This window comes from Sceloporus occidentalis, unplaced genomic scaffold (assembly GCF_023333645.1).
Source record: "Sceloporus occidentalis isolate IW3139 unplaced genomic scaffold, rSceOcc1.0.p SCAF_55, whole genome shotgun sequence".
In the NCBI taxonomy this organism is placed as follows: domain Eukaryota; kingdom Metazoa; phylum Chordata; class Lepidosauria; order Squamata; family Phrynosomatidae; genus Sceloporus; species Sceloporus occidentalis.
The window spans coordinates 4,590,801-4,662,889 of NW_028317035.1; the positions used below are offsets into that span (position 1 = coordinate 4,590,801).

The window sequence follows — 72,089 nt, forward strand, 5'->3', positions numbered from 1 at the left end:
TCCTCCAATATGGTTCCTCCTGATGCCACAAACCTGCCATTACGAGGAGGATTCTACTACCACGGAGATATGATTTATGCACCCCCTGATGCACGTCTTATGGTATTGCAGCATTTCCATGACACTCCCGTGGCTGGGCATGGGGGCATCACACAAACCATAGAACTTATACAAAGAATGTTCTGGTGGTTTACCCTCAAAGACGACGTACAAAAGTTCATACGGACCTGTAGCATATGTGCCCGATCCAAGTGCTCTCGTATAAAACCTGCAGTTTCTTTGTGTCCGCTACCAGTACTTGTGAAACCATGGTCAGACATTTCCATGGATTTCATCACTGATCTACCTAAGTCAAACCACCATACCACTCTCATGGTAGTGGTTGACAGATTCACAAAAATGGCCCATTTCATCCCCGCAAAACATTTGCCCACTGCAAACAGCTGCCTCTTTTGTGAAAGAGATATTCCGACTCCAAGGATTACCAGAGAATATAGTGTCTGACAGAGGGACACAGTTCACATCGAGATTTTGGAAAGCCTTTTGCGAAGAGTTGCACATACAACGTTCCTTATCTACTGCCTTCCATCCACAGAGTAACGGACAAAGAGAACGTGTGAACCAGACATTGGAATAATACCTCTGTTGCTTCACCTCTCATCTACAAGATGATTGGTGTCAACAACCACATCCAGTCATCTACACAGATGTCCCCCTTCTTTTCCAGTTACGGTTTTCATCGGTCCATGCTTTCTGGTTCTCCTATCCCCGGTTCGGTTCCTTTGGTAACTATACAAATTTTGAAAATAGTTAACATCTATAAAGAGCTACGTACCACTCTTACCAAGACTCAACAACGTTATAAGCAACAGTCGGGTAAGCACCGCATTGTTGCCCCCATTTACAAACCTGGTGATAAAGTGTGGCTGTCAACTAGCCATCTCAAATTAACTTGTCCCTCTAAAAAGCTGGGACCCAAATTCGTGGGTCCATACATGATCACACGATTATTCTCACCAGTGGCTGTTGAATTGTCACTACCCTCTTCAATGAGGATTCACCCCGTGTTCCACGTATCTCTTTTAAAACCGTGGAACAAGAACCCTTTTCCTGGGAAGATGCTAGGGAGTTACATGCCAACGAGATGGTGCTGGACTTTCACTCTCTTCATCCTCAAAAACCGGGTCCCATGAGAGCCCGGAGGTCTCTCCTTAGGGGGGAGCCTGTCACGGACCTGGACGTCGGGGTCCCGGACAGAGTACCCGCTGCTCGGTCGCGGTCCTGACCCTGCTTATTTTGACCATTCTAATCTTGGGACTGTGTTCGTTACCTGTACCTATCGTGGCAATCACTGCATACTGGGTTCCTCACTTGAACTCGATGTTACATACATTACAATATGACGTGTGCCCATCTCCCACATTCTCAAAATGATCCCACACCAGGTAAAGTAGCAGTGATACTAGTGTTGTTTTATTTATTTCATGATAGCATAAGTGATGATGGTTACATTTAAGAGAAACAGTGAACTGTTACTTCAGATCTCGACTCCCATGCTCCCTAACACTATGTGCCAAAGAGTTTTGCATCAGTGTCATCAGTCATCGTGCGCACTGCCAGGGAGTGCTAAAACAGAGGTCTGAAGTGACAGACCTGGTGCTCCCACTACAGCATAGAAGAAATAGAGAGAAAAAGGAGAAAGGTATGAGAATGGGAAAAACAGGGATAGATGATGGGAAGAAAAAAAGGGGGAGGATGAGGGGTAGGGCTTAGTGCATTGTGAGGGAGGGTAGGTGATGTGGAGAAAGGGGTGCTGTAAGGGCAAATGTGAGCCAGTATGTTTGTATGAATGACAAGCGTCAATGTGTATGTATGGGCAGATGTGTATACAGGCAGTTTATATGTGTGTGTTTGGGCAGTCTATATAGGCAGGTTAGTGTATATGTGTGTATATGGGCAAGCGTGTTTAAGGGCAGTGTATATGTGTGTGTGGATCGGCAGGTGTATGTAAGGGCAGTGTATGTGTAAGAGCAGTGAGAGTAAGGACAACAAGCTGTTGCAAGGACACAACTAATGGCCTTATAACCCATCCCAGATTGATGGGCAAAATAATTGTTTCTCTAAGAACTTTCTGTTGTCTTTCCCCCTTGGCATTGTGTTAACACACCTGAATGCTCCAGACCAGCAAACTGCTAAAACTTCAGTTTTTATAGAGGTGGTCACACTTGCTGATGATCGATTAACAAGGGCATTTGATTAGCAGCACATGTCTGCTACTTAGCATCTTAATTCCTATGGAAGCAATAAGGGTGTACTTAGTTTTTCACACATGGCTTCTCCATTTTGGCTTTATTTTTTCTTTTTTTTCTTTTGTCTTTTGTCTTTTTATTTTTGTTGTATAAATCATGACACAGTGTAATGTGCCACGTGTTGTTGTTCATCTGAGGTTGTATTTACCTAACTCTTACACCTGCTAAGGAACAGATGATTGTTATTATGTCCACAACCTGTCAGGAAATTGGGTCCATACAGGCGACTGTAATGACCCAGCGCGCCCAAAGATGGAGTTCAGGAGTTCAGTATGCAGTAGTGGAGTCTCAGGACAGGGCCTGGTGCGGGACGACTGCACTCACACAGGTGATGAGCATCTAGGGTTGTGCAGCCACACACCAGCGCCCAGATATAGCAGCGGATGAAGTCCAGAACGAAGTTAAATCCTGCAGGCTCCCTGGAACAGGCATGAGACATTACACAAGACTCATGTGCAGGATGCTGCAGGCTGGGAGTGTGGAAGCTAAGAGCAGACTGGAATCAAGGAATCAGAGGTTCAGGACAGAGCATACGGAAATCCAGGAGTGGACCACAGCAAAACATGGAAACTGAGGCAAGGCAGGGAAAAACAGAGATATGCAGCTCCGCAGCCTGGATGGACCCTGACAGTATCCCCCTCCGAATGAGCGGCCTCCGGACGCGAACAGAAACATCAACAGAATGAATGCCCGCTCTCTGACGGGAGAACTGTTTGAACAAGTCAACCCAGGAACCAGCATACTCAGGATTCTGGAATCTCTTCAGAAGGAGACCTTCGACGACCAGCACTACCGCTTAACAGACCAACCTCCTCCAAAACAGGAATCAGCATATCTGACAGGAATGAGGAAGCCGTTTCTTGCAAACGTTCCTCTGACATAGAAGTCAGCATAACTGAACGGAAATGAGGAAGCTGTCTCTAGCGAACTTTCAGGTTCAAGCGAAGGTACTCTCATAGTAAGGGAACCCATGCAGACCAGAAGAAGAGACCACCAGATGACCGGAACAGTGCTTAGCAGACGGACCTCCTCCAAGACAAAGGTTACCAGGACAAGACACCCCTCGGCCGGGGCTCAGGACAGGACACCCCCTCGATCGGGACTCAGGACACCCCTCGATCGGGGCTCAGGACAGGACACCCCTCGGTCGGGGCTCAGGACAGGACACCCCTTCGGCCGGGTCTCAGGACAGGACACCCCTTCGGCCCGGGCTCCGGCCATGACACCCCTTCGGCCGGGGCTCAGGACAGGACACCCCTTCGGCCGGGGCTCAGGACAGGAATCAGGTTCACTGAACAGGGATGAGGAAGCCGACTCTTGCAAACTCAGGTCCAGAAACAGGTATGCATAATAACAGGCAGGAAGAGCTGACAGAACACCGGAATCAGCATAACACAGAAGCGGACGGACTGAAAGCGTTGCAGACTCCACTCTGCAAACTCCTGGCCTATTGCCTGCGGCCATATGTCAGGAAACTGGGTCCATACGGGCGACTGTAATGACCCAGCGCGCCCAAAGATGGAGTTCAGGAGTTCAGTGTGCAGTAGCGGAGTCTCAGGACAGGGCCTGGTGCGGGACGACTGCACTCAAACGGGTGATGAGCATCTAGGGTTGTGCAGCCACAGATATAGCAGCGGATGAAGTCCAGAACGAAGTTAAATCCTGCAGGCTCCCTGGAACAGGCATGAGACATTACACAAGACTCATGTGCAGGATGCTGCAGGCTGGGAGTGTGGAAGCTAAGAGCAGACTGGAATCAAGGAATCAGAGGTTCACGACAGAGCATACGGAAATCCAGGAGTGGACCACAGCAAAACATGGGAACTGAGGCAAGGCAGGGAAAAACAGAGATATGCAGCTCCGCAGCCTGGATGGACCCTGACACAACCATAGTATTCAAAGATGTACTTTCTTTTTCACTCAATTGTATGTTCTGGTTATATAAAGGTTCACTCAATGACTCATGTAATAACATCTGCGGTTGAATATCTGGTGCCCAGGGAGGTAAAAGGGGTGTGGATAGCAATAGGAAAATGGATTTTGAAGATGGGACAGATGTCTTTTACAAAGCTCCATGGTGGTAGTGCTAGGGTGACCACATTTTATTTCTGCCATTCAGGGACACACTATGAAGGGCATGAGATTACACACACAGCCCCTGCTGCCAATGTATATATAAATATTAGACCCTGCTGACAATACATTTTATATTGAAACAATTGGACCCTGCACAAGCATTTCCTTGGGCCCCGCTTCACGCTCCCTAGCATGCAATCATTCCCTCCGCTCCCACACAAAAAATATTTGCCACACTGACTGCAGATTAGGGGAAGACTGCAAGAGTCAGTGCAGTCTTCCCTCTTTCTGACACTACCGTGACGTTGAGAAGTCCTCTCCCCCGATTCCCTTTACCCCTCATACACTAAACCACACCTCTCTTTTAACTTACTCCGTGTAGTTCAGGTATAGATCAAGAAGAACAGCATATGTAAACAGCACTCACATATATAGATCAACTGAATAAGACATGAAACCCTATATTTGCAGGTATACAAAAATAATGTATGGAAACGGGATCGCAGGTATAGATCAACAAAACACACAAACAGCATTGCAGGTATAGATCAACTGGAAATCAAATGTAAGCTCAGCACTGAAGGTATAGTTTAAATAAACAACACATAGAAACTGCAGGTATTGATCAACTGAATAAGACATACATACCCTGTATTTGCAGGTATACAAAAATTATGTATGGAAACATAGCATAGCAGATTTGGATCAACAGAATAACACACAAACCCAGCTTTGCAGGTATAGATCGATTGGAATTCACATAACAACTCAGCATTAAAGGTATAGATCAGGGGTTCTCAAACTGCGGCCCTCCAGCTGCTGCAGGACTACATCTCCCATAATGCTCCTTCAGCTAAGGGGCTGGCTGAGGAGTATGGGAGATGTAGTCCTGCAGCAGCTGGAGGGCCGCAGTTTGAGAACCCCTGGTATAGATAACCCCTAAATTACTGTCACGAGCTGAGAACACAGGTTGATAAGGAGCCCAGGTGGCAGGGGATACGAGGGGCTCTGTCTGTACCCCACGATGCATGATGGCCTGGGGGTTGTTACAGACAGGCGTAGGAATAATCCACAGACAGAAGATCAGGATTTAAGAGTTGTATTGTAATATGGTGGTACAACAATATTTACAAAGAAAGTCACTCGACAGGAAGCCCACTTGCGGGGCACACGGCTGGAAGCCCACTTGCGGGGCACACGGCTGGAAGCCCACTTGCGGGGCACAAGGCAGGTTCTGGAACAAGGCAGGTTCTGGAACAAGGCAGGTTCTGGAACAAGGCAGGTTCTGGAACAAGGCAGGTTCTGGAACAAGGCAGGTTCTGGAACAAGGCAGGTTCTGGAACAAGGCAGGTTCTGGAACAAGGCAGGTTCTGGAACAAGGCAGGAACCAAACAGGTAGTCCTCAAACATTAATGTCAAGGCCCAGACTGCAGGGCTGGCCAGGTTTATAAAGGCTGACTTGATCAGGTAAGCCACTGCAGCTGGACCTGATAATTAGTCTGAGAGGTCCTGAAATGGCAAGGGCGGCCACTAGTGGCAGGAAACGTGAAATTAATAAGGCAAAGTATAAACAAGTCCAGCCAGCGCATGGTGAAGCGTTACAATTACAGGCATAGATGACAGGTTTCAAACCCCAAAGCCAGCCCTGGTGGCCACACTGCCCACATAGAACCTGACCAGCACCTAGGACTTGCCAACTTTGTCCCCAAACAGAGAAGCATGAGTCAACTTTGTCTCTCAATCATTCAGACAATTCATCCACACATTCATTCATTCATTCTCTCACTCATTCACACAATTCATCCACATATTAATTATTTCATTCTCTCACTCATTCACACAATGCATCCACACACTAATTCATTAATTCGCTTGATTTCAATATTTTTACTACCCCCTTTCTCACTAGCTACCTCTCCTCCCTTTTCTCACTAAAGTGGTCCCATCCTGTAGGTTTGTGCTCCAGTCAATGTTTTCATGGGTTTGCCACTTATTATCGGAAATGTATCCGTAATTTCTCATCCTTGGTGAAACCCCTAACTGAGATGACTAAGAAGGAAGGTGACCCCACTCTCTGGTCCCCGGAAACCATTGCTGCCTTCAAGTCACTCAAGGCTGCTTTTGCTGCGGCACCTATTTTGGTCCTTCCCAAACCTGAGCTACCCTTCATCCTCGAGGTCAACGCGTCTGAGACAGCAGTAGGTGCCCTCCTGTCTCAACATCCTAACCCTGAGAGCCAGCTTCATCCCTGTGGCTATTTCTCCAAAAAGCTTAGCCCAGCGGAATGCAACTACAAGATTCGTTAACTCCTGGTGATCACACTAGCTTTCAGGGAATGGAGGTTGTCATGGAAGCTCCGTGACTAGGAGCCAAGAACCCTAATTTTTCCCTGACGACCTAAAATATGTTACCAGGAGAAAGAGGCTAAAATCACTAGGTCCCTTGCCCAGGAACGTATCCCCAGCTGCCGCATACAATAAAGGTTAAGCCCGGCGGCTGGAGTACGTTCTTAGATCGAGCAAGGTAGACACATCCGGGATACTCGGTCACTCCAATTCTCAGCCTCAAAAGAGGAGAGCCATAATTCGTCTGGACCGTATTCTGGCACTGCAAGGTGCACTTCCTCTTTGCCCCTGTGTTTTGCTTCCTGCAAAAGTGCATTCATTTGTTCCTGCGTATGACCTGCTTTATCTGACTACCCTCCTGGCTCCTGATTCTTGATTCCTGCTATTTGTACCCTGACTTCTGATCTCTGTACTCCTGACTCCAGCTTGTCTGACTACCCGCTTTGGTTCCTGACCAGGCTTGTTAACTGGTTTACGATTTTGGATCATGATTCTGCTATTATTATTATTTTTAATAAAGTATTTTCATACTTTATATTACTGTCTCTGTCTGGTTCTTGTTCGTAGCAGTACTCCAGTGAATGAAGGTGAAATCCAGCTCACTGTGTGATCCCAAATGAACTCCAGAGCCATCGTCCTTATCTCTAAGTGCTGGGATAGGACACCTCTACCGGCGCCAGGTACTATATTCTATGGAGGCTATGCCTAGTTGGCCAGACTATGCCACTATAACAGCATCTTAAATCCAGTGGTGTGATTATGCTAAGTGTTATGACCCAGGACACAACCCCACAATGTACCTTCAGAAGGGACTGCACTTTTTGGCACTACATTTTCTTCATACTATGTGTCAGAATATGACATCATATCACAGCACTGTCCTTAGAAGCACATTATTTTAGTTACAGCAAAAACTTGTTTTTTGTCATTGGTTGCTTTTTAGAAGTATAACTATACTTCTATAATTAAACTTAAAGGGACACTGTTATAGTTTTCTGCACCTTGCAAATGCTCCAGCACTGGCTCGCACAAGAGTATTAGATGGTCTAATGAGACACCCCCCATTGACTTCAGTCCTGCCGCTGACTAACTGCTTGAAGCAGCCCAAAGTGCCATGAAAACTGGAATATGGAGAGGAGCAGTGGACTGCAACTCTGCAGGTTAAAAATGCATCTTATAGTACTTAAAAAGTTAGTATGCATTTTCATTGGTAGGTCTGTATGGGATTGTAAACCTTTCCTTAAAGAGGGCTTTGGACTATTGTGAGATGTACTCAGGTACCATCTAGTGGCAGGATGAGGTTAGTACAATAAGGAAGGATTGTGTTTTTGTGATGAATACATTTTCTTGGGGATAACCCTTAACCATACCTCCCAACATTTAAAATTGCCACAAACAGACACTTTTCATTTAGTGGTTTGGTGAAAGGTTTGTTGCTCTTGTATACTGAGCAACTGATTTGCTGCATCTTATCCATCTTCTGTGTTTGACTTTTGACCTTGTACTCTGACCTTTTTCTAGTGTTTGTCCCTTGGTTCCCCGTGATCGTGATATTCTGGTTTCTGACCTTTGGCTTGGAACGCTACTATTCTTGGGATCATCCTTTGTACTGTGCATTGGTTGGCATCCACTACTGCCTGCTGGTCTGCTGCTGCCTGCTGGTCTACTGCTTTCTGCCAGCATTGCGCCTGCCAGAGGGGTTCCAGCTATGCTTCTGCCTTGTGCCCTGCCAGAGGGCCTCCAGCCATGCCCCGCTGTGTGTCGTGCCAAAGAGCTTCCAGCTGTGTGCCCTGCCAGAAGGCTTCTAGCTGTGCTCCTGCCGTGTGCCCTGCAAGGGGGCTTCCAGCCGTGCTCCTACCGTGTGTTTTACCACTGGGCTCTCCTGCCTCGTGCCCTGCCAGTGCGCTTCAAGTTTGCCTCCAGCATGGCCTCCATCCTGCTTGCACTAAGCTTTATACCCCAAGTTAATATCCTGCTTGTGCCCAGATCACATATAGATGGCACCCAAGAGGAAGACTAGGGATAAAGTGGAGAGCAGCCCTGAACTGGATCCATTGTCAGTCTGCCATAGGCTGAATCCAAGCCTGCCCCTGTATTGAGACTTCTACCTTTTACAACTATTTTCTTTCTTCAGGATAGATGAGCAGTGTATATCCAGGTCCAATTCCCTTCCCACTTCCAAACTATGTAATGCTATCTGTAATGCCCACTTTCTTAGGTACACCTTGCTAGTAACGGGTTGGACCCCCTTTTGCCTTCAGAACTGCCTTCATTCTTTGTGGCATACTCTCTACAAGGTGCTTGAAACATTCCTGAGATTTTGGTCCATATGGACATGATGGCATCAAGCAGTTGCTGCAGATTTGTTGGTTGCACATACATGATACGAATCTCCCGTTCAACCACATCCCACAGGTGGTCTATTGGATTGAGATCTGGTGACCGTGGAGGCCATTGGAGTACACTGAACTCTTTGTCATGTTCAAGAAACCAGTTTGAGATGATGTAAGCTTTGTGACATGGTGCATTATCTGTTACCTTGCCGGCGGATCCGCTGTGTCCTCGAGCAGGGGAGCCGAGACGCGGCTCGCGCAGGCAACCCCCGCTCGCGGGAAACGCGGCGAGGTCCGTTCTGCCGCTGGACGCGTGCCCCCGTGTGGATCGAGAGATCTAGACGGGACGCGCGCCGCGACGTCATGAGAATATTCATGACGGGTCTTAAAGGGACCTTTATCTTTTTTCCTCCTCCCCCTTAATTAGGGGGGTAGGAGGATCTAGGAGTGGAGGGATATTTAAACCCTCAGTTTACAGCTATCCCTTGCCTGAACTCTGCTTGTACCTGACTATCCTTTGTTTGCCGCCTGCCCTTGCCTGAACTCTGCTTGTACGTGACTACCCGTGGTTTGCCCCTGCCCTGACCTTTTGCTCGTGACCCCGACTATCCGATTGCCTGCTCCTTGAATTCATCTGTACGTTCCTGCATTATTGGGGACCCCTGGTTGCTGATACTTCTTCCAGGAATCTGCGTAGCTCCTCATCACCGCTTGGGGGTGCCTTTCCTTGTACTGCAGCGTGGATCCTCAGCCTAACCCGCCGGTAGTGACAGTATCACAGGCCATACTATGGATCCCGCAGACTTGGCAATCATGTCCAACAGACAAGATAGACAAGGTAGACGATGTGGCTACGAATCTGTCCCCAACTATGCCCAAGGGGCATCCTCTGATCCTTCACCTCCTGTTCCGGGGCAAAGTACTTCGGCCAAAGCACCCAAGATGCCACTGCCTGACAAGTTTTCTGGTGATCCTCAAGAGTGTCGCGGCTTCCTGAATCAGTGTGCCTTACACTTCCGGGCACATCCTCATACCTTCTCCTCTCATTGCAACAGAGTGACTTTTATTATAAACTTATTAAAAGGAGAAGCATTGGCGTGGGCATCACCACTTCTAGAACAGAACTTGCCTATTTTGGAAGATGCAGACGCCTTTATTGCATCTTTTCGTGCTGTCTTTGATGCTCCTGGGAGGCGTGAAGCTGCTGAATCCAATTTAATGGAAGTTCAACAGGGAAGAAGATCCGTGGCTCAATACGCCGTTGAATTCCGCACATTAGCGTATGAGACAGACTGAAATGTCAGCACTCTGACATCTGCCTTTCGCAGGGGTTTGAATGAATCTATTAAAGATGCTCTCACCTACCGTGACTTACCTCATGACCTAGAAAATTTGATCGTCCTGTGTTTACGTTTAGAAGCCAGAGGTCAGGAGAGAAAGTTCGAACGTGACCGAGAACGTGATAGAAGGCCACGTCAATTGAGGCCTTGGACGCGACATCCCACTCCTGCACCTGCTGAACCTGCTGTTGCTGAGCCTATGGAAATAGGTCCGGTGCTCCATCTATCCGCTGAAGAGAAGCAACGCCGCAGAGCTTTGGGACTATGTTTATATTGCGGTCAAAAAGGACATTTGATTTATGCTTGCCCTAGGAAACCGGGAAATGCCAGAACTTGGAAAGTGGAGGTCGGAGGTGCTTCATTAAGTGCTACTGTTGCTACACCTCCTCAGTCGCAAAGACTTTTGGTTCCCATCCAGCTGCAGTGGTCAGGCCACCAAGTGGCCACCCAAGCTTTCATTGATTCGGGTGCGGCTGAAAATTTTATTGACAAGTCATGGGCCTTGGAACACAGAATTCCTTTACAACCTAGGACTCAGAAAACCTCAATTGCTGCATTAGACGGTTCTCCTCTGGGAACTGGGATCGTGTCCTTTCAAACCGAGGTTATTGGTGCCGTTATCGGAATACTTCATTCGGAAGAAATACAATTCAATGTACTATCCAGTCCTCATATTCCCGTCATCCTAGGAATGTCATGGTTACGACAACATAATCCCCGCATAGACTGGAGAGAAGGACAGATTTTGGCTTGGAGTAAGGAATGTTTAAAGAACTGTTGCAGCCCTCCTACTAAGTTAAGTTTAATGCTCGAAGTACCTGCTCAGGATCCTCGTCACCTGGTACCTCCTCAATATTGGGAGTATTTGGAGGTGTTTTCTAAGAGAAAAGCAGAAACCTTACCTCCCCCTCGGGCGTACGATTGTACAATAAAATTGTTACCTGGCACCAACCCACTTAAAGGGCACACATATCCATTGTCCCAACCAGAAAATCAAGCCTTGGCCCAGTATATAGAAGAGAGTTTAAAGAAAGGTTTCATCAGACCTTCCGCGTCTCCTGCAGGAGCAGGCTTCTTTTTCATTGCCGAGAAAGACGGTTCCTTGCGTCCATGCATTGATTATAGGGGTCTGAATAAAATAACCATCAAAAACAAGTACCCGCTTCCCCTCATAACTGAACTTTATGATCAACTGAAAGACACCACTATCTTTACCAAACTTGATCTACAGGGGGCCTATAATCTGATTAGAATACAAGAAGGGGAGGAATGGAAGACGGCTTTCAATACGAGATATGGACATTATGAGTAGCTTGTGATGCCTTTTGGGCTATGTAATGCCCCGGCAGTGTTCCAGAGTCTCGTGAATGATATTTTTCGTGACATGTTGTTATCCCATGTGATGGTCTATCTCGATGACATTCTCATTTACTCAACGGAACTTCTCTCAGATTATCGCTCCAATCATTGCACTGACTAGAAAAGGGGCAAGTCCTAAATCTTGGACCCCTGAAGCTAGTAAGGCCTTTGAAAGACTAAAATTGGCCTTTACTACAGCACCTATCTTAAAACGCCCCAATCCTGATTTACCATTTATCTTGGAAGTTGACGCGTCAGAAACCGGGGCTGGAGCTATTTTGTCTCAATGAGATCAAATTTCTAACCGTCTTCATCCTTGTTCCTATTTTTCTAAGACTTTTTCGTCAGCCGAACAAAATTATGATATAGGGAACCGGGAATTACTGGCTATTAAATTAGCGTTGGAAGAATGGCGACATCTGCTCGAAGGGACTGAAACTCCCGTTACTATTCTTACCGACCACAAAAACCTAGTGTATATAGAAAAAGCCAAACGACTCAATCCTCGACAAGCTCGATGGGCATTATTTTTTACGCGGTTTAATTTCTCCATTTCCTTTCGACCGGGTTCAAAGAATACTAAGGCCGATGCACTGTCTAGACAGCATGAGGCGTCTAATGTGGAAACTTCTGTCGAACCGATCGTACCTCCTACAAAAATAATTGCTACCATACACAGTACCCTCATGTGGCACATTTCTAAATCTCAGACGCCCCGTCCCCGAGGGCAAATCCACCTCCTGGGAGACTTTATGTGCAACCACGCTTTCGTAAAGCCGTTCTGTCCTGGGGTCATGCTTCTCCGGTAGCAGGTCATCGGGGAACTCGGAATGTAAAATTTCTTCTGCAGAGGAACTTATGGTGGCCTACTATGAATCATGACATATCTGACTTTGTGCAAGCATGTACTGTATGCGGTCATAATAAAATTCCGCATACTAGACCGGCGGGGTTATTATGTCCGTTACCTGCTCCAGACCGATCATGGCAGCACTTTGTGCTGGATTTTGTTACGGACCTACCTCCTTCTCGTGGACATACGACTATTTTAGTAGTGGTAGATTTGTTTAGCAATTTAGCAATTAGCAATTGGTTGATGCCAGAGGAAGACCCTGCAGGTGACCAATAGGCTCACTCGCACGGTCTTTTTAACCCCTGACAGCGAACCTATGGATTTCCATAGGTTAAAGGGCCGTGCAAGTGACCAATAGGCTCACTCGCACGGCCCCTTAACCCCTTAAGGTGCAACAAGTGCACCAGGAGCCTAAAAGTCTGTATGAGCGACCAACAGAGTCGCCCGTACAGACTTTAAAAAGTTAACCCCTAATAAAGCATCATTTATTAACAGAGTCGCTCGTACAGACTTTTAAATGCTGCAACTTACCCGGCACATCCCACTGGTCTCCCTGTTCTCTCAGTTAAATGTCCGTACGAGCGACTTTATTGTCTTTAGAAAGACTTTAGAAAGACTTTAGAAAGTTAACCCCTAATGAAGCAACTTGTCCGGCAGATCCCACTGGTCTCCCTGTTCTATCAGTTAATAAATGATAGAACAGGGAGACCAATGGTATCTGCCGGACAAGTTACGGCACCAGGAGTTTAACAGTCTGTACGAGCGACCCTATTGGTCAACCATTGGCAGACGAGCCCCCTGCTGACGACCAATAGAGTTGCTCATACGGACATTTAAACTCCTGGCGCCAGAGCTGCTGCGGTACGCGTTAACCCCGTATTAACCACTTAACCGAACACGAAGAATGTCCACGAATATCCGCCCGAAGAGAAGACAGGAACAGGCGAATATTTGCGGAATACGAAGATTTTTTTTTTCCCGAAGACAAGCACGAAGACGAACACGAAGAGCCCCCTGGTGCCCAAGTCTAATAATAATAACAACTTAAAGGTCAACAGCATAAACCACAAGCGTGCATGGATGTATGCTACTCTTTAACAGCAGGTGGCTAAATGCTAAAAGTGTAGGGTTGGCGCTGTTTGGCACGAGCCCTCCATTGTGCATGACAACCAGCCTGATTATTTGAGTTAAAAATTACACTACTTTTTATACATATACACCTAGGTATCAGTTTTGACAATGGACTCCTTAAGGGATTATTAACACTTATGATATTAATTTCTGTAGTTTGTTGTCCACTCTAATTTATGCTCTCACAGATCACACTTCTGCATCACCCCTTTAGTATTAGCAGGTAGGAGGAAAATGAGACAGATGTCTCTACAGAGTCTGTAGGCTTGAAAAATAACATAAAGAAGCTTAGGTACCTGTGGTCTCCAGCAGTGATTTGCATGAAAGTCATACTATAGGCAGGTTCCTAATATGATAACACTGTAAGGACATAGTTAGGAAACTCTCTTTAATACCACATCTGGTATTTGGTTGATGACCTTACAGCACACAAGATGTTTTTGAAATCACTTTGCAGAAAACTGCACGAGAGGAACAGAACCCAGTTTATGTACATACAACAGAAGCAACCATCTTCATGTTGAAAAGATTTGTATGATGACCCCCCCCATTATGTCTCTCATTTTTTATACTTGCATATAAGACACACAAATGAGAAAAAATCTGAACACTTTAATTCAAATATACAAAAAGCAACATTATCTGAGGTACAGTGTAAAAAATCCCTTACACATTTCTGCACAGAGTAGGGAGTTTGTCCCCTTTTTAGGAAACTTGTTGGTAATGAGTACTGAAGCTCTCAAAACAGAAGCCTTGCCAGCCATATCCTCACACTCCATGCCACAACATATACACAGAACAGAGTCACAGCTCCATGTTCCACTATGTCATGTATACATTATTACACCCTTTCACACTAGCTACTATATCATAAACAGCTCAGGTACAGCATTGCCAGTGGCAGTGCCTGTGTCCCTGACACAAATCAATACACAGAGGCATAGTCCGGGTAATAATGCTGACTCCCCGCGCACATACTTCTACACTATGTGATATTTATATACAAGCAGAGTAAAAGGTGGTAACAATGTCCATTCTCTCTCACACATTTTTGTGAATGCCCCTAGGTTCCAGTGATTCTACAACACTTGTCACAGACACGGCTGCCTGTCTGCTCTTACACTCAATGGCATGTACACACTTCTATTGCTGCGTCAACCTATTAGTCAATCATGCATTGCTTCATCAAAACATGCCACCAGTGCAGCACAGGCAGACATTTTCTCATAAATACTATGACCCTATTACATGTATACATCACTACAGTAAAGGTTGTAATGTTAACAACCCCTTACAGACCCACTACAGCATTATGATATATGTACATAGGTGGTAGTGCAAATCTTTTTTCTTGCCAGCATAGACTCATACGTGCAACACTGGCACATACACTTTTGCACAGTCAACCACTTCATTTACACACACACACACAGACTGATAAAGCATGCTACCCAGGACCATCCTTTGGCATTATGGGCCACAGGCAAACTTCTTCTTTTACAAAATATGCCAATGTGCATTAAGAATACGGCTAAAATCTCAACTTCATCCTCATGCAAATGTAAAACTTCATTCCTAATACAATACAAAATAGGTGAAAATGAATACATTCAGTTTGTAAACTGATTATACTCTATTGCTCTGCTGCAAACATCTATAGAAACTTCATACATGTATTAAAATGTGTTTTCCTGAACTGTCCTTTAACATTGGTGCAACAATGGCACTGTGTGATCACATGTAAAACTTGGAACGTCATTAAGGCTAAGTAATGAACCTTCTGATCCATGGAATTGTATACCAAGCAGTATATGTTGTGTTTAGTATATAGAAACGAAAAAGAAAATAATACAATTAAAATAACCTTACTAAATGCCCTCACTAAACTTCCTTATCCTTTCAGTGTGCTGCTACACTAAGTCCACTACATCTTCCTAAAGTCTGGCTCATCCTGTGATATCATGTAACATATGTCAGTAGGAGGGGAACTGGAATGAAGTTTATTTGAAGATAACTTTCCATTGAAGCCTTTGTTCTTATAGCAGCTGTGCCTTATATATATTAGATCATATACACTGATACTGCAGTTTCGTGACTTCCAACACATAATTGAGAGATCTGCAAAGTCATAGTGATGGATGTGATTATGAGAACGTTGGGTCTCATATATGGCCATATTTTTCAAATATATAGAAATATTGTACCAATAATAACTGTGTTTTTTTTATTTTGTAGGTAGGTTATTGACTTTTAAAGGAATCTCATTAACAATGTATAGATCAAAGGTGACAAGTTCAACCAAAGTCATTTTCTCCTGCTGTGGGCTATGGTAGAGCCTACACATAGTTACTGAGAATAAATATTATGTTTAATGTGTTAATATATTTAACATTTTAAAAAGTATCTCAATGCCAGCCCAACTACTTTCAAGGCATTTCAACCACTGATTAGGATTAAGAGTTTATGATGATGTGAGGTTGGATTGATTGCAGAGGATCTCTGCTGGGTGAAGCATCAGCGGATATGTCTAACCAGGCCTGAAAATATAAAAACAATTGTTTTAGTTAGTGACTGAATTGTTGGTGTCAAATTGAATTAAGGGCAGGGACTGGAATAAACCCTATATGAAAGGGGAGGCACATGCTGAATAGACACTGGTAACAAATTTACTTTCATAATTTAAGAATCCACATTAATGGTACTCATGTCTCAGGAAGGCTAAGAATGGTAAACCTAACTTCATTTTTTAAAATGGCTTATTTTAATATCCTCATAATGGCAGACAATGGGAATGGAAGCATAACCCAGTTGTGTTAGAACCTACTTGTACAATGGCTGCAGCTGAAGGTGTGAGGTCTTCATAGGTGCCTGATATCCATAGGAATCATAGGAGCCAATAAAATCAACTGTAGATGAAAGGAGCATGAGTCACATTTGTAAAGTTAAAATAATGCTAGCCAGCCAATAATTGTTTAAAATATTATTATACAAACAAGAAATTTACCATTGCTTAATGATAAACCTACAAGCAAATGCATCAATAACTATGCCAAGATAACAAGTGTATAACAAAGCAGGCTTTATCAATGTCATCTAATTAAACTTATATATATAGGTATATTTAGGTGCAATGAAGGCCATGAATATACTCAAGACTATCAGTTCTGAGGCTACCAGTTGCTCTAGTGGAAGCTTTGCTATAAAGAAGGTACTGACATTTTTGCAAACCATAGGAAACTACAGATCATCAGGGAATGTAAGTCCTTAAGATTTATCATTGGACAAAAACAGTCAACTAATATGCAAAAGCTCTTCCCTAAAAGTGTGGTGGTCTACTTTTACATCATTACTAGACAGAATGTACTTACAGCTGTCTTCCTCGTCCATTAATACTTTACTGACGTAACAGGCATAGACAAAACCAAACAGCTGAAAAAGAAACGTTATTTAAGTTAAATACGAAGCGTAAGCACCAGAGGTGAGGATAGATAGTAGGAGTGATGGGAGAGGAAGAACGGTGAGAGGAGGACAGAGGAGGTGAGAAAAAGGGATAAAGATATCACATCATTCCTATGTTTGCATATACAAATAATATACTATACATGGTCAAATTTGTCAAATATTGAAATGCTGGCTTTGTTGAATAGTATAAGTAACCTAGGTTTTAACAAATTCCACTTTTAAAACAATTTTCTGAATGTCATTTAGCTTTCAAGAACTAAATTTTAAATTTCATTTTAGTGTAACTAGTTGTTAACGCATGCCTCAATAGTTTTATTTCCCAATATTTATAACCCCCCAAAAAAGTATTGCATGCCTTAAGTCTTCCCACATCCAATATCCATGAAGACTCTTTATGTGTCTACCCATCTGGAGATATTTGTAGGTCTCCACACTCACCGCTAGAAAGATCTGCAGGGCACTGCTTAGAGCCTCTATATATGGATAGTCTAGGAGACACCCAGTCACTGTTACCATATGGTGATCTGCTAGTGACAAAGGGGGGCCACGGACAGGGGTCACCAGGCAGCCTGGCCCATTCTCCATCCACCACGATCGGTGCAGGGAGGTGTTAAAGTTCATGATCAGGTCCCTGTGCTGGGGACACGCCAAGCATAAGAATTATTTGTCAGTTTGGAGAAGTAATGATAGGGTGTGTGGCATGAGGTGTAGATGAAAACCCTATGTCTGGCCATGCACCATGGGATGGTTTAACAGTTTCATGAAACACAAATATGACAAGAAGAGTCATGGGGTAAGTGATCACAACTCTAGGACATGACTTAATGGGCATTAAAACAAAACATACCAGGTCAGGATGGAGATACAGCCGGTATGTGTTAGGTCAGTGCAGCAATAGTAGACTAAGTGAATAGCTGGAGGTATACAGTACAGAAGGGCCAGTAGTACAGAGCAGAGGCTGAGTAATGACCCAGGGAGTGGTTACAGAAATAGCAGGATGACAGGTGAGTAACTAAACTATAATTATTTCAAACGAAAATGAGAGGAAAAGCACAGGCAATACAATGTTTTGGAAGGAACAATACATGCACAACAGAAGGAGCAGCTTAGAGAACATTGTTGCAATTGAGGGTCAACATAGATGCAGTGGTTAGAGATACAGTAACTTATCTGTTAGAAAGAAAGGATCAAGAGAAAGCCCACAGATTTAATATGGATGTACAGTCACTAAGCCAAGTATGGAGTCAGTATCAGATATTCGAGATAACTTCTTACCTGGGACAAATGTCCTACTTCCAAGTAAAAACATATAATGAACGCGTTCCAGGCCACCCATAATGCCAACCACACGGAATACTGCACAGTACACAGGGAGAAGGGACGGAGATTATTAAACATAAACGTAACATAATTTGAATTTATAAGAGATGTGGATATTTTAACTTTTTTCATAATAACTGAAATAAAGGGATGGCTTACCATTATAAGATACCTAGATCTATAATGTAGAGTACCAAATATTCCCAAGATGACAACCATAATATGCAGGAAGTTGGCAAGTATTGGAGCCCATTGGTAGCCCAGGAAGTCAAAGATTTGTCTTTGCAGAGCAGCTGCCTGGAATACATAAAATCCCAATTTTAGTGGTACTCTTATGGGAAAGAAACATGAACATGAAAAACATTTAAAGGATCCATTCTTCCAAGCAATTTAACAACGGTGCAGCTGTACACTTCAAAAACTGCTCTACCACAATTATAAATCACTTACAGGGTCATTTTCCTAGGGACTAAAAAGAAATATATTGATTTATTGAAGATATATGTTTCTGGAAGACACATTTTAACTGTGTGAGGACATGCATATGTCCTCATGATCTGTCATACTATAACATGGGAGTGCTAGTTGGTAGAGAGTAGGGCTAAAAATATTCAAATTTGAATATTGTTTTTAAATAATCAGGATGCATTGTGACATTTGTTGAGTTTGTATAGATTGGCAAAGCAAAGGATCAAGTAAGGATTTAAGTCTAAAATAGACTCAGTTTTCAGACTTAACTATAACAAATTAAATCATGTTCTTTAACATGGTTAGGTTAGCCAGATTTATAAAAAGAAAAACATTTTTGGGGGGGTAAATCAATATTTTATTTTAAAAAAACAGGGTACAAAACGAAAAAAGAGAGGGGGTATATGGAAAACAACACAGAGTAAGGCAGGAAACCCATATGCATACAATGACACAATAATGATGGTACGAGCAATAACATCCCCGGAGCAAAATGTAAGCATAATAAAAGAATAACATTTCTTTTAAAAATGTGGGTGCTAAAGAGGCATGCAGGGCAATTACAAAGTTATGAACAGATATACTGTATCCTCTGGCACTCTGGTTGCATTAAACGAACTAGCATGATTAGGGAGCAGGAAATGTATTTATTATGTCTGCTTAGATGAAAAGACAAAGGTTTTGCAACCAGATCTCAAGGTATTACTAATACTAGGAAAAGGGTGTAACTAGATTTGAATGAGATCCAGCTCCAAATAATCATCCATGCTGTTTATTATGTATACACAGAGCCCCCGTAAGAGATGTGTGGGCATTCCAGCCTCCCTCTTCTCAGGACTTCTTTCCCTTTGCTGTTCTCCAACTAGGTTTTCTTCATTGAGCTCTCAATACCAACCTTTTCTCCTCTCTCCGTTCATCAGTTGGTCATCTGGATCAAGCTCTCATTCTCCAATAGACACCACCTTGATACATTCCCCTCTCAAAGTCTAAAATCCCCTTTTCTGTATCCATCATAGTCTCTCATTCCTCCATCAAACATCATTACCTTCATTTTGCTTCAACTTGAGTTTCCATTAGACATGTGCAAATTGGCCAAACACAATTCCCACAAATGTTTTGGTTTGTTTTTTTGTCGAACAAATTACGTTCCCTGCCCATTTGGCTTGGACAAAAATAGGGGGGGGGCATTTCTAACTCAGAAACTAAATTCTTTGCCTAGCGCCCTCATTCACTCTGATTCTCTCTCATGCTCTCTAAATTTTACCCTAGCTTCTCTGCTTACCACTTTCTCTGTCTTCATCTTCTCCCGTTTATCTTCTTCTGTATTTCGGCAGACATTACCTGGCACGAACTTCCACCAAAATGACAGTGCTTACGGTAACGTCCTCTCCTCTAAATCCTCCAATCACAGAAAACACCGCGATTTTGGAAGAAGTTCACCTGTGGGCAAAATGGCGTCGCTTCCAGTGACGTTCTCTCCTCGATTTTGGTGGAAGGTTGCGCCAGGTTATGTCTGTGGAGATGCAGATGAAGATGAAACAGAGAAGATAGAAGATGAAGAGCAAGAAAATGCGGGTGTGGAAGCACAAGCAGTTAGCAGATATGGTAAGAAAACTTTTAGACAGCAAGAGAGAGTAAATAAGAATGTGAGAGAGTGAGTGTGTGGTTTAAGGGCCCGCAAATTTCGGATGAAAATTCAGAGCTGTTTGGTTCGTTTTCGTCCACTTTGTTGGGCAAACTAGGCTTGTCTTTGTGGCTTTTGCCAAAATTCGGTAAATTTGCAATATGTACAAATCCCAATGCAAAGTACACTCTCCTTCTTCAGCCCCTCATAAAACCACCTTTATTCCCTATATAGGTAATCTGCCATCCATTTTTCCTTGCATCAGTACTCCTAGTCTACCTCTAACCACACATGGTTCTGTCTATCTCTCTTTACTACAATTAAAGCATCTTTGTGCAACCAGTCCCTTACTTTCCTTCTTAAAGGACACTCCGGTCATCATATGCACTTTAATGCATGTCATAGCTGTGTGCCCCCTATTTTTGTGGTGTCCATTTTGCATATGCATGGTAGGATTCTGCAGAATCCTACCATGCTCCCTATCAAACTCCTGCAGAATGTTGAAGACAATGGCATGATAACTTAAGAAACAAAGTTTAACCAAGAATCAAGTGAGTCAAGTGAGCATTTGTCCCAGCAAACGTTCTGGAGAGACTCGCTTGGAGTTGAATGTTTCTAAGAACATGTTTTGTGGGATATCACACTCTGGTTTCTATTGATAGCCTAATTCATATGAAAAAGGTCCATTCCATCACAGTCACCCAACATGACACCAAACGTAATGTCCTGACGAAAATCCCTACAATGAAAACTTTTAGTTTCTACAAGAACAGGCTGAACATCCGTATTTCATTTACCAATGTGTAACGCATGAATTACTGAAGATCAACTGTAAGGATGATAAAAATACCAAATAAGAGAATTCTAATAGAAGGAAAATATCCAAATAGATTTTTATCACCATTTAAGTGATACTTATGCTTCTTATTCACAGGATGATTACATTTTTTTTGTATATTTAAGAGACAAAACACAGAAGCTCTATTATATGTATATTTATATGCATTTTTACAGTTAAAATAATAATCTGCAGATGATAAAAAAAATTTAGCTCTACGTCTATGTTATATTTTTTTACATTTGCCAAAAATATGCATTTGATGGTCCAAACATGGACATTACAGACATAATGATTGAATTATACCTTGTACAAAGTAGACATCTACCCTTGGGTTACCTGGAAGGTGCCATTGGGGTAAATGAGGGTTAGTTTAAGCCTGACAATGGATTTGGGAGCAGCATGGGATTTATTTGAAACCTAATATTGCGGGAGGTAACAAGTAATGCTGGGTGTTGGAGTATTATACCTACCCTTAACATGTTAATATTCCTACATTAACATCTTAGTGCCAGTTTCTCTGTTGTAGTCCATGTCTATGGTGAGAATTTTATGAATGTAGTTAGAGTATATCCCAGCAAATATTATTAATGCTTGCTAAGAACTACGGTAACTTTCTAAACTCAGGGAGGGCAAACATACCAAAACTTGGTCCTTTGTGGTTTAACCATTCGATTTCCATAGGAAGAAATAAAATAATGATAATTTATTAACAACCAATAAATAAGACAGGCCTTATTAAAATAACAGCATTATTTATAATCCACCCACAAAGTTGTCACCATAGCCCAAGAGCATATATTAAATAAAATTAGCTAAATGAAACACAAGGATGACTAAATATGATGTTTTGATGAAATTATTTAATATATAAACATATTACACTTTACTTATGTAAAGTATATGGTTGTGGTTTCCATAGGAATGTTCAGGAATGTAGTTAATGTGGAGACACCCTATTCATGTCCGGGGTCAGGCAATCAGATGGATTGGGGCCTGGGAAAAAGAAGCTAAAGGTCAGAAGTGGCCTGAGAATGTCAGTGTTACACAGCATGAGTTCATGGGCTCTCCCATCACAAGTAGAGGGACCTGACCAATAACCCTGAGTTTAAATGGTTTCTAAAATAATGTGAAGGCCTATGGGAAGCATCGCCATTACATTACAATATTAATTCTAATTACGCTCTTGTGGCTCACGTCCTTTTTTACTGAGCAGTTATTTCACGTAGAGCAGGCTTAGCGTTATGAGTGCATTTCACAATGAGGTTAGTGAGGATTAGTAGGCACTGGCACTACAGCTTTTATGGACCATAAATAGCGCGGTCCACGGCAGGTGGACTGCCAGTAACTGCTTGCCCTTGGTGCGGGTGGAGAGCCAGTGAATACCTCCTACTAGTACAGGCTGATTGCCAATGATGGCCTGCCCATGGTGTAGATAAGGTGCCAATAGTGGATGGCTTTCAGGCTTGCCCCTGGCGCACATGGGGTACCATTGATGCAGCTCCAGTTGGCCGGAGCTCTTGGGACGTTTATGATTGTCCCAGGTGGTGTGTAATGTGCTGAACACACATTGTCATCAATGTGAAATGGGGTTGTGCGCATAAATTACATTCCTGTCTCAAGCAACTTCATTAAATTAGGTGCAATCAGCAAACACCACAAAGCTGCACACATTCAGAGCACTAATTCAAAATTATGGCATTCACATGAATTGTTTCTACAAAAAAAGTGTTTACTCCTTTCACATTTGTCAAAATTCTATTCAATCGCCCCTAATTCTTTTCAAATCCTGAGACATATAACCGGCTTTGTATATTTTTTAAGAAGTGTCTCACCACTAAGACGTGTACCACTGAGGGGGCTTCTTTTACCTAACCCTGCATTGGAGAATAGGCTCATTATTATTATTATTTGGACTTTGTTGTCCAGAAAGTTTATGGTATCTGATGAAACTTAATGTATTTGAGACATATATATATATATTTATATTTTTATATATATATATACATATGTATATACTGTGTATATATTTCTTATTGTATGTAATACAGGTGTTCGAAGGTGGACTGCTCCACAGAGCTCACACTTTACATAAATATATACATTAGGAGAGACTGACTGTACATACAGGTCAGCCTAAATTGGTTAAAGAGCTGGCAATCTATGCAATTATTACTGATACCACGAAAAGGGCCACTTATTTGCAAATCATGGTAGCATAATAGGCTGGCAGCTTTTAAAGTGATAAATGATCCAAGTCTGTACTGCTCTCAGGATACCATCAAATCGATAGGGCTTTTACTCACCAGCTGCAGGCAACAGATTCCAACCAAGGTACACCGTCCACTGCATTTACCCATCCTGATCGAATCTACTCGCAAACGCAGCCGATCTTGGTGAATATGAATCCTGATGTTATGATGAAAGCCTTAAAATATGTCAGCTACTCAGCCCAGCATGATGTACATGACTCCCTCCGTAAAGAAAAGGCCTGAAGTGGCTTAGATGACCATCATCAAGGATGCAAATCTACATCTTATAAGGATAGGAGGAGCATTCACCCTGGTGTCCCCTTTGTGTCGGTCTATTGTGCGGTTTGTGTACTAGTGTGTGGGAGGGGGGATAGGAGTGGCAGGCGGAGAGTACAAGCCACACACACACACACCCTATAAGGATTCACCCTCCCCTCCTGTTGTGTAGTAGGGAGCCTGCTATTCACTGCTGGGTGTGGAGAGGGGTGGGTGTCATTGGAAATGAAGGGGAGAATGTACACTAGAAATCACTCTTCCCCTCCTCCTTTTTTTCTCCAGGACCCTCCAGGGTATGAGTGCCAGCTGCAAAACCTCTATTGTTACTGTGCAGAAGAAAAGCGGATTTGTTTCTAGCAATCCCACCCCTCTTAACCTCATCCATAGCGGGGGCCATCAGATGACAATAGGATTAGATTTTTCATCAGCCAAATTTAATTAAGATATGTTTATATAGAAAAGAATAGAGGAGTGCATGTCCCTTTGTCCCTTTAGGCTTCGCCTTTGATTTGACTATCATAGGGCTCAAACTGGAGGTGATAAATGGACCTCAGATTTTTACAAGATCTTCACATTAGAATTCTTAGCCCCACAAGCTACACCTATGTTCCAAGAGCATTTCCCAAGGATTTCGCAACCAGCACCATTTGTCCCTATTTGTTAGATGCTATGTTTTACTATATCCTTAAACCAGATAATCTTACTTGATATATCTTCACCTTTCCCATCAAGTCATTTTTTTTTAAAGCTGATGTGTATTGTTCTTCTTTTGTAGTCGGTCAAATTAGTCTCTTACCAAGGAATAACCCAGAGAGCACCGATCTGCATCTGGTCACAGACTGTTTATTAATCCTAACTGAAATTAGTAACAAATATGATTCAAAGACCAACTGCCAATGAACATTCTGTTTGTAAATAAACAAATATAACATATGACATTGGGATAACAATACAATGTGGAATGCGTTTTGTCTTGCTCTAAACAAATAATGATGGTGCTACTTCCCAAAGTAAGGTTACATCCACAGTGGTCCCAATCTTTGTCCATAGATGTAGCCAGAAGTTGGGTTGGAGCTGGGGTTCACAATTTTGACATGCAAAACACAGTAGACTTCAATTAATGACCAAGCACCCGGGGTTACATTTGTGTACATTGTATTTATTTAAAATATATGAATACTAGTTTTGAGGGTCGAATAAGAGTGAGTCATGGATCTAAATATCTAAAATGTATTTTCATAAACCAAGGGTTGACTTTTATAATCAAGTTCATAAATATGTGTGGAGCATATGCAAATATAACTCAAGCACACACTGAGCTTAAGTTGACAGTTTTGTGTAAGTATCTTGGTGACATAGAGTTTCATTGCCATGTATGTGTATCACCATTTGTTGTTACTGGGCCATTGTCTATAATTTTAAGACTGATTGTGATTAAAGCAAAGTCATGGACGGGATACTCATTGTGTTTTTAGCACTTTGCAGGGTCACATGTTTATTAGAAATGTAGTCAAGATCTTGCAGAGCCTGATCCTGCCGCTTGCACATAAAAAACATTTCTCGCATCCGCCCATTCCTCACCCAAGAATCCACAAAAACTCTGGTTCATTCAATTCATTTCCCACCTTGACTACTGCAACACTCTTCTGGTTGGCATTCCACCGTGTCGACTCTCTCCTCTATCTTCCTTGCACGTCGCTCCTCTTCTGCTTCCCCACTCTGTGAAACCCTCCACTGGCTCCCAATTACCTTTAGAATTAAATTTAAAATCCTGGTACTAACATATAAGGCCTTCCATAATACTGCTCCTCCGTACATTTCTGACCTCACAAGCAAATACTCTCCTAATCAATCCTTACGTTCTTCCCATGGGCTAAGGCTCTCCTCCTCACTCATCACCTCTTCCCGTCTAGATTTCACTCAGGCTGCCCCATATCTCTGGAATCTACTCCCAACAAACCTTCAGCATTCAACCTCCCTCCCAACATTCAAGAAACATCTCAAAACCCACTTCTTCAGAGAAGTTGCACCATCTTAGCTGCTAGAACTTCCTTGTCATTGATACGACCCCCACACTACCTCTCACCCTTTCTCTATGCCTTATGTTTGTCACCCCATTTCCCTCTAGATTGTAAGCTTGCGAGCAGGGCTCTCTCCACCTAATGTATCGGTTTGTCTTAGTCTGTCAATTCTCGTCTTGTCATATCCCTTGAATATATGTATTGTATTAAGCGCTGCAGAGATTGTTGGCTCTATATAAATAAAAGATAATAATAATAGTGTGTTATACCCTCGGATGCTAGCCAACTACCTAGTTCTGAGACAAGTACATAAGCAACAGGCATTTGTAGTAATGAGATCCGCAAGCCTCCCCTGACCATGAAACCTATGACGCTTAGGTGGTCAGCAATTTATTCACCTTACTGGTAATCATCATTCTTATATATTCTCCTCCCATGCTAATCCTGCCAACACAGACCATCTCTAAAGGCACAATGTCTCTTAGAAGTCAGGTGTGTGGATCAGAATGATCCAGAATGCATTCTTTTCTTGAAGGAGCTGTAATTATTTGTAAATCAAGCTCTTAGACAGCCTTTAACAATGTAAGAATAGTTGCAAACAGTAATACTCCCAACAGTGCCAGACAAATTACAACAAGGATATTACTAGACAACAGCACATTTACAAAGTAAAACCTTTTATTAAGCTCATATATGTAAGACTATATCCTATTTTAGGGCTTCTAATGGATCTGTGCATATTATATGTAAGAACCAAACAACACGCTTGTAAAGCTTTTCTGCCACGTAAGCATAGTTTATGGCTACATTTTCTAACAAGAAGTTGGATACCAAAAGAACTGAAAAAAAAGACTACACCTTCATGTAGAATGACTTAATGCAATGCTCGTTAGAAAAGTAATAATCAAGCACATTTGTATAACGGTCTGCCACAAGCATACCGCTGACATCTTTACAATAAACAGGTGAAATGCCCCATTGTTAAAAAGTTGCTGTCAGTCTTCTGTAGCTCATTGGTATTTACATGCCAACTGTGCTTATAGATTGTAAGCTTGTCTGAGCAGGGCCCTCCTCACCTGTTGTCTCTGTAAGTCATATTGTTATGTAACATACTACTTATGTCCTGTCTACCCATTGTACAGCGCTACGGAATTTGATGGCGCTATATTTATAATAATAAATTATAGGAAACCTTGATGCTGAGGCTTTACAGGCCACATAAACACATTATGTAGTCCTTGAATCTTCTGATCCTGAGAGAAATAGGACCTAGCATGACCACCCACATTTTCCGGTCAATGGCATGTGTCGTGTCATGTCATCACACAGTCTTGCCTGAAGACACTTTGGACAAATTGTAAATTGTTGATATTTCTTATGAAGTTTAATCTATCATCCCTTTTTTGTTTGTTGACATTCATTGTGTTGGAAAATGCCAACACAAAAGTTTGGAACAAGGGAATATTAATATCACAATGCAATTGTCAAGGACGGTGGAGCCTGTAGACAAGGAGTTTGATCATTACAAATAAAACAAAGCTTAAGTAAAATTGGGTGGTAAAAAGCATTATAGCAACACTCATATAGGTTAGGCTGTGAGGCAGGCAGTAGTTGGAGCTGTAGGGTATTTGAATGCCAAGAAAACTGGACTCTTATGCGAAAACTCCCATGCGTGAAGAAAGGTAGAAAGGAGTAGTGGATGCAAGGAAGAGAGAAACGTGATCTCCTTACCTACGCACTTTGGCGTTTTTTAAACCTTTTTTTATTATATCAATGAAGCAAATTGAAACCTGTAGGTTAAGGGACAGAAAACCAGTGGAGGAAACAGTGATGTGACATTTAGTTACACGCATCCAAAACTTATGGTGACAACTCAATCATGATGGAGCAGTCTCAGAAACGTGTTCATATACTAGTCTTTTAATATTCAATCGCAATAGATGAGAAAAAGCTGCCCGATTTTACTCATATTTACAGTAACGCGAGCAGAATAAACTGAATGTGTATTTATGAGAGATTCTCTGCACCTGGCAGGTAAATAATTGATGTGCTAGATAAGGATGGATTTTTTTCCTACATTCCTTTCAGTACAAGAGCATATAAATATTATATGAAGTCTGGGGCCTGATTTAACATGTTCTTAACCAAATTAACAGTAAAAAAAAAGTGATCATTTTAGTTCAAAACCACTTGCAATCTAATGCCCATGGCACAGTTGTAGGGTCTATAGAACTACTTTACATAAAAATGTCAATTTTAGCTGAAAATATAGAATCATGTATCTTACCTAACCCAACTGTAAAGAGAAAACTAGGAGTTAGGTGTCAAATGAGCAGCACACATAGAGCAGCCAAAACACACTCTGTACTTACATACCTCAAGATCCTAGAGAGGTGTTTAGAATACTTATCTAGGGTGGCGATATATATCAGTTGGGCACAGCCCTAAGCAGCAATCCTTTCTCAGAAGTATGCGCTCGTTAGGCACATCCTTCCATACAGCACATGGAACAGTACAAAGAAGACCCCTGATGCCAGTGCAAAGTTTTAAAAGTTGACTTATGAAATGACAACGCAACACACATTTTAATAAAAACAATTTATAAACACAAAATAAAACCCATGAAATATTTATCGCTACCTGTCAGGGAGGAAATGTGAAGAGGGCATGTGTAAGAAAGAAAGAAAAATATCCGAAGACATCTATTCCACCCCCCCACCCCCTTTTTTGGCCAGTTACAGTAGCACTATTGAGCGTCTTAGTCCTAGGAGGGATGGAGAACACCCCCCCCCCAAAAGAAATCGGAGACAGTGCATCATCTGACTTGTATATACAATCTCTGTGGACAGTGGAAGATGGCTGGTCTCATGGGAGGCTAGATTCTCTGGGATTTGTACAGGCTGAATTCACTGGATCTCCCCCATGTACAATCTCTTATCGCTAGAGGCAGAGAGAACTGCAAATGGAAGAAGAAAATGTTATTTGTATCATAACTTCTGTGTGTCAACAGCAGAACATCAGCTGAAAGAAGTAGACTCAGACAATACCAGTGATTAAATATTGTTATATTATTATGTTTTAACCTACATATTACTCGAGCAAAGACTGATTTTATTAAATTAATCTGCACTCTACCTAAAATGAATGGCTTATCCTTAATAGATGTTGGAACTATAACTCACCAATGGGTTCTTCAGGGTGGAAGGCCACTTCATTGACAGATCCAGCATGGCCCGGGAGCTTGTACAGAATTCTACGAGATGTGGTGTCCCACACATAAACAAACCTGCAGAAAAAGGAATAATAAAATGTGCGTCTACATAAGATATATATTTATCACACACAGAAAGCCAGCAGCTACTCAGTCCATATTCAGTTTAACACAAAGCAAAGAGGACGGATTATACCTGTCTGCAGATCCTGCCGCAATTTTGCTGCCATCAGGAGACCACGAACAGCGCAAGAGATTCTATAAGAGAAAGAAGTTAACTCAATTTTTTGGCATAAGACCAGCAAAACTTGATCTAGAATAGATGTTGAACTTACCTTCTCAAAATTGTGTACGTTCCCTTGGAATACCTTTACACACCTTTCTTTGGGGGCAAAGGGACGAACATCCCATACACGGACTAAAAAAAATTAAAAAAAAATTGTTGATTTGTCCATTTAACAACACTGGTAAGTCCCCTTACCAGTTAAGTGTGCTTTTCCAAATGTCCTAATACAATAAGGATGAAGGGTATCACCTGTATTATCCATAGCATTTGAAAGCAAGTAGGAGCCCTCAGAACTAAGACTGACACCGGTCACAGAGTCCCCATGTCCTCTCATTGTATACATTAGCTTGTTCTGCCGCAAATCCCAGACCTAGAAAAAATAGTTAGCGCTGCATGAGATTAGCACCTTACATTGCCACAAACAATATACGGAAAGGAAAGTTTGTGGGTACCACTGCATTTCTTCATGAGAAACAATGCTTATGTTTATTTTGTTTTAGTAATATGTACTCATTTTACGCATCACAAGAATTGAAGAGACCCGAAACAGAGGGGGACGTCACTAGCATTCGACTTATTTATTTTATGTAGATGCAGAGTCTGGCTTTTCTTCATTTGCTTACCTTGATATCATTGTCTATCCCTCCAGAGATGATTTGATCACTGGTGTCATTGAATGTGACAGATAATACTTGGTATGTATTTTGGAAAGTCTGCACGGCTGCCTTTTTCCTGAAGTCCCAAAGCTATCAAGTAAGAGTTTCTGAGATTAAACATAGGTACAGCAAAATACAAAATTACGCATTACTAACAGTTATACTTAGCCCTTCTTTCCCATTTTATCCGGACACACTATTTTGGCTACACCGACTTATTATACTATGTTTCCCTCCTTCCCTGACTTGCATTCACTTTACATTTATGTTGGCTTATCAGTTAACCCAATAATGACACTACTTTTCTATGTTCAACTTCAAATTTTCCAGCACTTTAAACAACGTACTGGTACATGAGTTATTGGCTGCATATGCGACATAAAGGCCATCTTATAATTGTCTAATGTACCTACTTTCACAGTGCCATCATCGCTCCCAGTGCAAATCAGTTGAGGTCCCCGTCTTGCTGGATAACAAGAATTAACAAAGGAGGTATGTCCTTTCAGTCTCTTTACTCTCTCTCCTGTTTCACTGTCCCAAATAGCCACCGTTTTATCAGTGGATGCAGAGAACAGTAAGCTTAAAAAGGAAAAACAGAAGAGCTTCATTAACACTTCATTTCTAACAAAATGAGAGGTGTCTGCCTCAAGATGCACTTAATTCTACACAGAAATACCGGTACTTGCAGGTAAGAGAAGCTGTTGATGCCTGAATGTGACAAACCCCTACTTCATGTATGTCTATGATTTAATACCGTTAGTAAATGCTAAAGAGGGACTAACAATTTTCTCCTTCAAAATGTACGATTATCTTCTCACATAGCTGAAACTGCAACTTTTACCGCCAGGTCATTCCCAACAGGAAACGCCACAAAGCTTTATGCAACTTTGATGACTCTCTGACTTTTTACCACCAGGAATTAGCATGACGCAGGATATACCGTATTGGCTCGTATTGGTCTAGCGCCCGACGCCTGGGACATGCAGTCCTGAGCGCCGGGCAGGGTTAGGATACAGATCCCCCGCAGCGGTGCAGGGGACCTGCATCCTACTCCCCGATACGCTTAGACAGCCTCCCCTGCCAGCACTTTCCACGGGGGGTCCTAGATCCGAGCCAATACGGTATTAGCGTAGAAGATTTGATGTGCCCAATTAAAATCCAAATACGTAAACATGATCATGTACTTATGAATGTTAGAAATAAATCCAAAACTTATCTTACACATATACTTGTGATGTGTATGCGTATATTGCAAATCAGATGTTTACCAAGTTATTACTTATTGTTTTCTATAGATCCATCATTTTCTGCAGCGCTGTACAATGGGTAGACAGGACATAACAAGTACTTACATTGACTTACAGAAACAAGGGGTAAGTGGGGCCTTGCTGAAATGAGCTTAATACCTACAGGGAGTTAGTGTTCATTACGCAAGAGGTAAAAGTACCACTATTAAATGAAACCAATGCATGTTTTATTAATCAACAATTACCCTTCAAGCTTCTTGAGATTCTATCATTTGTATAGATCAGTGTGATATAACTTTGTAACTGAATTGCTAATTTCAGGTCTTCTGCATAATCAAAATATATGCAAAGGGATATTAAAACATCTACCTGCTTTAACAGTAACACAGAGTAACTTGCACTCAAAAAGATGTCCAAAGGAGAATATAAATCGTCCCCGGTTTAATAGACCTAACAAAAGAATGCATTTCTTTGCAGGCTACACAACATAGATAGTCCCTTCCATTTCACAGTATTATCTTGCTGCAGTAATAGCCAACTTACCTTCCGTCAGTATTGTAATGAAGCTCCATCACAGCACCGCTGTGACCCTTTAATGTTGCATAATTATCACAATCACCATATACATTCCACATCACTGCACGAATACAAAGAAAACAAGATTTGGATAAAACAGTTACAGCAGTCCATCTACTCATAGATACGTTTTAGGGAGCAAAACCACACAGCCATAACATGCTACTCTTTTATAGCGAGTGATATCATATGTGACTAGCCACAGTCCCGAATCTAACAAACCTTACTAAGAAACAAAAGTTAAACTGAACCACAGTTAAATATGTAAGAAAATTGTGTGTCTGTGAAAAACCACAATGCTTTACATGAGGACTGGACAGACCCTGGGCACCAGGTTGCCATGGCGACTAGAAACCACTTCCCAGTGCCCAGGATTTTGCAGGACATGGGGACAAAGACTTGCCAGGGCTGCCATCATGAATCTGGAATCCTATTTTTTCATGCAGGGGCGCTGTGAAACGGGTGCCTTGAGGCTGCCAGCAGGGTCACGTAATCACAATTTGTTACATATTTATTATACTGGGCACCAGAGCTTAACCACATACTTATTACATTCTAAAAAGTTATATTTTGATACACTTTAATGACCAGAAGTGAAATGTACTTACAGATGAGCCTGTCAAAACCTGCAGAAGCCAATGTGACACCATTGGGGTGGAATTTACAGCAGTAAACCTCTCCTTCGTGGCCAGAGAGCAGCATGATTGGAGCTTGGAGACTGGACGTCCTGGGCGGGCCCTGGTAAGAGGAAAATGAAATAAAATCTACCTTAAATTTGGGTTTTGGCAAAACATCAAAATTGAGTTAATCTGCTTTGCATTGCCCATTAGAAACTAAGACAATCAGAGATACAGTTCCTTATAGGGACACCCCAGCCATCATATGCACTTTAGTTATGTGACCCCTTTATATTATTGCGCGGCCTGTTTTACAAATGCATGGGGGGATTCTACAGAATTCCCCCAAATGTATTTGCCCCCTTTCCCCAGCCAAATGCCTTGTAGGAGAAGCATTCAGCTGGAATGAACATGTGTGGAAAGGCCAATGGGAGCACTAATATGCCACTGATAGATTCAAGCAGCCGATCTGTGTCAATAGCAGTCGCATCATTTTGGACTGTCCCTTTAAAATTAGTTATTAATGGAGTAAAAAAAACTAAAAAAAAAATATGAATGGAATTAAACAGTTGTTCTGTATTTGTGCTAAGTCTTAAAGAAGTAATTTAGCAGGATGTCTCTCTGACTATTTTATGCCCGAACACTACTGTTAGGACTGAATACATTTGGTGTGTGTGTGTCACACCGATCAGCGATACACAGCCACAATGAGTAAAGTAAAAAAAAATGCTCACTTCACTGCCATCAGTGAGATTTTCCTTGCTAAAACAGGAACATCGTTTTATCTTCAAATAAATTCAAATGTGATGTTAGCATGAGAAAGGGAAAGAAGTGTATTTCCCTTCCAGCAAAATATATACATATGGCCAGGGAATTCTATATACACTTCTATCCTATATCCATCTTACATGCAGCTAAGTTATATTTGTAATACATCATGTAATTATGTTTCTAATCGGGCTCATACGGCACAAGCAGCCTTAGATGGGACTAGAGAACAAGACGAACAGCTATGATGGTTTTCCGCCATATTTCTACTTTAATTTCGGAATACCTTGCCGTTTTTCTTTAAATTATAGGTACTATGCAGTATAATAAATATATATTAGTTGACTGCTAAAATACATGAACCGGCACCCCTCCTCCAATAAGACACGGTTTTGATTCATTCACTTACCGCCACCGCCGCTGCCACCACCTCATTCCTTGGCTTTTTGGCCGGTACTGGAACCAGCTCCATTCCCTTCCGTTTGCTTTGTTCAATCATGTCTTGGATGGAACTTTCACCTGGCCTCGGAACTTACTTACACACACAGGTCTCCTACACGCAACCGGGCCTTAGGTTTTAGTCGCAGAACTGTGACGTAATCGCCCCACTGCGTCGCGTCGCCAAGAACCACGCGATAACGTGACAACAGAGTTCCAAACACAAGAGTGTTGATGTAAAGTATTTACCCAATTAATATTCTCAACTATTATACACAGTTCTACCTAATCGTGAAAAGAAAGCATTCATGTCAGACCAGTGGTCACAGAAATACTGCAAAATCAGTACACCAGACCGGAGACACTGTTTTGGAAATGTACGTTCTGTCCATGGTGTTTAGCACGCTTGACGTTACACTTCTGTTGTGCCGTTCCATTTACGTCAGTACACTGCGCCGTTAGCCTGCCGGTTGCGCGGTGTGTTTGAGATGTTGATATATAGAGAGTAGGTTGGTTCAGGACCGCGTTATGCTATAAATAACCAGAAGTGTGTTTTGTCTATAGTTTCGTTTCGCAGGAAGGTGACTATAAATGACTACTTATCCAAGTAAGTTCTAGCGATATAAATCGTTGTTACAAGAAGTCGCAGCAGTTTTTGTTATTGTCAATGAGACTGTTTACGATACCGGGACTAGCACTCATACCTGCCTCATTCTATAGCTGGCGTCTTATTCGGCAGTCTTCTTATTCCATAGACATCATACCTGTTTCTATTATACTTGAATAGCACGTCATTTTTCCTAATTAGCAGTAAAAAAAAATAATTAAAAGAAGATAGTGTTTTAATAGTTTTAGAAAGTTTAGCAATCTAGTTTCTTTGGCGTTGAAATGGTTAATCATCTTGATTTCATGTGTTCCTTTCTCTTGGATAGCCTTGACATTCCCTTTTGACCAATAAGAGCACAGTATTTTTTCTGTGTTTAACAACTGAGTGTAAATTCATCATTAAGTACATAGAATCTGGCACATAAGAACCATTTGGCTCATCTTGTCTGCCCAAGTTATAAACTCCGACTACAGTTCTTGGTCTTGTCTTAGATTCAGGATTTTAATATGCCTATCTCATGTATGTATTAGCCTCTACTGCTTCTGATGGGTGGCTGTTCCATTTATTCTCTGTAAAGTAAAACGTCCTTATATGACATCTAAATCTCTGAGGCTCTAGTTGAGTTTTTGGGTAATTTGTTTCACGTTTAGTGTGCATATACACCACATTTCCAGATGTACAGGTGTATAAACCCGGATATGTGTTTATATAGTATATAGCTACATGCGTTGCATGGTTTGGTCTCATTTTCCTTATGGGTCTGTAAGATTGGGTGGTTATCTAAATGGCAAGTGGTTTCCTGGGTGTGGGGTGTTCTCAGTGCTGTTACTTTTCTTTGGAATTGGAGCCTGAGGGTTGCTAATGCCCTGTTTAGTGTGATTTGGGTGGAAACTGGAGTTGTGAAGCTAGTGCACCAGTAGATTTTTGTACTTGGATGAATGGAGTTTGTCATCAGGGATGTCTGATGTGTTCAGAGTATAGTTGAAGGATGGAATAATCTTATTTTCCTTGCACGTCACTCTGTACTTCCCCACTTTGTGAAATCCTCCACTGACTCCTTATCACCTTAAATTACTTAAATAACTTACCTGCCACTACCTCTCCCCTTTCTCCATGCCTTATGTTTCTCCTCATCCCATTCCCTCTAGGTTGGAAGTGGAGAGTTGAGTGAGTGTATTTAGAGATGAGTAAGGAGATGTAGTGGAGTCACTATGAAGAACTTTAAAAGTCAGGATTTGGGAATGAATCCTAAAGCACACCGGCAGCCAGTAAAGAGAGGTGTTAGTAAAGTGATGAGCGAGGAAGATACATCTGGCAGCAGTGTTCATGGTGTATTCTAGAAGGGCAAGATAAGTAAGAGGGAGACTGGATAAGACAGGGTTACAATAGTCAAGGTGGCAGTTATGAAAGGACAAATACAGGCAATGTCTTTTTAGATTTGGGATATGGGGAGTGAATGAGGTCTGAATCAAGGGTGACACCAAGGCAGGGGAAATGGTTGCATGAGTGCATTGAGGTATGGAAGATAAGAAGTTTAGTTTTGTTGGGATTACGTTTTAGAAACATGCAAACGTCTGGTTAGAGACAAAGGGAAGGAAGTTAGTTGCATGATCGAGATCAGGAGAGGATAGGTAGAACTGGGTGTCATCGGCATATAGGTGATATTGAAAGCCAAATGTTGAGATGAGTTTGCCAAGTGAGGTAGTGTAAAGTGAGAACAGAAGGGGTACCCCGCCTAAGAGGGGAAGTGTTGAGGGGAAGGAGATGCTGACGGTAAGAGAGTAGTGTCATGGAGACCAAGATCATGATGACTTTTTAGGAGAAGAAGGTGGTTCACAGTGTCAAAAGCAGCAGAAAGGTCCAGTAAGGATTAGCATAGAGTAGCACCCTTTGGGTTTAGCAGTGAAGAAGTCATTCAACTCAAAATGAGGAATTTGAGTTAAGAAACTGTTAGCTGTTAAACAATTATTTCAAGAAGCTTGGAGGCTACAGGAAGTAGAGAGATGGGTTGGTAGTTGGACAAATCAGTCATGTCCAGAGAGGGCTTTTCAAGATAGGAGTTATGGTAGAATGCTTGGAGGATGGGACAGATCCAGTAGAGAGGAAGGTTGAAGATATAAGCTAGTGAAGGGACAAGAGTACATGAGAAAGACTGGGTAACAATGAGAAGGGATCGGATCAAGGGGGCATGTGGTTGGAGAAGAAAAAAAGGAGAGCGTGGACACAGTCTTCTGTATTGAGAAAATCAGTTTAATGCAGAAGAGGAAGAAGAGATCCGTGTATGGGAGGGTTTTGCGTCAAAAGGATGGCAAGGGCAGAAGGGTGATGGCTGTGCAGATATATAACATCACATCACATGTAGCAGGAACCCAGCATGAAGAGCAGAGTAGCGGGAACCTCATGAAACTAGAGGTAATATACGTGTGATCTACACTGAATTAGTAGCAGGAAAAATAATGAATGCATTTAAATTCAGATATGATGTATACTTATATCATACGCTGGATATCTTTTCCTGTGTTATACGTTTCTGTGCAGAAAAAAATTCTCTCCTTCTGTTTCCCAGGAACATTCTGCAGTCATTAAATTTACTTTCATTTCAAGCTGAATTTTAATTTCTCTGCTCCAAAGCCATGGAATATTTACCAGAGCTATATGAAATATTTCAAGGAGAGGTAAACATCTTACTGAATTATCTGTTCATTTATTTATACTGTGTGAAAAAAAATGTCCTAGTGCATGGTAAGCACAGTTATGCAATGCATTTTTTAAACCAAATGTATATTTTAATCCGTCCACACCTTTTTTTTTTTGTGTATATATATATATTATTTAATTGTAGCAATAAGTTATGTAGTCTGTCTGTACATGATATAATTATAGGTAGGAAGCCTTTTTTCTCTTTGCTTTATACTATATTTTCACTATATTGGCTTTTTATCCAAAAACAAAAATGCACAGTGCAAAAAATATTCAGTCAAGTTAATAAACTATACTGACCAGTAGAGGGAGCCATAGCAATAGCTCAATTGTACAAAGTGCAAGGGTTTTTGGTATCATAAACATGTTTGTTTAGTTTTTTTTGGTAAGATCATGGACAACTGGATATATTGGTATGACACCCTATTAACTATTTGTTACATTGACTGGCTGTGTTTGTGTCCAGGGCTTGCTATTCGTGCGTATAACCCTTACCATCACATCTACAATTATACAATTGTGTTTGTCTGTAGGTTGCATCTGTGACAGAATATGGTGCTTTTATTAAAATTCCAGGATCCCGAAAGCAAGGTGAGCACATCTAAATGGCAAATTATTGGTTCAGTTATTTTTATAATGGGAAAAACTGTTTTTCCTATTAATGTTATGGTTGGCTCTTATTTAGGGCTTGTTCATAAGACACACTTGTCATCTACTCGGGTGGATCGACCTTCAGAAGTACTGGATGTTGGTGAAAGAGTATGGGTAAAGGTTATTCGTCGAGAGGTATGTGCACCTTTCCTGTGAAGCATTTTTATTACACAGTGCCATTGTCAAGAACATATGTCTCCAATAAACCTAGCACAAAGAAACGATCCACTCTGTAGTTTTTTCTGAGTGATTGGCTTCCAGTAGGTCAGAGTGGATAGACATGCATTCGTAATATGGTCTTGATATTTACAGAAAAAAGTAATGCTTTATAGCCATGATACTAACTTTAGCTTATAAACAAGCACCAAAACGTTTTGCGATGGTGCCAGAATGGCTTTTAATCGCGTAGGCTACAGCTGGCGACCAATTGACGAATCTTGATGAATTTTCAGAAAGTTTGCAAGTTTGTTTTCGTCAGTTTCATCAGAGATGGCCCTCTGTTGTAAAGTTTGTATGAAGAGGAATGAATAAGTATTACATATGATTATTTTATGCATTGGATGTTATCTGGCAATTCACTTACAGTAGTTGTGTGTTTTGCAAGTTAAAACCTATAGAAAGCATGGGAGGATTTCAGATGTGGCTTGTTTTGTTTTTTTCTTTCTTTCTAGGCAGTAGACGGGAAGGAAAAAATTGCTCTATCCATGAAAGTTGTTCATCAGGGAACTGGGAAAGACTTGGATTCAAACAATGTAGTGCTTGAGTAAGTCGATTACTTAAGTTATCCTCTCGTGTAATATTTGCTAAACTGGGTGAAGCAGCCAAGCCAGACCTTCATAATATATTACATTTGTGAGACAGACATTTTCTCACCTTAGCTATGCATTATGCAGTGCCAGATAAGACCTATTTACAGGAGAAGCTCACTGGGGTTGGCTCTCCATAATGCAGAGAGAATTGAAATGTTAAAATTACTGCCCGACTAATGTCTAAAAATGATGTTAAGATTTTGGTAATACGCTAGTGTATATTTCTGTTAAATATCTAATTTGTCATTCATGTGCGCCTAACCAGTAGTGTCCCCTCACAGACAGGATGAGAGGAAGAGGAGGGAGTTCAGAGACTACAGCAGTCAGAAGATCACACTGGAAGCTGTGCTGAATACGGTGTGCAAGAAATGTGGTTGCAAAGGTTGGTACCAGATATGTATGTTTTAAGATTTTACAGTTTCACCCGTTTCCCAAGTCTTGGGTTGTTGGTTCTGCCATACTAGCAGATATATTGCAAAAATAGACAGATAGAAATATAAGCGTGAGGGCACCTTAGTCTGTCTGCCAATAACACCCACAACCCATGTGTGTGCATCTTTACCCCACTAGGTGCGACTGCTAATTACTACTGTGGATTATTTCTTTTTTGTAGGTCATTTTGCCACAGACTGCTTTATGCAGCCAGGAGGGACAAAGTACAGTTTGGTACCCGATGAGGATGAAGTTGGGTGTGAAGACTCTAAGCCAACTAAGAAGAAAGAGAAGGTAATTTCTGCTGTTTGCTCTGCACAGAGGTTTTTTGTAATGGTGATTTCTGCATAGAAGTGGCACTTCTCATCTTCTCCCACCACTCCAATCTGCATCAAATGCACTTTTCTCTCTCTCTCTTCCTGAATCTTGCCTTCAGTTGAAAAACTAAACTGGCACATCCCCACAAATCCCACCTCTTACCTGTTATCCTCCACTTTTTTCAGATGATTTCAAAGCTAACCCTGGTCCCCCTATTCTTAACTCCTCTGGTCCTGGTTTTTTTTATAAGAAACCAAACATCTGCATTGACGCAAACATGTAACACCAGTACCCCTTCTCTTGCTTTTGTCAAACCACCGCAACATTTTACTGAAACCTCCCTCCTGTCTTTTTACACTACCTCTTCTCTTAGTGGCCTGCATTTCTGTGACACCACCCAATTTGAAGACAGACAGGGAGGGGGCGTTGCTATTCATCTCTCTACCCATTCAACATTTTTTTTTGTTTTGCAAAAACATTTTTGCCACCAATTCCATCTCTCTCTCTTCCTTTTGAAGTTCACTCTCTCACCTCTCTATTTGCCATGAGTGTGATGGTGACTTAAAGCTCCCTGCTCCTTTATCACAATATACTGTTCACTTTGCTGCATAGCTTTATCTCCTCTACAGTACCCATGCTAATGATGTGTGGCTTGACTTCCCCTGCTCTTTCTAAACTGTTGTCCCTCACTACCTCCTTTTGGTCTTTTTTCAGTGGACCATACCCCCCCACACACACATTGTGACCAGGTTGACCTGGTCTTCTCTTACCTCTGTACTGTTTTCTACTTCTGAAACACCCAATTTTCTCTGACCATCACATTGTAACCTGCAACCTTGCCATAACCCTCCCTCCTCTCAATAGATTGCAAGCTTGCTAGAGCAGGGCCCTCTTCTTCTTCTGTACCATTGCACCACTGGTTGTCTGTTCTCACTTTCTGATCTCCAACTATTATAGCCAACAATAACTACTTTCAGTATGTCCAGCTCAGGATAACTAGTGTGCTTAACTCAGTTCTGTTTTTATGCTTTAGGATAAAGAAAAAAAGAGAAAAAAACATAGAGTTAAGCCAGACTCTGACGACGATAGCTCAGATTCAGACAGTTCATGTTCTGAATCATCAAAAAAAAGAAGGCGGCATAATGACAAGAAGGAGAAAGTGTCAAAAAAGAAAAAAAAGAGAAAGCACAAGAAACACAAACACAGAGATGATTAGTTTGTTGCCTTTGCACTCAAACTGTTATATAATCACATATTTTGGACTCTGATGCCAACTAGCCAAGTCTTGGCTGCAAACTGATTTTCTTTAATATCCTTGCATATAACTTGCCTCAGCCACTGTTTGTTTTCTTTTTAGGAGCTGGCATAAGTCAATAAATAAGTCCTAACAATACATCTGGAGAGCATAAATTCAATTATTTGCCTTCTTAGACTGGCTTTAACAGGGCAATCAAAAGCTTGCTTTATCTATTTATAGATTTGACTTTGTCTGGAAACAGTTTCACTGAATGACCAGTAGTGTTTTTTTTCCCTTACCTGGCTCCTGCAAGTTGACACCTGTCAATAACCAGTGTCGGATATTCTTCTCATGCCTGCGCATGTACAGCATGTTTCTGCTCTCCTAAAGTATTCTCCCCTAGCAACTGAGTTCAGATGCATCTGTGCCAAACACCCTGCTAGATGCATTAACCAAGCTTAAGTGTCTGACAGGGTGTTTGTAGGAGAATGAGAACATTCACAATACTTTTTTCTTGAGAATAAAAAAAATCTCAGATCCATGTGTGCCAATTAATGTAATTGTAAATAAAGTCTAATTTCTGTTGTTATGTAGTAATGCCTAGAAATCCTTGAATCAAATTCAGACATTTCTTTAACTTACTTTTTAAAACGTTTCTACAATACTTTTCAAAATACGGTAAACACCGCAGACAAAAAGCTAATTTAGAAAGCAAAGGTGTTTTCAACTGTTTACAAATGGTAGCACCATATATGTACAAATTGAAAGTAGGAAAAAAAATATACACTATTGAACAGGGGTAACTGACCCTAGGAAAGTTGATATAAAAATGGTTTAGAGTTACACATTTAAACAAGGTTAAAAAACAATAATACATAAAACAATTCAGCTCATTATTTTTATTGAATAGACAGCTGTACAAAATAAACAAGACAGACATAAGTCAGCATTTAACCAATTAACTGACCACACTTAATCCTTTCCTAACTTGTATACAGCAACTCATGCCAAAGCCCAGCACTTTTAACTCTGGTATTTCAGGGGTAGAAAATTAGCCACGCCACTGAAACTTGAGGGTGTTGATGAAGATTATTTTCTTTTAATGTTAATACGAACAACTGGCATTTGCTTTCAATGCACTGCTCTGATTTTTCTTTTTTGCAATTGTAGATTTATTGACAGGTCATGTTTCTAGCAATTTTTGCCCAAAATGGAACAGTCACCAGGAACATCCCATTAGCTGTTTTGGTGACTGCACCACTTATAACACATAACATCACATTTGCCCTTTCTATAAATACATGTTTGTAGCACATCCCAAGAACATTTGCCTTTCTATTAGGGTGACAATTTTGCTTTTAAGAGAGTTGCCAGGAAAATGCATAGGACAATGGTAGTTTTAATAAATCCCTGGTTAGAAAGTGGATTTTGTCATCCTCGTCTGGATTAGATGAGGATTTCACCTTCCTAAACATTATCCCCTATATGCTAACATAAAATATAATCTCTCATTTCACATTATTTCTGATGATGTACCTAAAGACGGTAGCAGGGATTTAACTTTCAAACTGTATTACAAAGCTGGCAAAAGTGTTTTTAAGTAGTGATGGGTGCTGGTTATTTTGCATAATGTAGCCTTCGGCCCATGATTATGCAGATATCTGATGAATTCATAAGCTACTAGCATCAGATGTCTGCACCTTCTGCAGGAGGCTGTCTTTGGCACAACTGTACAGAAATTATCACGTCATCTGTAAATGCTGCATCCATAATATGTACCAATCTTTGTATAACCTGTTTGAGCTCTAGGACAAAAATGTTTGGCGAATTTTATGAACAGATACAAATTCATCATAAAACTTGATAACTCAAAATGGTTCTTGTTAGAAGGCTTGTGGCAGGTCCTCAGGCTCTTTCGTAGTGACGTGTGCTAACCACATCTCCCAACGTCAGGGTCTGTAGACACAAAACAAAAGTGTAGTATTATATTATCAACCAGGTTGTAGATTTATAATTACAAACTTTGTTTTAGCCATGTGCAGACTATTTTAGTACATTGAAACAAAACAGAACTTAAGAGTTAGTGTAATTAGTAAACAGGAAACATGTTCTACTAGTATTTTCAAATTAAAGTCAATAGAATGCCAAAATCAGATGTAAATGAAAAACTTAACTACCATATTTGCTCGATTATAAGACAAGGTTTTTTTCAGACCTCAAATAGAAGTCTGACTATGAGACTAAAATCCAGATCCCCCGCAGCGCTGGGGACCTGGATCCTCCTGTCTGGTACCCCCCCCAACTTATCTACGAGATTCGCATAGGCAACTTCCGCTGCAGCCGGAAGGAGGTGAAGTTAGCAGCGGGGGTTGTCTGCGTCTATCGCGCAGACCTTCCTCGACTGTCAGAGAGGAGAGTTCCCCGCACCGCTGCAGAGAATTCTCTCTGACAGTCGGAGGGTGTATGCGCCTTAATGCCACTCTGCCTCCAGAAATGCCTTTTAACTCTCTATACGCCACTCTGCCTCCTGAAATGCTTTATACCTCCCTATATGCCACTCTGCCCCATAATATGCCTTTTAACCCCCTAAATACCAGAGTGGCATATAGGGGTAAAAGGCATTTCTGGAGGATGGGTGGCACATAGGGGGTCAAAAAGGCATATCATGGGGCACAGTGGCATATAGAGGGTTAAAAGGCATATCATGGGGCATAGTGGCATTTAGAGGGTTAAAAGGCATATCATGGGACACAGTGGCATATAGGGGGTATAAGGCATTTCTGGGGCAGAGTGCCAAGCCTGGGGGCAGAGGTGCATAACTTGGGCGCCGCTTGGAAAATAAAAGAAAATAAAAACAAAAAAAAATATTTTTCTCAATCATAGCTTTTATTTAAAAAAAATAGTTTACATAGTTTACATGAATTAACATTTACTAGTAAAACTTTTTCTATAGGGTCGTCTTATATTCAGGCTTTTTCTTTTTTTTTTCTAAATTAATATTCAGATTTTTGGGGGTCGTCTTATAATCAAGCAAATACAGGTTTATACATATTTGATCTATACATTAGAAATATGGCTAGCACATAGATTCACTGTATTTTTTACTGCCCCTATATAATGCTTACACAACATTTCATATAAACAAAAATGTTATAAGCACTAAGCAGCATTCCCCTGAGGAGAAACTTTGCTACCTTATGCATCAAGTGCTAGGTTACCATATTGATGCAACAATATAATACATGATCCCAGAATGTCCCCACAGTGCAGTGGGCACGTTTAGTATGGTACCCCACAATACCCTATCACTGTCTGTTTTAAAGGGTAGGGTGTCATTGTCATAGAAGAGATACATATCTATATACACATATAGTATATACACCAATCAGCCATAACTTTATGACTACTGACAGGTGAAGTGAATAACACTGATAATATTATCATGGCACCTGTCAGTAGGTGAGATATATTAGGCAGCAAGTTAACATTTTGTCCTCAAAGTTGATGTGTTAGAAGCAGGAAAAATGGGCAAGCATTAGTGACTTTGACCAGGGTAGACAACGGGGTCAGAGCATCTCCAAAACTGCTGGTCTTGTGGGGTGTTACTGGTCTGCAGTGGTCAGTACCTATCAAAAGTAGTCCATGAAATGAATAGCGGTGAACTGGCGACAGGGTCATGGGTGGCCAAGGCTCATTAATGCAAAGGCTGGTCTGTGTGGTCAAATCAACAGAAGAGCTACTATAGCTCATATTGCTGAAAAAGTTATAATAGAAAGGTGTCAGAACACAGTTTGTTGTGTATAGGGCTATGTAGCCACAGACCAGTCAGCGTGCCCATGCTGACCCCAGTCCGCTGCCGAAAGCATCTACAATGGAGAAAACAGGGCACCAGGATGCACTGTGGGAACAAGGCAAACCAGAGGAAGCAGTGCAATGCTTTGAGCAATGTCCTGCTGTTCATATTGATGTTACTTTGGCACTTACTACCTACCTAAGCATTGTTGCATACCATGTACACCCTTTCATGGACACGGTATTCCGTGATAGCATTGGCCCATTTCAGCAGGCTAATACACTCTGCCATAATGTTATGGCTGATTGGTGTACAAATACCATTTTTCTTAAAGGTCAAGCAGTTTGAAGTAGTTTCAACCGGATAGCTGTGTAAACAGGTGAGTCATTGTTTTTAAGTAAACTCAAATTTTTAACAACCTGCACACAAGCTCAGGAGTTAAGGTCAGCACACAGGTAGATTCTCATAGGGTTCCCCCCAAAAATATGTCTTTAGTGGAAACTAACTGCTGGTTCTTGAAATTGGGTATTATTGAATAGTGTTTTAAAAAACTCTTTATTAACAATTCTTTTTTTTCTTTTTTTTTTTTTTTTTTTACAAAAAACCCTAAAGCACCAAGGAGTTAAAACTTGATCAGTCCTCAGACCCACTTGCTCCATCGTTACAAACATTCCAATCCTGTACACTAAGACAATGAATGATGTGTGATCAGCTTCACATTTAACACCCCAATGTGAAGGCTAATCTGCTGGCAGTCCCATCATACAGGGAAACTGACAGCTAGGATAAATGCTAGTTGTAATTTCTTTAGGTAATTCCAATGTTGGAAGCTATGACCTGTATTACAAATAGAACCATGTACTCAGACCAGAAGGTCTGTAATGTTAAGGGGTTCTGAGCACAGGTCTAGCAACACAAGTATCTAGCTGCAGCCTCACTAGCAGTCAGCACAATATAAAAGGTTTAAGTAATCACACAGTACTAGGAAGGAATGTGTACTTCTGGTATTTCCCCTTGTGTACCAACAGGAGTGGGCATTACATAAGTATTATGGGTTGACAAGATGGAGAGAGAAGGATTCATATTTTAAATAGTGAGTGGCATGTGCCCACATCCCAGGACAGGAATGTAGAAATGTGTTATTAAAACGTTATGCTCTACCAATTAATGTATACACCCAACAACCTATTTCATGGACTGCCTTCTTACAGACGCCATGAGCAGTGCCTTTCCCGCTTGCGGTCAGTTTATTACTACTGCCCAATATTTATACAACACCAACAGGTTCTGCAGATCTGTACAATAAATAATGTACATATAAATGAAAGATGAGATGCCACAGCTGGAGTGCCCATGCACAGAAACTTCCTGGCAAAACCTAGCATTTCACTCAAAGAAACACTATGCTTTAGAGAAGGCAACAGAACAGAAGGAAAAAAAGAGAGCTATGTCTGATTATTTAAGATAATATTTCCACCAGCATGGGTGTCGATCTTGGAGACAAAAATACATCAAGACTTATCGACAATTACTATGTATTTTCAAGTACAGGATAACTGGTTCTGTGGAAACCATATCACTATATTGTTACAGTGATGCTCTTACCACTGATTTATTAAAACACACACTTTAAATACAGCATGAACCAATGTGTTCTCATATAGTACAAAGCAGTAAAATCTAAATGCACTGCAATTGTACTAGTTGTATACTTCTCTTAAATTGGATATAGATTTACTCACCAGTGTAAGCTTGTCTCCATTGGCCTCTCTGACTAATATGGTCTCCTTACCATCCCACTTCTGCAAGTGCTTCAACTTGCCATCCTCCAGCGTGACCAAGGACTGTAAAAGATGTTTGTTGTGTCAGAGGCACAATAGATTGTCTGGGACTTAATGTCCATTATCATTTCAACAGTTAAGGTCTCTTAAGAAATTAAGTAATGACCTGTCATAACACTATCAGCACAAGCTAGGAAGCCACTATTACCTTATCTGATCTCTAATAAGATCTTATAGTGGATAATACCTTTTCATGCTTCTACTTCCTGCATTATGGAGAATGATAGGTCTTGCTGATCCTGGTGGGTTTGGCCAATGAATTAGAGGTGCCAGGGAGTTGCCATATTAATGCTTATAGTGCACCTCTATACTTTCACTGTAGAAGCTGAGAAAAGGTTTACCTCACTCTTTAATTTGATAAAAAAATCTCGATTTGGTTTATGTATTTATTGGTCATTTTTAGCAGCAACCTTGGAATTTTAATATGTATGTCTTTTATGCTTTTTAAGTTGTGCACTCCCCCTTTTGTATATTTTTTGTGCCAATGAACAAATGAGGCTTTACTTCTATACCACCACTCAATAATGATTCTAAAGTATATACTTATGATAATATATCAATAAATGATCACTTAAATCGAATATTGTTAAACATTTTGACACGATGTGAAAATATAGATGTTTTAATTATATATCAGTGTATAGGATGGAGCAAGGCCAAGCTAAGTCTAAGCAGTATAAACACTAAGTTAGACCAATTCCTTCCCCAAGCATACAAAGGGGTAGGCATCAACATTGCTCATGGTGGACATCTACTGGAGTCTGTGCTGGACAAATTCATAATGTTCTATGGACCCTCACAAACTTCCACTGACACTTTTCCTATCTCTGAGCATATATTTGAATCCAAAAAACATTTGATTCATAGCTTAGTAAGCCAACCAACCAAACTTTCCAGCTTGTATCATCCCTTGAAAAATAGTTTCCATTTCAAAACATCAGCAATATTCAGCTCCGTTAATTTCCAGCTCCTGTGACCTCACAGGATAAATCTGTCTTGGCCACAGTTGCTATTCTGACTGCTGACTTGCTGGTGTATTTTTTAAAGGGACTATGAAAAAAAATCTGTAAAATTCACACATATATGTGCAAAAAAAAAAAACAATGTACAAAACACTGGTTAAATAACTTGCTGTATGTATTGTAATGGTTATTAAAAGCTAATTTAACTAACTAATTTTTGTTTGCAAAGAATTTCCCACACTAATAAAAACATGGATTGCTCTTCTCAAGTAAACACATATGAATTGAAAGCAAATCCAGAGTGCCTTTCTTCATTTTTCTTTGAATAATTAAATATGTTGAGCTGGTAACGTGAGACAGAGCACCTGGAGTTTTATCTATTGATACTTGTTGAAAACACTGTAAACCAAGAGATTGTGGACCTCCAAACTTAATCAAGACTTTTTTCTTTTTGGATGACATTATTTATTTTCCTTATTGTTGACCACCTTTAGCAGGGAGTCTTGCTGTAAATACTTTGCTACTGGTTTTGAATATTTATCTAACACCAAATTGATAGGGATATCTCCAACACAGTACAGTATATGCCTAAATTGGAGAGCTCTTTCCATTGCATTTAACCCTCGAAGCGTTTTGAAATGCATATTGCGGAGTTTGCACACAGCTGATAGACTCTATGCACTGGTTAATACTGGAATGATTCAAGTAGGAGGAACCATATTTCTAATGATCATGTTCCTAATTTTTTTCTAACTTCTTTTGATCAACTATATTTAATTAAATGTTTATGTAGGAAATGTTTGATTTCCTTGATTGACATTACCAATGCACTTGTGCTGAATTATTAAGGAAAAAACACTTGATCCTTGATTCACTATTTCAATGAATTCATTTTTTTTGTTAATAATTTAGAGGCTATAATGAATTAATTAACCTGATTATCATGGACTGTGAACATGAATTAAATAGCCAAATCAGTTATTTAATACTACAGTGGATTGATTACTTTTTTCTTCTACAATTATGAAGATATTAACATTTTTTTTCTTTAAAAAAAGGGAAGACATGATTATATATATCAAAATTAAATTTGCAACTAAATAATAAAAATGGGTTATGAAAAGCAAACAGGTCTCACCTTGCATTTTCGATCATCAGCAGTGGTTTCATCAAATTCCTCATTGAGTTTGAATCTAACCTCTGTACTCTTGAAGGTACTTTGTGTCTGGAGAACAATGCGGTCCCCATCCAGGCTTATTATAGTTGTGGGTTTGGTGACATTTCCTATCTGTCTTGTGGCAAATCCCACACCTGAAGATACAGACCACAGTGAAGTTAGGCAAAAAAAACAACCCTGAACATTTGACCACATTTACTTGAGTATCAGATACAATGTAATGGGCAAAATAACAGTTTCAGTCTTTAGTCTTCTTCATTGTAGTCAATCTTAAATTTTGTAATCGATGTTGATTCATTGTAGTCTCTTTATATTTGACAGGCCAGTGTTACTTGATATATATTCCTTTTAACAGCCAGGTATATTAAAATAAACTCAACATTTAAATTGAGAATATGCATAACGAGTATATGAGAACATGCAAAACATTCCAACGTGTCCATTAAACGGCAAATAGAAACAGAAAATTTGGCAGCAGATATAAACCATTCAGCCTATCTTGTCAGCCAACTTTTCCTGATATAAAACTCAGGTCTTAATCAGTCCTTGATCTTGTCTTAGATTCATAATTGCTTTATGCATATCCCATGCATGTTCTCTTACTGTATTGGCCTCTCCTACCTCTGGTGGAAGGCTGTTCCATTTATCTACCACATCTCCTCCAAGCTATCCATTCCCTTTGTTCTTCATGCAAACCATTCATCATTTTGGTAGCTCTCTTTTCAACTCTCCCCAAATGTACTTAAATCACCTGCCATTTGGCTCGTTCCATCAGGAATGTCTACCCTATTGGAGACCTTTATATCATCTGAAAAAAGGCATACTATGCCATTAGGATTTTCTGTAATATCGCTAAGAAAAGTATTAACAAGTATGGGTCCCAATATAGATCCTTCAGGAACCCCGCTAGTAACAAGATCTTCCTCTGGGTAAACACCAGCAGAAATGCTAGCAGAAAAGACAATGCATAGTACCTGATGACATAAGGGCGGCCGATGGCTGGAGGACTAGAAGCTTCTCCCAACTAACAAGTAACTCCTTAAATGAGCAATCATGCCCATCTTTTATAGGAATGACTATACAAACCAAGTTTGATACACTGTCATTGTGCTTGTCATTCTGTTGCTTTAAACCAAGAGATTGTGGACATCCTGGCATCACTGGTCCAGTGAATGACCTGTCTTAATCAGGCATACCAAATCTCTACGCATGCACAGACACTGAGAAAAGGGAAGCATTTTGAACAGACTGACGTGATGACTGATGACATTTATGCAGACCTGGATAGTGTTATCAAGTAGGAATACAATGCAGGGCAGAGACTGGGTAGACTTGTTACAATCGGACATCAGTCATATTTTTCCAGCCTTGCATATGACCTGTCCTTTTTATAATCATATCTATGCAGTGTGCTATCACTAAAGCAGCTCAACGCCTTGTGGCTACCACTGCATTCCAAGGGACTAGAAAACCTTAACTGCATTAAAACTGCAGACACTGAATATTGTTGCTTCAGGGAGCTGAGTAAAATTCAACTTCTAAGGATTTACTAACCTGGTGCTGGATGCAATCCAAGGAACAGAGTCGTTGCTGGGAATTGCCACGCATTATAAAACATGTAAAATATTTTAATATCAACTCAACGCCAGTTCTGATGTCTATAATAACGTCCTTAGGCCAGTGCAAATGTTACTATATTATTGAGTGTTCGGAATGTCAAACAGCATGTGAAGGTGCCTTACACCAAAGCTATAACGTTCAAAGCAGACTCGTGCTACAAGCTTGTAGTGATATTAGCTTGTATGGCTTAATGCATGTGCTGATTTGTATTACCCCAATAAACTGTGATTTTTACCGGGAGAATTCAAAATTCCTTTAAGTAAATCGCACTGTAAAATCTAAAACTTACAGTTCTATACATTAAAAATACCATGTTAGCGGACATGTTATTAACATAAAGATAGATTGCCATCTTTCCAAAGCATTCACCTTCAGCCTGTTTTCATTCACCTTCATCACAATGTCAAGAGCATAGTGAAATTAAATGTTATTCCAATACATGTGACTCTTGGCAAAGCCCCACTCTAGCGTTCCTGGCAAGAAGAAGAGGTCAACAGAGAAAATACTTCACACAGCGTACTCACGTTTAGAATCGGTCACGCGTCATTACGACAAATTAACATTTAAAAGTTGCCTTTTCTGTCCTGACTGGCAGTAGTAGTTAATTCTTATTATTATCTTAGTGGTTTATGTATAGATCTCTATTTACTTCTTCCTCATAAAATAACGATCTCATAAAACACTAAAATTCCACAGAAATAAAGTCATATAAAACCTATGCGGAGGACATCACTGCAACTGATCATTTTTTGAAGAAACTAAAAAGCACAACAAGCGTAGTTTATGCATATAACTACACACTACTTAAAACCTGTGAGTGTTCCCAATTGTTTTTGAGGACCACATATTTTTTATATTGTTTCTTTGAATGATCTCAGATTTTCAGTTGCCTTAATTTACCTTCAATAAAACATTTGCAGAAGTCAATAAACCTAAAGAGGGAACCTGTGACATATTAAGAGATTATGAGGCACTGCATTATATTCTATGAATGCTGGCCACCTAAACCATATCACAGACCACTAAAGACTCTTGGACCTCTATGGCTATATCCATATTGTGTCAGACGTCAATTACAATAAAAAAATATATATACACCAGGGGGATAGGTTTAGTATAATGAAGTTCATTCAGAATATAAGTGACAAATCAGCACATCACAAAGTGGATAGCCAACAATCATCTCCTACTTATGTGATATCAAGGCAATCCACCCAGTCCAGAGTGACTGACTGTTAAACTGTGTTTCAGGGTTTTACACTGTCCAAGTAAAGACTTGGGCACAGAATTAAAGAATCAACTAATACAACATAGACAGTGTTGGACACCAAACACATAAAGTGATGCAGCTATAGAGGAAACCACACACAAGTATAAAACATACTATAAAAATTTTTTGTAAAGTAAATTGAAGCCCCAAAACGTATGAGAAAAAAAACATTTAATCAGTCTTGTTTAGTCCTTCACTGGCCTGTACAGTCAACTTGTTGCAGCATTACTTCCGAGATGTACAAACCAACATTAAATTAGTTTAAAAATAAATACATTGATTCAGTATCTGACAAACACTACCTATCACCGTGAAGCTCAATAACTTAATCCAAGGTTCCTTTTAGATTACTTTTGTGTCAACACACAGTTCTTAGCCAAACAAAAAAAATATGAAAGCCACATTCTGTCGAAGTAACGTATTGGCAACAGAATATATTCATGACACACACAGAATGTATGATATTATATATCACGCAGTTTCCCACAACCTCAAGTATTTGTCCAAGGTCACATTATTCCTATTGGTTTAACATCTAACCTTGTACAGTAGATATAACCAATCACCTTTAGAGTAAAAGTTATATCACACCAATATATAACATAATACATAAGAAGTTGGTGATAACTGGGTAATGTTAAACATAATGGGAAGGTAAAGTTGAAAAAACACAGCGCTATGAACATACATTTTGCTGAATAAGCAGAGGCTGAAAAACTAGGGATTGTGTCTGGAAATTCAGGAAAGGATGTCATTGCATGATATAGTTTTAATTATCCATTTTATAAAAATTATCTGTATGCATCCTGAAAACACATAAATCACATAAAAGCTGTTTTGCCCAGGGCCCAGAACCCCAAACTCACCAACTATAAGGAACCACTGCAAAAAATAATACAACATATACATAAATATAAATAAATATATATATATCATCATCAATACTGGGTAGGGCACTGTCTAGATTGCTGGTGCTATATAACTAAAGGATAGTAATGAAAAGAATAATTACAATAATCATATATATTATATAGATCGACATATTCTGCTGGCATATAATATTCCTGCTCTGAATTTCACACCGCTGTTTCAGCTCCATCATAAAAATGTTTTCCATAACCTGATCCACTAGTCTATCTATAGTTGTCTAGATCCAGTCCATGTGTGTGTCCTTTTTTATTATCCCCTAAACCTCAGCCTTTCCCTTTGCCCCACAACCTTTGTACCCATGCCTTCTAATTAAACCTGCCTCTCCCTCTTTATAGTAATGGTATATGTAAAGCCAGCGTTTTCTCTCCCTGCTCACTAACACGCCTGTCCACCTCTCTCCCTCTGCATTGCTGCACTCACCCCCCCCACCCCTCTCGCCATGTGCAATCCCCCAGCCCCCTCTCCGAACGGCTTCACCCTAATTCCCCCTCAGAGAGCCCCCCATTCTATTATTTCCCCCCAGTCAAGCCATTCCTTTATCCTTTCTATAATTCCATCACCTCATGCCAATGTCATTTCCTTCATCCTCCTGTCTCATCAAATATTAGCACAAGGTGAGAGATACTGGCGTGCATTTCGCATGCGGGCATTTATTAGAAGATATATATATATATATATATATATATATATACATATATAAATATAGTTACATATATATTTTATGTAAATATTTATCTATATAAGCATTTTCCCCTTCAGTATATGTAGCATTAAACACTCACCGATAGCTTTCATATATTCATCGAAATTCTTGCTCTCTAGGAGCTTCCAGGTTCCTACAAAGCTCTCCACCATAATGAATGAACGCGCCGGCAAGCTGCAGAAAACGGCTCGCGCTCGGCTGTCTCCTCTCCGTATATATAGCTACGAAGCCGACTCTGATCACATGGTGGAAGAACACAGTCTCGTCTGTCACCAAGCGCCTCCCAGCATGAAGACAAGGTTTACAGTTACACTCCATAGCTATCTTCCTACGTTGGAGCCAGCCCAGTGCTCCTCAAGTCTGAGGACACTTGACTGTGTGTTTTAAGGGCAGTGAGTATATTTACCATAGAGCTGAGCGCTGAGTGCATTTAGGATTCCTTTGACATGTTGGTGAGGCCCAAGGTAGTGGGGATGTTTAAAAAGTGTGTCAGCCTGTAAAGTATTAAAATAGCTTAATATACGCCATTTCACATTTCATTGCTGATTTCATGAGACTCCCTGACATTTCTATTACAGTTTGGTACTGTGGGATTGCGCCAACCTACTTATATACTCTATGGTAAAGGTACACAAAGTTACCTCAGCCTTTACCTCAGTCATGTTGAGCAACCACAGTTCTGGTTGAATTGTTCACAATTATGGTTTCATACATGCCAAGTGTCCCTCGTTAATGTTGTGTGACCATTAAGGAACGGAGATTGCCGGCCCTTGACACCTAACGGTATGTAATTTCAGTCTACCTGACACTAAAGTTTCTCACTGAAAATTTGAAAACGGCTGATGTCTGCCATTTGATTAAAGCTGGTTTCTCACATGCAGCGGACACCACCGAGCAATAGCCTACATTTACAGTTTATTTTATTGGATGGACCCAAGTAATTGTGTTTATAAACAACAACCCATTAAAATCTGCTTTTTATGTATGGTATTGAGAAAAATACATTGATTTGAAAACTTGTTTTTCTTGATAAGTGTTTACGTGGGATGGTGGTGATAGCTGTGTATATTAAGATTTTTTTGACTTCAAACAAAATATGTTTATTTTTAATTTTATTTTGTATTTATCCCAGAAAATCTAGCTACAAAATTCATTTATTTAAAAATACCAGTTTTGGAACTGTGAAGTCCACTGTTTACCAAAGGGATATCTGACACTTTTTTTTTTTTATAAAGAAAATAAAATATTTTCTTCCCAAAACAAATCTGTATTTTTTTCCAGTTATAATTGATGAATCCGCAACCAGATAAAATTATGTTTTCAGGCATTCTGCTGTATAATCTGAATATTGTTGAGTTAAATAGAATTGTGGGAAACTTGGTTTCAATGCAAAGGACATGACCTTGGGAGAGGGTGTCACAGCAAGAGGACCTAAACCAAGTGACAATTCTGCTATTGAACTTCACTGGTAGGCTGTACCAGACAATGTTATATTGTCATCCCAGCTCTGTGACAAACACCAACAGAGGGTCACGCGCAAGAAAGGCTTTTTTTGTGCATGACTACATTATTCATGACTGCTACCATCCCCCACGTTCTGTAATAGACAGGCTTTCCTTGGATGGAAACTACTTAGCACTGTTATTACTTTTCACAAAAGATGTTTTGATAGTATTGTAATTATTGATATTTCTATACACTGCCAATAATTTACACAGTACTTTGCATATCAAATGAGGCATATTCAAAATGACAGGGACAAACCAACATATACGGTAAATAAAACTGACCAGCAATAGCAGTCCCAAAAATATGAGCAAAGTAATCCGTAGCCTATAGAAATCAGAGGCTTGCGTTAAAGGGCATATTTTAAAGGGATACCCCAGCTATGAAATGCCGGTTATTGCTTGATAGTTTGGTGCCATCTTTGAATTCATTCCTTTGGTGAAAATCCTATTTTTTTCCATCCTCATCTGTTGGCACTGCAGGAGATGCATTCACCCAAACACATTTCCTGCACAGCACTATGCGCCCATGGATGCTTACAGCCAGGGCTGGTGTAAGGATTTTTGCCACCCTAGGAAAAACATAATTTTTCCACCCCCTGGCTCCTTCCCATAGTGACCGCGGCCGTGCTTCTTATGAATGACCACGGCTGCCGGTGCCCCCTCCACTTTACCTATAGGGGGCACCGGACCTGCTTACAGACAGCCAGTCTCATACGAGAGCCTCCAGGAGGTCCTTACAAGACCCCTCCATGAATGCACAGAAAGCCCTCCATTGATATCAATGGAAGTGCATTCCTGCTAGTAATTGTGAATAGAGGAAGGGGCATTCTGTTGCAGCCTTGGAGCTGCAGTTAAGTGGCTCCCCCCCCTCATGGGTACATACATATTTTAATATGCATTTATGTTTCCTGAGGTTCTATGGGACATTAAACTGTATAATCTTGAGCTGATTCTACATTAATTTCAAAGTAGATGTATCTCTATAGGATAATTGGTACCAAGATGTTGCTCCTTGTGGAATCTTATATTTGGGTATCAAAAGTACTAATCAGTCTTAATGATAGCATGTGATCCTGGCAAGCTCCCAAGACTACTCCTCTGGCGCCCCCCCATCCCAAAAAAAGAAAGGAATAAAAACTTGTAACAAAACTTGTAACAAAACCCCAATCACTATATACTACGCCAAACATTTATGTGGTGTAGGCCTACCACTTCATTGTCTGGCTTAGTAGTAGGGATGCACTGAAACAAATTCTGGACTGAAACCGAAAGTGCAGCATTTACCTGGCCAAAACCCAATATGACCCCCCCAACACCATAAAAATATCTAACACTTTTATTTAAACTAAGTAACACACCAAAATAGGACAAAACAATTAAATAACAATATTATATATATATTTATATATATATATATGATTAACAGCAATCACATTCCTATCATGCCCAGGCATACCCAGATTCCAGGATGTACTCGCAGACTTGGCATGATAGGAGTATAATTGCCCTATCTACCCCTTCTCACTCTCTTCTGCCCTATCTACCCCTTCTCGCTCCCTTCTCCCTATCTACCCCCTTTCCCCTGTCTCACTCCCTTCTCCCTATCTACCCTCTCCTAACTATCTACCCTTTCCCTCTTTGAAGTTCACTTACCTTTCAGGAGTCCTGCGGTAGGGGTGCAAGGCCTCTGCCTCCCAGCTCTGCCATGGTATGGAACAGTATAGAATTATGGGAGTTATGATGTACTTTTAGAGCATAATTAGATCATGAAAAAGACATTGGAAATGGTACAGCATAACACCCATCACTCTCACACACTTACCAATCCACACATATACTAATCCACACATATACCAATCCACACGTATACCAATCCACACGTATAACAATCCACACGTATACCAATCCACACGCATACCAATCCACACGCATACCTATCCACACATATACCAATCCACACGCATACCAATCCACACGCATACCAATCCACACGTATACCAATCCACACGTATACCAATCCACACGTATACCAATCCACACATATACACTAATCCACACATATATACCAATCCACACATATACCAATCCACACACATACCAATCCACACACATACCAATCCACACGTATACCAATCCACACGTATACCAATCCACACATATACCAATCCACACATATACACTAATCCACACATATATACCAATCCACACTTACCAATCCACACATATACACTAATCCACACATATATACCAATCCACATTTACCAATCCACACACATACCAATCCACACATACTAATCCACACATATACCAATCCACACATATACCAATCCACACATATACCAATCCACACATATACCAATCCACACATACACTAATCCACACATATACCAATCCACACACATACCAATCCACACACATACCAATCCACACATACTAATCCACACATATACCAATCCACACATACACTAATCCACACATACACCAATCGACACATACACTAATCCACACATACACCAATCCACACATATACCAATCCACTCTCACTCTCACTGAATGCTTTCCTACCTTTCCTCTTTTCTCCTTACAGCTCCTTTTCCTTCTCTTCGCTCCTCTTCTTCAGTTCTTCTGTCTTCTTCCGGGTCAGAGGGCACGGACAGCGGTGGGCGCGGCTTCAGTGTTGTGCGCCGGGATCTGACAACAAACCCCGGCGCACAGCAGCTGTTCCCGCGCGGATCACAAGGGAGCGGTATCGGAGGTCTTTAACAGACCTCCGGCTCCCTTGAGTGATTTTAAGCCGGGTTCAAGGGAGAATCTTACTGCCATCTCCTAAGTGACATCTCTAAGTGAGGAGTTACAAGCAAAGAAGGATAGTATTTTTATTTCTATTGCAAGGGGGAGAACTGTGTTTGTGTGGTGTTCAGTGCAAAGTTTTGTTGAAAAAAAGAAAAACAAAAGGGGTAAGGGCTATTTCAGGTGTGTTGCTAATTAAGTAACCTTCTTTGTGAGTTCTGCTTGGCTTTTGCAGTTGCATTTAGCTTGGACAAACAAGCGAATCCTGAGCTGGGGTGAATGTTACTGCCATCTCCTAATTGAGGAGTTAAAACGCAAGAAGGAGGGTAAAGTATAAATTCTTGTAATTCCATGTAAGGGGCAGCAGGGGCCGGAGAGCTAGGAAGGCTTGTTCCTGGCTAGGTCACTCCAACATGTTTGCCAGTTTGTGCAAAGATGCTGGGGAGACCAGCTCAGAGGAAGCATTTCTGGGGCAGGCTGACTCTCCTAGCAGCCAGGAGAGTAGCCTCTCCAGCATAGTGGGGAGCCAGAAGGCTAGGAAGGCTACACAGGTGCTGGTGGTAGGGGATTCAATTATAAGGAAGGTTGATCGGGTAATCTGTTGCCAGGACCCCAAATGCCGAACAGTATGCTGTCTCCCGGGTGCTTGGGATCGACATATTGCGGACCGGCTAGACAGATTGTTGGAAGGAGCTGGAGATGATCCAGCGGTCGTAGTACATGTTGGTACAAACGACAAAGTTAAGGGTAGGTGGGGGGTCCTTAAAAAAGATTTTAGGGTGAGAAACTTAGACAAATGACCTCCAAGGTAATATTCTCTGGAATATTACCAGTACCACGCACTACATCAGGGAGACAACGGGAGCTTAGGGAGATCAATGCGTGGCTAAGAGTGTGGTGTAAGAAAGAGGGATTTGGGTTTTTGGAGAACTGGGCAGACTTTGCAGTCGGCTACAGACTCTACAGCAGGGATGGACTGTACCCCAATGAAGAGGGGGCTGCAGTGCTAGGGGAGAGGATGGCTAGAGGAATTAAGGATCTTTTAAACTAGGTTCTGGGGGAAGACAAAGATAGAAATGAAGTGCTAGGGTGAAAATAGGGTGAGAGCAGTGGTGGGGTTAGCACAGACAATATGGAGCTGCATAGTACAAAACCTGCAGTCAAGAATTATTTGTCAACTGTTAAACCAGAAATGGGTAGTAACCTTAAATGTCTTTTAGCAAATGCGAAAAGCTTGGCAAACAAAATGGGTGAGCTGGAAATATTGGTAAGTGACGAACAATATGACTTGATCGGTATCACGGAACCGGGGTGGCCCACGACAAAATGCCGCCTGGGGCAAAGTTTAAAATGCCAAACCCCCCCCATTATCTACCCTTCCTCTCCCTGCCGCCCCCCATTATCTATCCTTCCTCTCCCTGCCGCCCCCCCATTATCTACCCTTCCTCCCCCCTATTATCTAGCCTTCCTCTTCCCCCCCGTACTTACCTTTCAGCAGTCCTGCGGTGAGTCTCCCTGCTCGCTCTCGGTGCAAAGTGCCACCCCTTCAAAAGTGCCGCCTGGAGCGGTTGCCCCACTCTGCTCCATTGTCGGGCCGGCCCTAGATGATACACATGACTGGTCAGTAAATTTACAAGGATATTCACTTTTTAGAAGGGACAGAGTAAATAGAAATGGGAGAGGGATTTGTTTATATGCAAACCCTAAACTAAAGCCCAGTATTAAGGAAGCTGTGTATGATGACAGTAGTAATGTGGAGACGCTGTGGGTGGAGATTAACCTAAATAGTAAAAAGAGTCACACATTACTTGTGTGGGTGTATGCTACAAGCCACCCAACATTAGTAATGAGGGGGGAGATCAGCTGCTATTTAAAACTTCATTCCTATTTGCAGCCTTTTCAATTTGAATCATGGGAGATTTTAATTACCCAGATATAGACTGGAATAGGACCAATTTATGTCACAATTAGTAGAGACCCCAACCAGAATGGATGCCTGTCTGGATCTGGTAATAACTAACAATGATGAACTATCTCAAACATCAAAGTAAGAGAACACTTGGGGAATAGTGACCAAGAACTGAATGGGTAACTACTCTACCAAAACACAATTTCAGAAAGGCAAACTTTAACAGGCTAAGGTCAACCATGGAATGTATAGACTGGGATGGATTGTTCTCTGGGACAATGGAATACCTTTAAGCACACATTGCAAAGTTACACATGCCAATATATACCTATGGGAAACAAATACAAAAGAAGCAAATCAAAACCAATGTGGCTTACCTGGAAAGTAAAACCGGAAATAAGGAATAAACAATTGTCATTTAAGCATTATAAAAGCGAGGTGTCGGTAGTATCATTTATGCCAACAAAGCCTGCAAAAAGGCGATTAAAATGGCTAAACTGGAAAATGAGAAACTTATTGCCAAGGAAAGTAAAACAAATCCCAAGAAATGTTTTAAGTATGTAAATGGGAAAAGTTAGAGAATGTTGGTACTTTATTATCTGAAACTGGAATTTTGGTTAGTGAGGACAGAGAGAAAGCGGACATAATAAATATTTAAACCAAGGAAGAACCAATGACGGAGCCCCTGCTGGCTAATTTTAAGGAACCGTTGCAGCAAACATGGGATTGGCTGACACAAGAAAAAGTGCTCAAGCAATTAAATAATGTTAAGGTAGACAAGGCCCCTGGACCAGATGGTATACACCCAAGGGTGCTGAAGGAGTTAAGCCTATTTCTGGTCCAACCATTATTAGTATTAATCTTTAGGGATTCTTTCAGTTCAGGCATAGTTATATTAGATTGGCGCAAGGCAGATGTTGTGCCCATATTTAAAAAGGGATCAAAATCTCAACCAGTCAATTACAGGCCAGTAAGCTTAACATCGGTAGTGGGGAAATTATTTGAAGGGTTGCTAAAGGTATACATTCAAGATCATATCTTGATCCATAATCCAATTAGTGGAAGACAACATAGATTTGTGAAAGACCGGTCTTGTCAAAACAACCTATTAGCATTCTATGAAGAAGTTAGTAAAAATATAGACCTGGGGGTGGCTGTAGATGTGATTTATCTGGACTTTGCTAAGGCATTTGAAACGGTTCTGCATAAAAGGCTACTCTATAAATTAACAGAAATAGGCTTAGGGGCAAATGTCTGTATGTGGATCAGAAATTGGCTAAAAGAATGCAGAGGATTGTTGTGAATGGATGTTTCTCAGCCTGTACGCAGGTATTAAGTGGAGTACCTCAGGGGTCTGTCCTCGGTCCTCTACTTTTTTCTTTATTTATAAATGATCTCCCAAACTGCATTGAGAGCCATGTCACAGTTTTTGCTGATGACACAAAATTAGGCCGGGTAATTCAGACTAATCTTGATGTTTCTTCTTTGCAGGAGGATTTAGACAGAGTTGGGGACTGGGCGTGCAAGTGGCAGATGAGGTTCAATATAGAGAAATGCAAAGTTATGCATTATGGTAAAAACAATAAAAATGCGACCTATTCGTTAAATGGAATATCCTTGAGGAAAACTACCAATGAGAAGGACTTGGGAATAATGGTTCACAACAGACTTGACAACAGTGCGCAAAAGCAGCTGCGTGGGCCAATAAGGTTTTAGCATGCATAAAAAGAGGTATTGATTTAAGGGCGGAGGATATTATCTTGTCTCTACAGGTCAATGGTAAGACCTCACCTTGAATACACAGTACAGTTCTGGGCACTGGTCCTTAAAAAGGACATTATGGAACTAAAAAAAGTGCAAAGGAGGGCTACAAAATTACCGTATTTGCTCGATTATAAGACAAGGTTTTTTTCAGAGCAAATGCTTTTTTTTTTTACAAAGGCATGACATACAGGGCTATAAATAGAATAACATTAATACTTTAGAGCTTCTTGATCCAAGGAGAAATCGGATTGCCTCTTGGAGTCAAGAAGGAATTTTTTTCCCCCTGATGGCAGAATTCAAATTATCTTAATTAGGGTTTTTTTTGCCTTCTTTTGGATCAAGAATAGGAATGTTAGGTAGAAGGGTTGAACTTGATGGAAGTAGGTCTATGTTCAACCTTATGAACTATATATCTCATAACCTTTGAATGTCTGGCCTTGTTACAGACATGACTTCTGTCTAGGCACGCTGGTAACCATCGATCTCAATGAATCAGGAAAACAAAAAATAATACGGTCAAACACTTTGGAACTTCAGGACAAACTTCAATTATTGCACTCACAATGTATATGAGTCATTCGGGCCTCCTTGGTGTGTGTGTCAGTTCATCAACCCCACGGACATAGAAGAAAATAAATGTATCTACCATAGGATGATATCTTTCAAAACTAATACATGCGCAGTAATGGGTTGCACTCACATTTAGATGGATATATGCTGTATTTCCTCGAGTTGCAGTTGTCTCTGATGTATTTCCTGATATGAATCTAGTAGATCCTGGGTGCCTCTTTGTTCTGTAGACTGCTGACTGAGACAAAACCTTTTTTTTTTGTTTTCCCGATTCATTGAGATCGATGGTTACAAGCGCCCCTAGACAGAAGTCTTGTTTGTACCATTTTTCAACATTCCGTGGAGAGTGTTTTTAGGGCTGCAGCTGTAAACTCGGTCAAAGGAAAGGAAAGTATTCTTTTTGTTTTCTCACATTTATTTTTTGACACGGGGTTTCATCCTTTCACTTTCTACACACTTGTTACAGACATACAAAGTGACACCCACAGGTAAAATTAAAGGTTAATTTCCCACACCTGTGGCTTTTTAAATGGAAATTAGTGTAACAAGGTAATGGCACTTTATAACACTGAAACATATAGAAACATAGAAAGTAAAAGCAGATAAGAACCATTCGGCCCATCCAGTCTGCTCTGGAAAAAGACAGTGTTTCAAGCAGCACAATACAACGATACTGCCAAAAATGAGCTGCTTGGTTGAATTGCCAGAAAGAAGCCATCACTGCACCAATGCCACAAAAAAAGCCTGACAACAATATGCCCGACCACACCTTCACATGCATTACAGCTTCTGGCACACTGTAATTTGGAGTGAGGAGACCAAAATAGAGCTTTATGTTCACAACCATAAGCGCTATGTTTGGAGAGGGGTCAACAAGGCCTATAGCGAAAAGAATTCCATCCCCACTGTGAAGCATGGTGGTGGCTCACTGATGTTTTTGGGGGAAGGGGAGCTCTAAAGACACAGGGAATGTTGTGAAAATTTTATGTACATATATTTATAAAAGTATATCTATTTTTAAAAACAAAAAGGACAGATGTGCCTTTTTGTTTCTTTAGCACGGCCAGTCTTAGGACGTCTGGGAGGCCCCCGATACCCAGCCAGCTCTCTTCACAGGCGGACTTGACTGTAAAGAACATTGATCTCCCTCTAACCAGCCCAAAATGAAGGAAGTGCGAGGTCTGTTTCTACATATTCCCCCGCAATACTCCGGGGGTTGGTTCTGAGCCCCTTAATATTATGTCATATGGGGTGGGGGGTGCAAGAGAATATTATTGGGGTATCTAGGTCTAGGCTTGTTCTTTAAGATAAGTATGGTTATGATAATTAGCATTTAGCTGCATATCTTGTGTGTCTACTGTGCAGTATGTTATGTTGTGTAACCTACATGGGTTCTGCAAGTCCGCACACATCCCATCTATAGCTGATATTAAATTACTTGTAGAACACCATAGGGGCATGGAGGAAATGTCCCACACACTTAATAACACTATTAAGTCTTATCACAAGCTAAGGTCGCTATTGTTACTGTGCAGCTCATTGATAACTTGAATATTTGCAATGTACATAATGTTTCCGACAATGCAAGCTCCTAATAATGTCATCATTGAGAATTTTTTTTTCTTAATGGACTGTGGCAATATGAAAGCTTAACTCTCATTATTATTTTCTTTTTTGTTTATACACTAATACTATGTTTATGTAGCTATTGTATCTTTTTCACTCATATATGTCATGCTGCATGTATGTTCAGTGCAAAAAACTTTGCAAGTTAAAAAAGAATAGGATGTCCAACAAGCTCATATAGATGTGATGGCAAGTGACTACATAGTTTTGGTTATATAGTATATGTGAAGCCATTGCAGTAATACTTCAGAGAGACATTGTTCACAGGTAGTCAAAGGTTGTACACAGTAGGGGCACTAAAGGGAAATGCACAGCTAGGGCACTTTAACAGAAGAAATCAGCACCAGAGACAAAAAAGTTAATAAACACCAGAGCCACAGACAACCGGAATAGATAATATAAGGAAAACGGATGAACATCCGGCAACATGGAACAAGACAAAACAAAAAAGGCACAAAGGAAGCAAGGCCAAATAAAGGCAGAATTCTGGATGGACATCACAAAGCTGTGAACTACAGTCGAGTCGAGGCAAGTAAACAAAGGATGAAAAAGGGATAGGAAACCAGACATTAAGGAAATGTTAAATGTCTAACATTGACACTGTATTGCTTTATTTTATTGATGATTTCCATTCTAAGTAGCATTAAAATGCTATGTATAATCTTGTATAAGTTTAAACTATAACCTCCTTTTCCTAAAAGAAGTTGTGAGTGGTTGAGAGCGGAGCCAAAAAAGGGCAGATCCACTCCACGTTGCATGACTTTAGCACACTTCCTGACACTGGTACACCATAACACCAACCATTAAATAGTGAGCCAGACACAATGGTGGTACAGGATGACTTATCATTACTGTATATGGAGATCCAGACACTAACAAGGGTACTGTATATCTTCTATCATTATGCAGTGATCCAAACGCAGACGTGTCAGTGTGATGGCACAGCATCAGTGCTGAAATTGCCAGGTACATCTCTAGGCCTGTTTTTCCCTGGGAAAAAAGTCCATCGTAGATGAAGGAACCTTTGACAACAACCCCAATGCCCATAAAGAACAAATTACAAAAATACCCATGTACAATTAATCTATCATGACACACTGAGAGCATTGTTTCACAAATGCTACATGGTTATTCACTGGCAGCTAACTCCTTTTGCCAGGCAGTAGGGCTATATGTCTGCGCATGTGTGTACAACTGTTCACATATTTCAACAAATCTACATTTTTCAGGCTTCATTCAACATATGGTAGTCAGCCTAGAGTGCTGCTGCATGGAACTAGATGGGCGTAGGAACATACCATAGATTTTCTCTTACCAGCACAGTGTTTTTCTATAGCAGGCCTTTAAATTAAACAAAAGACCCAACTGTTTCTTTAAAACAGCCTGGAATGCAAAACTTTGCAAACTTGCCGAACTATTTCACATTATACGATGCGTCCTCCTAGTGACATGAAAAAAATGTACATAGAACTGTCAATTGCAGGATCAGTTATTAAAATCTCTTATCAGACCAAAAAGTATGTTAACTAGACAAATCAGACTCCCAGATTTGAATAATAAACAAACAGTAGCTTATAAAGGAAGGACTGTGGACAGAAATTTATATGTTGGACATCATCCAAATTTTATTGGTGGTAGTCCAGAGCAGCTGGTAGCGATTATTTTTTGCAAGTGAAATCACTTGTGTGGTCAGCAGTACTGTATCGTGATTGGCTAGTGGTTAGACATTTACCATCACAGAGAAAGTATCAGAAGTGCTTGTACAGACAGTGTATATATGGGCAACATACTGTTCAGATTTGTTATACAACGTGCCCTTTATTGATATGTGTTAGCACTAAACAATTAATGTCTACATTGATCCCAATAAAGAAAGTTGTTAATGTTTGAACGTAGAACTTCAATGCGCGGCACTAAAGGGATTTAAAGCATAATGAACTTAACTGGAGCTCTACAGAGCATTTGCAAGAACTGTGCTTAAGTATGCTTCCTGCTTAAGCGTTCTGTTTCAGTAGAGGCAGCCAAGAAGAGGAGAAAAATTAGACCTTATAGGTCCTTATAGGTGAGTATAATAGTGGATTGATCTCCGGGTAATGGAACAATTATATAATTGGAACATTATATTTTCTTCTCCTTAGAAACCTTTTGTCAGTCACCTACATATAACTAGTATGTTGAAGGGGGCAAGGGGCAATGATGGCACAGATAAGCTGTTTGCGGGCAAAGAAGCCACAGATAAGTTGTTTGTGGGCACTGACAAAGACAGGCTGTTTGAGGATAGGATGGCACTGATAAGCTGCTTGGGGCAAACGTGGCACTCATAAGCTGTTTGGGGGCAAAGCTGAAACTGTGGGACATGTTGCTTGCTCCAGGCAATTTTACACGTGGTCCATGTGGTTTTTAGTTATGCCCCTGCATTAAATACCATTTCTGAAAGCTCACAGCCTAATATCACGTATTGGCGTGTAAATCTCTCCCAATTCGGAAATACCATTACTTCCTAATGGCCACTTTAATTATGTTATTGTATTGTTTTTGTTTATATAGTGCCATCATATTCAGAAGACCTGTATAGTGGGTTTTATGATTTAATAGATTTAAAAAAAAAAGTTTTTAAGGGCTTACATACTCTTTAAACTATGTACATAAACTATGTAGAAACAACCAAGACAGTATGTATACACCTGACACGACTTATATAATGTGCACATAATTCAGTTTGGTAAATTATCCTATCCTAATTTTGGCACAGTATGGTATAAACAGATGAGTTTAGAATATATATATATATATATATATATATATATATATATATATATATATATATACATATATAATATATATGTATAGTTCATTTTACTCCATAAACACCATTAAATATATGTATTGTAGATTTGGGGATTTATGAAAGTATCAGATCCTCTTTAATATAAGGGTTTGTATGATATAAGGCTTTATTGTCCCTTTAATACGCTCCAAACTGAACACAAAGGACCTACAAACATGTTGATGCATACCAGTACACCTACATGTATCAACTCTTGCCCACACATATACTGTATATACAAGTTATGAATTTCAGATTTATTCTTGACAAATATAATTTAAAAAAATTTTTCTTCTTTTGCACACCATTTTTCTTATTTGAAATCAGTGGCCAATTTACCATACATTTTCCATTTCAACTTCCATGTGCACAGAGCATATTTCTTCACCCATGTACTAGCTGCTACACACACACAGAGGCACATAGAATATCTCCTTACGCAAATCAAAAACTGTCCTTCACATGCATACACACACGCATACATGTACAAACACTAAAGGACAAGGCTGAAGCCTGTTACCAGGAAGAAATGTGTACTACCCCCAGGTTAAAGCCTTACTGATCTACAACTGAGTAGGATGTGTTAAACCACAAAAACAAAAACAGTATCTGGTGCAGAGGGAGTTTAAAGGACATATATAATAATAATTGCTGTTCATCAAAATGTGAACATTACATGTGTCCTGGAAAACATGGCCAATGTGGTCATCCTAGTGTGGACAATACAGGAGGGTTTGCCAGCCGTGATGTGTCATGGGCTGAGTTGGGAGCAACATATTCTCGGCCCTGTTAGCATACCAGGGAACTTCTCAGTGTATGCTACCCAAAGCTCTCCCACTTCTTGAAGAGTGGCTTTGTGAGGGGTGAGGGATAGCCATGCACAGGGGCCGGCCCTGGCGCCATTTTTTTTTTGAAGTGGAGGAGAGAGAGAGAGGGGCGCCGAGTGGTTTTCGCTTATCAAGTTTTCAGTGCCTGTTCGGTGCCCCTCTCTCTCCTCTGCAAGCCCTCTAGCTCGGTCTCGGTGCCAGCTTGTAATGCCGGCTAGAGTCTCTCTGCTCTGTCGCGGTGTGTGCTGCTTCACTGCTGAGCGCTGGAATATGACGTCATATTCCGGCGCTCAGCAGTGAAGCAGCACACATTGCGGCAGAGCAGGGAGACTCTCGCCGCAGGACTGCTGGAAGGTAAGTGAAGTACAAAAGGGGGGGTAAGGAGGGAGGGGGATAGATAATGAGAAGGTAGGGAGAGGAAGGGTAGATAATGAGAAGGTAGGGAGAGGAAGGGTAGGTAATGAGAAGGGAGGGAGAGGGGGTAGGGTAGGTAATGAGAAGGGAGGGAGAGGGGGTAGGTTATGAGAAGGGAGGGAGAGAGGGGTAGATTATGAGAAAGGGGGGAGTGGTAGGTTATATTGAAATAAATATATTGAAATGAATAAAGAGTGAGATTGAGTGAGAGAATAAATGAATTAGTGTGTGGATTAATTTTCTAAATGAGGGAGAGTATAAATTAATGTGCGGATGAATTGTCTGAATGAGGGAGATAATTAATGAATTTGTGAGAACGAATTAATGAAAATGTGTAAATGATTTGTGTGAGTTAGAGAATAAACGATTATGTGAATGAAAGTGTGAATTAGTGAGTGACTGTAAAAGTGTATCATAGATGGATTTGTGGAAGATGGCACAGGCAGGGTGTTTCTGTGACAGAGATGGCACAGGCCAGGCTGTTTGGTGACAAAGATGGCACGTCCTATGTGTATTATCTGGGTGCTGGTCAGGTCATATTTGGGCAGTGTGGATGCCAGGGCTGGCTTTTTGGTATACAACCTGTGATCTGTGCCTGTAATTTATGGGGTTTTACCTTTATTGCTGAGTTTTTATGCAAATTCCAATTGATCTATACCTGCAAAGTTGGGTATGTGTGTTTATTTGATCTATACCATCAGTGCTGAGTTTACATGTGATTTCCAGTTGATCTTACCTGCAATGGTATGTTTCCAGGGCCAGCCCTACTATGGAGCAGAGTGGCCCAATTGCCCCAGGTGGCACTTTTGAAGAGGCGGCACTTTGCCGCCCCAAGAAATGCTTTAGGACGCTGCAGCCAGCAGCAAGCTATTATTAGCTTTTCTGCGGTCTGCAGACTTAATGCATACTGCACAGAGCGTCTTCTCCTCCGTGAATGCGAGGTCAGCTCTGGCGGGGCAGCATGCGTTTCCCGAAGAGTGCAGTGACGTCAGGTGTCACGTCAGCGCTCACGCACCGGGGGGGGGGCATTTCACACTTCGCCCCAGGCAGCACAATGTCTTGGGCGGGCCCTGAGCATAGCCAAACATCACTCCCTTGCCCAGAGGAAGAGGAAAGTGGCTCACACATGTCAGGAAGACAACATGAAAGGACATAAAATGCAAAAGAAGGATGATTTTTAGTGGAATCCTAGGCTTGTTTGCCTAGCTGTACTTGTTCCATACAGTCAGCTGACATAATGGCTGTGTGCAGATTTTTTCCCAGGCTGGAGTAAAATCAAAATAATAAAGTGTTTTATTCTTAAAATTAAGGCTGATCACATCAGCCATTTTTTACATCATGTTAACATCTCTGCAGTATGTTGCATGCATGAAGCAATGGAGGGTGAATTACTCATTTACCCCTTACACTGCTGGACAGTAGAGTGGGCAGAGAAATCTGTGCCAGAAATAGTTCACTGTGGTAAGCTCCCATAGTGCATAAACATAACATGTGGGCAGGGATGAGGGCAAAGTAGACGGGTAATGGACATAGCCACACCGATTTACCCCCGGTAGAATTTAGAACTGATCAGGAGACCTAGAAACGTAGGGCTTTTCTAAGATTTCCCAATTAACATAATCAGACAGATGCTAATATGCATATCCAGGCAGACACACATGAACATGCATATCCAGGCAGGCACTAACATGCATACCCAGGCAGACAGACACTAACATACCCAGGCAGACACATACCTTTTTATCCCTAATCCCGGAGCATGTCTCCGTCGATTCCGTTGCTCCCCCACTGGATCCTATCACACAAAACACATCACACCCATTACAGCTGGCTCTATAACACTCTAGTGTGGCCATAGCTGTATTATGATCTGTAAAGCTTTGCTGCTTCCCAAGTAAGAGCATGAAATGGTTGGTGAGCGGGGCTGTATGGTGGCCGGACCGCTGTGATATAATATATAAAGGGCCTTGGAGAAATGACAGGACTCTTTTTAGGCAACTGCGGTATTTCAATAAACTTTTAAACACAGTTTAAGAGGTAAGAACAATTAGGGAGAAAAACAAAATGAAAAGTTGGTTCCTTTTATTTATCTCTACATGATGTAGCACTTACCTGGGGATATTTTAAGACCCCCCTGTGGAACAGCACATTTCAGCCACGCCCAGAATATGTCATGGTGAAGGTGTATAAAGAAGTATATAAAACATCTGCAGTAATATTCCCCTAACTGTGTCAAAAAACAATCATACAGTATATACAAATATAGCAAAAATACAAGTTGGAGAGCTTAAAAATAAAATGATAATTATATATTATTATATATAAAAAAAGGAGATACTGCATTGAAAAAAAAAACATCGTGAGTTGAAATATACGCAAAGCTACTGTGATTTGTATTGCTGTGGAGCTCTGTGATTGCCGTGGAGCCACCCCACTTCACCAAGCAACATGTTCATGAGAAATCTGAGCTCTCCCTGCAGGTTGAATACAGGTACTGCATTCAACCATGCAAGTCAAATTACCCCAGCTTAATATTCACAATATGATTAAAATAAATAAAACATAGAATAAGGTAAAAATAGTTATAATAGTTAAATAATAATGTAGTAATTCGTAATTCGTTCACCGGCTGCCAGAGAGGAGGATCCCCCGCAGCACTGCAGGAGACCTGGATCCTCCTCTCTGGCAGCCGCTGAACGTTTGCGGGATGCGCACAGACAACCTCTGCTGCTGCCAGCACTTCCGCCGGGGCTTCAATGACATGACCTTCCGGTGCTTCTACGACTGAGCAAGAGATAAAAAGAAATGGGAAAGATAAAGATATGGCGGATAGATAATGAGAAAGGGGATTAAAGAGGAGGAGAGAGAGAGAAAATAGAGAGATAAAGAGAAAGACGAGATAAAGAGAAATGAGAGAGATAATGAGCAAGAGGAGGATCAAAGAGGAGGGGAGAGATTAAGGGAAAGAAGAGAGATAATGAGAAAGGGGAGTGATAATGACAGGGCTGAAATTATGATGTTGACTATTTCCTTGTAAATATTCATTATGCATCAGCTCTTCTTGCAAGAAAAGCCACTTGGGTTGGTTCAAGGCTCAGTCCTTCTAGGCTGTGAACTGAGTTAATAAAAACCACAGGTTAAATAGATTTAATGATCCATTGTGATACAGCTAATAACGTTGATGGTTTAATTAAATATATATAAAAAATATATAGGGGATCAATGTTCCAATGAAAAATACACATTTATCAATGTGACTTTATAGTGCAATCGAGAGAAGACAAATTGCAGAAAAGTTATTTATTTTAAAATGCACATTTGTACACAAGGGACATCATCCTGAAAATCTGAAAATCACAGATATGTTATTGAAGTATAAATGTGGGAGATACATAATTAAATATTAACAATGCATCAGAAAATATACAGTCTTCTTGTGCAGCAAACAACTTTGTGTTACAAAATTATAATACATTGGAAAGTAGAAAGTAGGTTCCTATCCGCAACTCAACTTAATAACATGTTATATGTGTTTAGTCTTGTAAAAACTAAGAGTTCCATTAGGGACTTGTGTATCTGTATGGATGATTTAACATTAGTATAATAGGGTAGGTGACAAACCAATCCATCTTAAATGAATTAGTACAGGAATAAATCATATACTGTACAGTCATGATCAATATTATTGGCACCCTTGAATATTTTGCGCTTTGTATACAATATCTACTAACACATACACTCATGTGTTTGATACAGAACAGCACAGGATATAACAATGACAATTAAAAAGTAGATTGGAGGTATAAAAATGGAAATATTACCCTCTAGAAAAAAAAACAAATCAATTTGAGAAGAACTAAAATGTTATTGCTATGAAATCAGACTCACCTTTAATAAATTGTCAGTGCCCACATAGCTTAAAAGAACCAATCATTTATGCATTTAATGCTTAAAAGGACCACTTTTATTCCCTTTATGTTCGAAGGTCAACCCTTTGTTGAAAGCAAAACATAAAAAGGCACAACTGATCTTTGACAACATTTACCTACTGAAACCAGAAAATACTGGAAACATTCAGCGCTACGGAATCTGCCGGCGATTTATAAATAAAAGTAATGTAATATGGATGGATGAAACCAAAGTAGAGATCTTTGGCAAGGCAGGCCAAAGATATGTTTAAAGGCCATCAAAATTAAGCTTGTAAGCTACAGTTAAATATGGTGGATAATTTATAATAGGGTTGTTTCACTGCCTCTGATAATGGAGGCCTTTAACCTAAATAGGGAATTATGAAATCAGAGGTTCACCAAGACATTTTACAGTAAAATGTGCTACCCAGTGTCAGAAAACTAGGTATGGATCAATGATCATGGGTCCTACAGCACAACAATGATCCAAAGCACACATCCAAAAGCACTGATCCAAAAGCACTGATCCAAAAGAGTCCTGATCTCAATCCGATTGAAAACCTTTGGAAACAGCAGACAACTGCAATTGGGAAATGGAATCCGGAACAAATTACAATTGAAGAGTGGGAGAATGCCAATAGACAGATCCAAGCAGCTTATAAACTATAAGAACTCTTGGAGGCCAACTGTTGCCAATTATTGTCAAAGTTAGTTGAAAGGGCATCTTTTTTGTTCAATAGTTTTGGACATCTTGTTCTAATATTCTGATAATACAAAGTAGGTACATTTCCAGTTATTTCAGAAGATATTCAAGGGTGTCAATAATGTTGTCCAAAGATCTTGGCTTTCCTATGTTAAAATGCTTACATATGTTGTAATTCAAGTATGTCCAAAACAATTCATGTAATTGCATACAAAACATAAAATAAGCAGTTTCAAAAAAATCATTTAATCATGCTAAAATCTGAGATGCTTACTATTCCCTTGTAAGTATGCATTATGCATCAGCTCTTCTTACAAGAAAAGCCACTTGGGTTGGTTCAAGGCTCAGTCCTTCTAGGCTGTGAAACCACAGGTTAAAAAGATGTAA

The 72,089-nt window shown here is 40.6% G+C and overlaps 4 protein-coding genes across 4 annotated transcripts; 1 reads left to right on the forward strand and 3 right to left on the reverse strand.

The window, feature by feature from the left end:
* Positions 1-16,566: 16,566 nt before the first annotated feature.
* On the reverse strand, positions 16,567-23,818 carry LOC149287960 (sodium/potassium-transporting ATPase subunit beta-1-interacting protein 1). The gene is made up of 6 exons (XM_089492298.1): positions 23,765-23,818; positions 18,688-18,825; positions 18,484-18,564; positions 17,647-17,844; positions 17,115-17,175; positions 16,567-16,652 (listed from the first exon to the last, which is right to left on the reverse strand). Exons 1-6 carry the CDS (start codon positions 23,816-23,818, stop codon positions 16,567-16,569), a joined length of 618 nt encoding a protein of 205 aa, XP_089348424.1.
* A 5,095-nt stretch (positions 23,819-28,913) lies between these two features.
* On the reverse strand, positions 28,914-33,867 carry LOC149287961 (U5 small nuclear ribonucleoprotein 40 kDa protein). The gene is made up of 10 exons (XM_089492323.1): positions 33,787-33,867; positions 32,592-32,721; positions 31,951-32,044; positions 30,574-30,739; positions 30,128-30,250; positions 29,754-29,874; positions 29,554-29,636; positions 29,415-29,476; positions 29,190-29,293; positions 28,914-28,963 (listed from the first exon to the last, which is right to left on the reverse strand). The coding sequence occupies exons 1-10, from the start codon at positions 33,865-33,867 to the stop codon at positions 28,914-28,916; spliced, it is 1,014 nt and encodes a 337-aa protein (XP_089348449.1).
* A 3,179-nt stretch (positions 33,868-37,046) lies between these two features.
* Positions 37,047-40,539, forward strand: LOC149287962 (zinc finger CCHC domain-containing protein 17-like). The gene is made up of 7 exons (XM_089492299.1): positions 37,047-37,088; positions 37,647-37,704; positions 37,799-37,899; positions 38,436-38,527; positions 38,855-38,955; positions 39,187-39,299; positions 40,357-40,539. Exons 1-7 carry the CDS (start codon positions 37,047-37,049, stop codon positions 40,537-40,539), a joined length of 690 nt encoding a protein of 229 aa, XP_089348425.1.
* Positions 40,540-42,465: 1,926 nt separating this feature from the next.
* Positions 42,466-53,008, reverse strand: LOC149287963 (fatty acid-binding protein, brain-like). The gene is made up of 4 exons (XM_089492238.1): positions 52,936-53,008; positions 48,295-48,467; positions 46,096-46,197; positions 42,466-42,516 (listed from the first exon to the last, which is right to left on the reverse strand). Exons 1-4 carry the CDS (start codon positions 53,006-53,008, stop codon positions 42,466-42,468), a joined length of 399 nt encoding a protein of 132 aa, XP_089348364.1.
* Positions 53,009-72,089: the final 19,081 nt, after the last annotated feature.

Excerpts from the sequence above, each read along its gene's own strand:
- LOC149287960 (XM_089492298.1), bottom strand. The coding sequence starts at position 23,818 with ATGGGTAAATGCAGTGGACGGTGTACCTTGGTTGGAATCTGTTGCCTG. Across the intron at positions 17,845-18,483 it reads AAGTAGGACATTTGTCCCAG|CACAGGGACCTGATCATGAA; the intron begins GTAAGAAGTTAT and ends GCGTGTCCCCAG. Across the intron at positions 16,653-17,114 it reads AATGGACGAGGAAGACAGCT|TTGATTTTATTGGCTCCTAT; the intron begins GTAAGTACATTC and ends TTTCATCTACAG.
- LOC149287961 (XM_089492323.1), bottom strand. The coding sequence starts at position 33,867 with ATGATTGAACAAAGCAAACGGAAGGGAATGGAGCTGGTTCCAGTACCG. Across the intron at positions 30,740-31,950 it reads CATTACAATACTGACGGAAG|CTTACTGTTCTCTGCATCCA; the intron begins GTAAGTTGGCTA and ends TTCCTTTTTAAG. Across the intron at positions 29,637-29,753 it reads AAATGCTATGGATAATACAG|TCCGTGTATGGGATGTTCGT; the intron begins GTGATACCCTTC and ends AATTTTTTTTAG.
- LOC149287962 (XM_089492299.1), top strand. The coding sequence starts at position 37,047 with ATGGAATATTTACCAGAGCTATATGAAATATTTCAAGGAGAG. Across the intron at positions 37,705-37,798 it reads TCCAGGATCCCGAAAGCAAG|GGCTTGTTCATAAGACACAC; the intron begins GTGAGCACATCT and ends GCTCTTATTTAG. Across the intron at positions 37,900-38,435 it reads TAAAGGTTATTCGTCGAGAG|GCAGTAGACGGGAAGGAAAA; the intron begins GTATGTGCACCT and ends CTTTCTTTCTAG.
- LOC149287963 (XM_089492238.1), bottom strand. The coding sequence starts at position 53,008 with ATGGTGGAGAGCTTTGTAGGAACCTGGAAGCTCCTAGAGAGCAAGAAT. Across the intron at positions 46,198-48,294 it reads CTGATGATCGAAAATGCAAG|TCCTTGGTCACGCTGGAGGA; the intron begins GTGAGACCTGTT and ends CATCTTTTACAG. Across the intron at positions 42,517-46,095 it reads ATGGAGACAAGCTTACACTG|ACCCTGACGTTGGGAGATGT; the intron begins GTGAGTAAATCT and ends TTGTGTCTACAG.